The sequence below is a fragment of the Pelobates fuscus genome, chromosome 3, assembly GCF_036172605.1.
Source record: "Pelobates fuscus isolate aPelFus1 chromosome 3, aPelFus1.pri, whole genome shotgun sequence".
Classification (NCBI taxonomy): Eukaryota; Metazoa; Chordata; class Amphibia; order Anura; family Pelobatidae; genus Pelobates; species Pelobates fuscus.
The window spans coordinates 60,970,068-61,042,156 of NC_086319.1; the positions used below are offsets into that span (position 1 = coordinate 60,970,068).

Below are 72,089 nucleotides of genomic sequence, written 5' to 3' on the forward strand. Positions count from 1 at the left end.
GTCTGCCTAATCTAATAGATCTGTCTATCTTCCTCATTCTGTTTTTTTTAATAATTTCTAATTGCTAACTTTTTGCTTTTACTATTTTGGCCACTTCTGCGGAGTACCACAGTAATTTCTTAATTTTTCTGCTCTTCCTGACAAGCCTAATAGAATGTTCTGTTGCTTTCAGTAGTGTAACTTTTAAATAATCCAATTTCTCCTGGACTCCATTTAAACTGCTCCAGTCTAATAATGACACCTTCACACATATTCTAAATTTAGAAAAGTGAAAAGTCTGTTTTTCTAAAATCTAAAACTTTTGTTTTTGTGTGGTGTGACTCGGTTACTTTACTTATATTAAACCACACTGAGTGATGATCAGGGCCATCCTTAGGCATTTAGACGCCCTGTGCGAAAAATCTTCACAGCGCCTCGCCCCCTCCCCCGATCATTCATGTATGCTGTAATGTTTGTGTTGTCTGTGTATGTGATAGTAGGTATGATGACTGTGTGATATGTATGCTATGTGTGATATTTGTAATGGGTGTATTAACAGTGTGTGATATGCGTGTATTGGTTGTATGTGACACACACACACACACAGAGTCAGACGGCCATACACACACACAGGAAGACATCCACGCACACAAGCAGACAGTCATACACACACACACACACACACACACAGACACACAAAGGCAGACAGTCACACACACACACACACACAGACACACACAGGCAGACAGTCACACACACACACACAGACACACACAGACACACACAGGCAGACAGTCATACACACAGACACATAGTCATACACACAGACACACACAGACACACACACAGAGGCAGACAGTAATACACACAGACACACACACAGTCATACACACAGACACACAAAGGCAGACAGTCATACACACAGACACACAGAGGCAGACAGTCCTACACACAGAGGCAGACAGTCCTACACACAGAGGCAGACAGTCATACACACAGAGGCAGACAGTCATACACACACACACACACACACACGCAGACAGTCATACACACAGACACACAAAGGCAGACAGTCATACACACAGACACACAGAGGCAGACTGTCATACACACAGAGGCAGACAGTCATACACACAGAGGCAGACAGTCATACACACACACACACACACACACACACACAGGCAGACAGTCATACACACAGAGGCAGACAGTCATACACACACACACACACAGAGGCAGACAGTAATACACACAGACACACAGTGGCAGACAGTCATATACACACACACACACACACACAGGCAGACAGTCATACACACACACACACAGACACACACAGGCAGACAGTCATACACACAGACACACAGAGGCAGACAGTCATACACACAGAGGCAGACACCCATACACACAGACACACACAGGCAGACAGTCATACACACAGACACACAGAAGCAGACAGTCATACACACAGAGACAGACAGTCATACACACAGACACACAGAGGCAGACAGTCATACACACAGACACACAGTGGCAGACAGTCATATACACAGAGGCAGACAGTCATACACACAGAGGCAGACAGTCATACGCACAGAGGCAGACAGTCATACACACAGAGGCAGACAGTAATACACACAGACACACAGTGGCAGACAGTCATATACACAGAGGCAGACAGTCATACACACAGAGGCAGACAGTCATACGCACAGAGGCAGACAGTCATACACACAGAGGCAGACAGTCATACACACAGACACACAGAGGCAGACAGTCATACACACAGACACACAGTGGCAGACAGTCATATACACAGAGGCAGACAGTCATACACACAGAGGCAGACAGTCATACGCACAGAGGCAGACAGTCATACACACAGAGGCAGACAGTCATACGCACAGAGGCAGACAGTCATACACACAGAGGCAGACAGTAATACACACAGACACACAGTGGCAGACAGTCATATACACACACACACAGACACACACAGGCAGACAGTTATACACACAGACACACAGAGGCAGACAGTCATACACACAGACACACAGAGGCAGACAGTCATACACACACACACAGACAGTAATACACACAGGCAGAGAGTCACACTCACCTGACAATCACATAATTACCTGTGGAGTTCATTGTGGAGGCAGTGCAGCTCCTGGTGACTGTTTGGTGGGGAAGCAGGGACTCGCTTTTAGCTCCGCCCTGCCGCACGTAAGCTCCGCCCCCGCTGCATGGTAAGCTCCGCCCCGCCACAAATTAAAAAAAAATCTATAATATTTTTTTTTTAAATCCCGGCCGGCTGTGCGGCCGCACGGCGCCCCCTGCTCCATGGCGCCCTCTGCGGCCGCACAGCTCGCACACCCCTAAGGCCGGCCCTGGTGATGATCACTGGATCCTAAACTTTCACCTACAGTAATATCTGATACCAAATCTCTATTTGTTAACACTAAATCTAGTTGGTTCCTCAACGAGACAATCCCAGTAGGGAGTTTAGAATATGTGTGCTCCTGGCATAAGCAGCTGTTTTGGTTTTCCAGTTCACATCAGGAGGATTAAAGTCACCCATGATGATAACTTCCCCCTTCATTGTCATTTTAGCTATTTCCTCAGCTGGTAGATTTCCTAACACTTCTATTTGTCCCGGGGGCCTATAAATCACACCTACACGAGTTACTGTGTGATTATTAAATTCTAACGTAACCCATGTTCTATGTTTGCCTCACTACATTTTATTAGGCTAGATTTTATGCTAACCTTCACATACAGGATCACCCCCCTTTCTTGCCTTCTCTGTCTTTTATATATATAGAGTACCCAGGTATTGCTATATCCCAGTCATTTTTCTCATTATACCATGTCTCATTAATAGCGACTAAATCTACATTATCAGTTGCCATTATTGCCACAAGTTCATGGATCTTATTCCCTAAACTGCGAGCATTTGTAGACGTGACTCTAAGCTTATAATTTTTTAACACACTCGCTACCGTTACTTTATGTCCTTGTTTTGGGGGACAATTGGTTATAATTGTTTGGCAACTTACCTGGGGTCCACCAGGTATCCACCGACACGTCCTTGGATCAGGAAGTTCTTTTCAGGTGTTTTTTTAGCTCCATTAAGCTACGCCCTACTGTGCAGGGCAGACTCATTGACTCCTGAGTGATAGCTGAGTTCTCTCAGCCACTGAGCATCTCCACGCAAATGCTGGGATCAGTGCAGGTCAGAGTTTTTCTGACTGCTGAGAAGGTGATGGTGAGTACTTGGCAGACTCTCAGGTAAACTGTGAAAAGAAAAGCTGTAAGGAAAAGGTTACAAGCTAACAAGCTGTTTGAGGACAACTTGTGTCCTATGATTAGCAGACCCCATATTATTATTATTATTATTATTATTATTATTTTTGCCATTTATATAGCGCCAACAGATTCTGTAGCGCTTTACAATATTATGAGAGAGGGATAAAAACGTAAATGAAAACAATAAGCAAACAAAAAATACAAAACAAAACAATACGCAAAAATGCAAAAACAACTTGGAATTCTTCTTAATTTTACACAGGCTACAGGGCCAGCACTGCTGGTGCTATATAGATACTAATAATAATAATAATAATAATAATAATAATAATAATAATAATACTAATAGATATATGGATAGATAGATAGATAGATAGATAGATAGATAGATAGATAGATAGATAGATAGATAGATAGATAGATAGATAGTAACATGAATCTTTCGTAAGAATCAAACAGCATAGCTTAGCATAGCAACAGACTAAAGACACTGTGTGAAGACATTCATTTACTAACTAGAAGATCCAGTGAAGGTAAAACTCCAAACAGTTTAGAATCCTGGCTTCCCCGGTCCTGGCATTGCTGCCCTGCACTCGCTACATAGGATGCTCGGGATTCTAACGTGTTAACGCGGCGGCAGTGGATGGGAAGGAGGGGCAGGCGTGGCTAGAGCCCTGGCGGCTGGATGAGGGAAGTCCTTATAACCCAGGCTGGGAGATCAGAGTGCACTCACTATCAGGCATTCAGGCAGGCAGGCTGGCTGGGGTCAGGATCACACGGAGATCGCAGCGCTGAGCAGTCATTCCCTCACTATACCCTCACTACCAGAAAACCCCAATGCACGGATTAGCACCAATATGCTGGGGCTCCACGACAGATAAAAGGATATTATCCAAGACACCTGGGCTGGATTGCTTCATCTTTTCCTTATGAAGAAGACAAAAGTAAGTATCTGGACAATCCCTGCCGTGCAAGACGTATACAGGGGGTGAATGGAGTGTACACACCGTGTACCTTGCACAAACAGGGGCATTATTGCACTAATCCATTGCTGATCTGAATATTGTTATCATTTCATTAGCATTGCTATTTGCAAGAAGACAGGAGAATCTTTGCAAGTCAGATGTTTGCTAAAGCAAAGGGCAAGGGTTGACATAAACTTCTTTTATAACCTGCATGTCAAGACAGCGCTGTCATGATGGTGCTTGCTTGCTGAGAATACTGGATTCTGTACTTGGGAAGCTGCTGTTCAGACAGCTGTTGAGCGCATCCAAGTTAGGACTGAGTGCCAGTACTGAGTGCACTCACATTGCAGCCTGGCACTGGGGAAATCCTAGCTGAAAATGTGCAAAGAAATTCAAATTTAGTCATTAAAAAAAAAAAAATGTGTCTTGTATTGTGTTTAGTGTTTTGTGCGATTTTGTTTTTCAAATATTTTACTGGTTTTGCACTGTACATAGGACAGCACATACAATTACAAAATCACAAAGTGCAAAATATAGTGATTCCCTTTTAGCCACCTGACAAAAAGTTATTGTAAGTGAGTCCCTGCACTGACAGTGCACTTACTTTGCAGAGGTGACCCTGTGCCCGCTGGATATGGGCAAAGACATGAGAATTCCAAGGAAGTTGTTTATTTTGGCATTTTGTATTGTGTGTAGTGATTTCTTTATTATGCGTTGTCTTGTTTTATACATATCCTGCTTTTGCAATCGATTTAGACTGTTTACACTGCTCATAGGAAGCAGGTCTGAAAGTGACACAGTGCCCTGTGATATCTCAGCTACATTCAAAGTTGGCAGTGAGTTTCAGGACTGTCAGTGCGGTTACAGTGCTGGCCCTGTGGCCTGGGTAAAATTAAGAAGAATTCCAAGTTGTTTTTGCATTTTTGTGTATTGTTTTGTTTTGTATTTTTTTTGTTTGCTTATTGTTTTCATTTACGTTTTTATCCCTAGGTATGCTGCTGTTGCAACTGATTTTAGACTAGTTAAAAATATAAATCTCTGTCTATCTGTAGAGTGCATTAGTTTTGATGTCTGAGATTTCTATTACACAGAGACTCTTGCTGTTCACTGGTTGAGTGCAGCCTACAACTTTCTGTACAGTATGCACTTATATGTCTATGGCTTGATAAGAGCTTGCCTTAAGGCCGGAGAAGCTTTAATTTGGCCTTTGGCTGTCTCTCCTTTTTCTTAATCATTATTTATGACAGTAGTTTTCAGGAATGCTCAGATTGCAAGTTTCTTACCTCTACAGTTCAATCAGTGCACACTTTTAGGCGTCCCTGTGTTGTGGAAACTTGTAGACTTGGATTATGGATTATTTACTAAAGTGATTTCTTGGGCATTTAAAATGTATTCAAAGTGAATTTCACATTATAGGCCAAAATAGCCAAATCGAGACTATAAAGAAGGTTGAGAATATTACTAGTTTGACTATTGTGGTCTTAGATTTGGAAATTCACAATTTGGAGAACAATCCAGTCTGTAGCATATAACTGAGTTTAATAGAGACTGTGGTGGTTCACTAGAGTGCAATGGGACATCTGAAGCATTTCAAGTAATTGGAATAACTGGCACAAGTGGAAATCCAATTGTTTTACCCTGTAGCTATTGCTATTGATTGGTGCACTTCTAGACAGGGATAGAATATCTATTGTCAGTAAATAATTAACATTGTCATAGCCAGTAATGTGCGTGTGTGTGTGTGTGTGTGTGTTCATAGACAAACTCTTTCAATCTTAATGCTTACTTAAACATGTGTCCATAAAATATTGAGGCATCCACTGCAATTCTGTTTATGCTCTATTTGCATTGCAAAATCAACGCACGTTACTTAATCTGCCTCCTAGGTGGCGTTTACCTTTAAGGATGTTAAGTAAATTCCAGAATATAAATCATTCCCCTGAAGTGTTAAATAATTCAAGCGTGTAGAATAAAGCATTCATAACTGATGATTGTATCGGCGCATGCATTTGAGCGCTCTGCAATTATGAATACCAAAGCACTGTTATGGAGAATTGGAATGAAAGTCTTCGAAATATCTGTCACAGTAGAATGCAAGCAAGGGTTCTGGCTTCCAGTTGCTTAATACAATAGTCTGGTGGTAGCACTGATTTAGTGAAACCATTCTTTTAAACAATTCTGGTCAATATTGAACCTGGCAGCAGAGTTTGATATATGATTGTGGTCAATAGATGTTGAAAATTTTGAGCTGAGTTTAGGGAAAAACAAGTTAGAGGGTGTCCTAGTGAATCAGAGCAAAGCTTAGGTATTCCTTTAAATAAACACAAGAAACTGACATAGCGTCCTGTGACTAACCATTTGTTTAAGTTAAAGCTGATGAAATGAAAACAATGAGTGTTGTGCTAATAGGACAGACAACTTGGCTAAATTATTTGTATACAAATTATAATTCGAAATGTATAAAACATGCGTTTTGTGTGTGTGTGTGTGGGGGGGGGGGGGGGGGGGTGTTATTGCATGTTTTTGATTGTGTATGTGTGCGTATACATGCATTTTGTATGTCAAAATATCATGTAGATTATAGCACATTTGCCAATGTCACAAAATGAAATGACTTTGACGTGCAGTAGGATTAAGTACATTTAAAAAGTATCAAGATTGCGAAGGTTACCATCAAAGTAGGAATGTGCCAGGGGTGAGAGGTAAAACCTCACCTCCGGTCTATAATGATCACAAATATTTTCGATTCCACATCTGTTAGATGACCTTGTGTGCGGCATTGAGTTAAGGTACATAATCCAGCGTTGTAGGTGCCAAAGATATTAATTCTTATCGAAGCTCTTAAGTCCAGTTCATATCCTTCAAGAAGATAAACGAGGTGCATTGGAAATTGTCCAACCCGCTGATCTTCCTTGTCTTTGTAGAGTATGCAAAACCACCAGTCCGTTTTCATTCAAGGCTGACATATCAAATGGAAATGTAGATTTGTTAAATGAAGCAGTAACAGTGCACAGGCTGTATTGATTGACTGTGGATGAAAAAGGTAGACAAGCTAATGTGTATGTTTTATAGTAGAAAGTTTAGTGTTAAAACCAGATTTCAGTTTTAAAAATGTAATGGATAAAAATGTAGGATCAAGTTTTAAAAGTTGAGGAAACCGTAGACACCATGGTTTTATGGTGATTGCCAAACTTTTTGAACATTAACACATTTATCGCTATAATAGCTCAGTCCGTCAGACACCCCACCCCTTCACAGTACAGGGAATGGACTCAAATTCCAATTGGTTTTTGCAAATCCAATAGGATATCTTAAAACCCCAGTTCACTTACTGCATTAGAACTGGGCGACACTGCGGAAAGATAGGAAGTACCCAGGTGTTTGTCGTTTCTATGCATAGATATTTATGTTCTATGTAATTGAGAGGGATAATGCTTTATATATATATATAATATATATATATACTAATCTAAATACTATAAAATAAGAAAAAAATCTGGGGCAACCAATGTCCCCCCTTAAACTGACAACTACACCAAACTATAAAAATGTAAAAATTACAATAAAGCCTCTTAGGAAAAAGGTAAAACATTTATTTTTTATTTTTTATACTTGTCTAAGTAATTATAAATCTGGTGTTTCGATAATTGTGTAATAAGTGTGTATGTTCTATCTCACGTTGTTAGTTTGACAATGCACAGCTTACTATCATTTGTCAGATTGAGTTACCAAAATAGAGATAATTTATAAATGGCAAACTTTAAGCACTTTGTCTCACAGCATCCTAAGGACTTTTTCCATCAACGCAGTTTTAACTTTCATAAAGCACACAAAAGTGATCTTCGCTATGCATGGCTATAAGCTGTGCACACATTCTGGATCTAAAATGTTTAGTCTCACTGTCAGATTTGAAATCAGGTATCTCCTGTAGCATTTCTAGTGCAAACTCTTTAAGCCTGCTGGACAACAAATGATATAATTCTTTTCCAGTGGTTTATATATCTGGATTGTGGCTGTTTTACTGCTGATATTTCAAGGCTAGCAAAGTTGTTTGCACTTTGCTCAGATGTAATCACGGTGCCTTTCTGTTTGTCTAGGTTCCTGATTTGTATTTTTACTTTCTAAAAAGAGAGTTTTTCCAAACGTGGGACAAAATAGAAAAGCTAGAAAAACATTCTCGAACTGTATTATTTTTATTTATTATTTTAGTTAATTTGGCCAAACTTTTAGCAACCTATTTATCAATTCATCACTATCTCTAGCGAATAAGGCCTTAAGTCATTTGCCCTGTTGCTGGGATGATTCATATAGTGGTAATAAAATTTGTACTACTATTTACATTTTATTATACCCATTGTACAGTGCTATGGAATTTGCTGGCGCTATGTAAATAATAAAATAATAATAATTATCAAAATGCCAACTGCATTAATAATATGACACATGCTTGTTATAGATATTTGGGGTTTTTTTGGACAGACAATGGTTCTATTTCAATTCATTACAATTTATTTTTAAATCGCTAGACTGCTTTGTGTGACAATGTAATAACCGATATATATGTATTAGCCCAACACATGTTTTCTTTATCTCAAACAATAGAATGTGTCAAAATTAAAGTTACAGTACTTTCAAATCAAAGTGCAACAAAGAAATATAAATTAAAATAGGTCCCATGTATTCATGTTCAGATCAAAATACTTTTCTATTTTTGGAAAACATATTTATTTGGGTCTAAAGGGTGGTTTCATCCCAATGTTTATTTACTGTGCTATTTCAACCGGTTTTTCCACATTTCGAATGAAAAGAAGGGATAAGCATTAAGCTGTAGAGTGGTAAATAAAAGCAGGGTACTAGATAAGCTGCAGCAAAGATACAAACGTGATCTAATCTGAAATCAATTATCTACCATTGGTTTTTGCCTAATACATCACTATTACAAGCTTTGCATAAGCAAAAGATGTGCCACAGGACACAGGTCCCAGACGTCCTTTTCCCATGGATCTCTTGACATACAATGGGTGTCGTCAGGTCATTTTGACAACTGGAATGGTGTGTGGTGTTATAAAATAATATGATCATTTCACTTATTGAATGAGTAGTATATCTGTTTTGCTTACCAAAGTTGTCATTAATAGCCTGTTTAAGATCTGGTCTGCAGGTATAAGTAGTTCAAAAGGCACATAGGTTAATGTAACCATGTTTATGCAAAAACTAATGTAAAATACAAACTTTGGTTTACAGACTACGGTTACATGAGATCAAAATACTAAAATTAATGTGAAATTAAATCATGATATGATTTCATTTATTCCTTCATCGTGCAAGTTCCGAAAATTCCAAGAGAATGCTAAAATAAATGCATCATTTCCACATGCAGGCAGTACCAGTGCATGACTAAGACTAAGCATCTGTATTATCTATGGGAAAACACTTACATTTGCACTCACCGGAACCCAGATATTTTCTTATCTCCAATTCTTCTCCTATCACATATTCTCATTATGCATTTATTCTATATATATATATATATATATATATATATATATATATATAAAATATTTTTTATCTCTCTTTCATCTCAGTTTATTTAGGGATATTTTTTTATAAGACATGTTGATGAAACTTGCATATATATATATATATATATATATATATATATATATATATATATATATATATATATATATATATACCATTTTTAAAGTGCGCTTTGAACACTGTTCCACTTAGGAGTTTATTCACTAGAATTAATTGTTTGTATGTGAAAACTGAATTTGCAGATTTTAGACCATAATAATTGAGTTGGGAACTTAACCCACTCATCTGTATCACGTTTGGCTATTTTTGACCCGTGTTTTCCAAAGGAGTGAGAAAAAGATGAATCAGTACAACCAAAAATTAAGAAATGTAGACGTTGCAGCTCGTTTTTCTTTAAGTAGGTCAAATTCATTTCATTACCCTGGGAGATTATGTATACTTAAACACTGCATATTATTGCAGTTTCAAACTCATGCCATTGTGCAGAAATGCATGTAGCCAAATAATTAACCCTTAGACAGCTAGTTTTAGTACATTGTCTCATTTGCGTGGGGTAGGAATTAATCTGATATATGCTAGGAATCCAATGAAAGGTCACTTGATACAGTCTTATAAAGTTTGGTGGGCTGAGAGTTGATTAAAAAGCAACAGCAGTATACAACCTATATATCATCTAATTAAAGGCAACGTCAGATGTATCAGAATGTATAAGTTACTGAGCAGTAACTCAGAATGTATATTTAGAAATGTAAGTTACCAAGATGTAAAGTACCCCTTAGATCTGTTTCCACATCAATTAAACTAATATAGATCTGCATATGTGCCTTTATTTTTACTACTGCTAACCTTTCTGTATGATCTGTGCGTTTAAAGTAATATTCCAGGCCACTAAATCTGATAAGTACATCTGATAAGGAACATGATGTTATTTTTATGTATGGGCCAGGGACCCTTATTTTGTTTAAACTGCTTGAAAATGGAGGCACAGCACCTGGGGACTTCGAGGACTATAACCAATTCAGTGAGATGAAATGTGTCAAGACTTGATAGGTTTCTACCAACACCAGTAACAGAACCACTTGTTTAAGGATCACTAAAGGATCAGGAACACAAACATGTATTCATGCCCCTATAGTGCTAAACCCACCATATAGGTGGCTTGCCCCCCTTAGCCCCGCTATAAAATTTCAAAACTCACCTAATTTCCAGCGTTGCGCGGGTCCGCTGGCGCTGGTTCTGCCCCCTTTGTGACATCATCAAAATGGCCGATTTTTAGCCGATCCGGGGCAGGGCCAAATGCCTTTTTGGTCAATCAGGACCTCCTCATAGAGACGCATTGAATCAATGCATCTCTATGATGAAAATTCAGCATCTCCATGCAGAGCGTGGGGACACTGAACGGCAGGGCTGCTTACTGTGCAGCGCTGAGCCAGGAAGCACCTCCAGTGGCCATCTAAGGAGTGGCCACTTGGAGGTGTCCCTAGGGGCAATGTAAAGGCAGTGTTTACATGAAAATGCCTGAAGGGAGCTATTATACTCACCAGAACAGCTACATTAAGCTGTAGTTGTTCTGGTGACCATAGGGTCCCTTTAATGCAGGGTTGAATTACCACAGCGTATAAAAAGAGGTCCAAAGGCCTCATCCCCAGTAAATTTAGAATGTTCTTTATTTATTCATGTTTTATATCCAGACAGACTTTTTTTTTTTTTTTATGCGTCCCTACCATGCAGTGAATGAATTTGTAAAGGAGTAAACTTTGTCCGGTCTATAATAATGTTTTGCAAAACCTCAGCGTGGCTTCCAGGGCATGAACTCTGGCTGAGCGAAAGTAAAACCAGTATCTATGCCAGGCCATTTGATAGAGTAGATAGCTTCAGCTTTGAAAACTATAAGAAGAAAATTATCAAACTTTTCAACCAGATTTATCTATTTACTACTTTTCAAATCAATCCTGGGGTATAGGTTTTATTATACACATAATAGAATGCTATTTTGCCATATTTTGAAATAACATAGTATCCCTTGGTTTAGATAAATTACACAGTACAGTGGGACCTCGGTTTACAAACGCCTCGTTTAACATAATTTTCGGTTTACAAATGAAAATTCATTGAAAATAATGCCTCGGTTTACAATTTTTTTTTCGCAATACAAAGCAAGTTTCCCCAGGATGCATTGCACCTGGGAGGTTTATAGCACCGCTGCCTGCATGCTGGAGTCTGTGGGTAGCACGTGGCGTCGAGTGTGGAGGTGTTGGAGCGGCTTTTGCATCGAGTTTTGGAGCCATTTTGGAAATTGTTTGCAGTTGTTTTGGGACTTTTTTGTGCATTTCTCAAGCTGTGGAAAGGTAAGGAGCTGAGCTTCGTGGTTTGCATGCCTTTAATTGTGTGTTCTGCATTGTGGGTTGGTTTCCATGCCAGCTCATTTTGACTTTTTTTCTGACCTCCAGAACAGATTAATTGGTTTTCAATGCATTCCTATGGGAAACCGCGTTTTGGTTTACAAATGTTTTGCAATAAGAAATGTCCTGGAGAACACATTCAATTCGTAAACCGAGGTCCCACTGTATATCAATCTAAAATAGCTGTAGGTTTGTTATAAGAGATTCGGTATAGATCACAACACAGAGTATCTGATATAATTACAGGTTGTATATAATATTATTCCACCCACGCCTTAAATGTTCTAGTTATGTCACAGAATTTGTAAGAAGCCTATTCCACTCAATAGGCTCTTCTACATGTTCCATGTATCATGACTTGGAATGCAAGCACTGCAGGCAACATCTAAGATGTGTGTGTTGTAAGTGGTAATGGTTTCTATCTTTCTTGGCAAATAAACCAAACGTCCCAGATATGGAAAGAACAGAATTCACTGTATATATCTTAGGTTTACCAGAATGCATTTTATATCCTTAAAGGGACACTACAGTCACCAAAACATATTTAGCTTAAAGAGGCAGTTTTTGTGAAGTCTCACTGATCAATCATCTGCCATTTAACTCCAGTTTGTGTATACAAGTTCTTATCATATGTTACAACTCTTATTAAGATTGATTTTTAAGGGGCTTATGGTTTATGCAATAAATGTCACAAAACAATGACAATATAATAAGCAGTTTCCCTTAGCATAATTGGAAATTGCTAAGGGAAACTGCTTATTATATTGTAAAAGAGTAGTCAAGTTGTGGCATAGTCAGTCTATCTTTCAGGTTAAAGGCAATATACTGCTCTTGCCTGTGCTAATCTAATTAAAGATGTGAGATTGGATCACTAATTATTACATTTGGCTGTTAAGTCATCTGAGAAAAAAAGACCACCACGTTTGGGGAAATAGGGATTGTTATAAGCAGCAATGTGTTAATTTAATAATGGAATTAAACAGAATAATACAATATTATAATTTTTTTTCTGTGCTTTTTACTAAAATAGTGACAAACGTGTCTGCAAGGAATTGTGGTATAGATTGTGAAGGGTTTAAAAGGCAACCAATAGATGGTGTCTGTCCAGTTTCTATGCAAATTAAAGAGATATTCTTAATAATAGTTTATCTGTTTTAATATTTCCGTGTCCTTCAGTACATTGCTCAGCCTGCTAAAGGCAAATGTTTAATCCAGTTATGGCTAAACTTGGCAAGGCTGATACTCGTAAAATACATTTCCTTTGATATGCAGCCAGCCGCTAAACTTTTTGACTGGCTGAGCATCATGAGAAATGTACTTTACAAATGTCTGCTGTTAGTGATCACTGTCCTAATTGCCAATCCAATCTGGTTTTACTTTTGAGGAAGAATTACTTCCTTTGGGCAGCTGAAGAATGAGTCATGACCTTGGATGTTGGACTATCGTGTTGATTGTCTTCCCATGCAACTGCAGTGCCAGCGAATATCTGTTCCTGAACCTTACACATGCTTTTGTTAGGGCATCTAAGGCTAGCGTTTATGAGTAGAAAACTAAACATATTGTCAAAATGACAGGACAAGGACTTTAGAGTGACACGATTGGCAGGTGTCCAATAATCTACTCTGTGACTTTGTAAACTAGAAGATTAAAAAATACTCTATAGGAACAATATAGAATGTAAGCTTGTTTGAGCAGGGTCCTCTTCAACCTATCGTTCCTGTAAGTTTTCTTGTAATTGTCCTATTTATAGCTAAATCCCTCCTCTTATAATGTAAAGCGCTACGGAATCTGTTGGCGCTATATAAATGGTGATAATAATAATAATAATAATATACATAGCATTAGGGATACAAACCTGTACTAATGGATGCAGATATTAGCAACTTGTGACACATACAAACATTTGTGTGTGACATATTAAGGTATTAGAGAGTGGTGGAATAAAGCTTAGTGGCAGTACGAATATATTTTTCCATTATTGTCTTTGCATGCTCTTATTTATTTGATACATCTGGAAGTTATCTAAAATCTGTGCTATATCCTAAACAGGTTCTCTGTAATGCCAATATAGGATTCCCATATATTGGATGTTATTGGATGGCATTATCTTGTAACTGCCTCTCTATTTTTTACGTGATTTTATTTTTCGTTTTTTATAACTTGTTTCAACATGTTAGATCTTTCTGTGTACATGATGAAAATGCACAACCATATTCAACTTTTTTTTTATACCCTATAAACAAACCGCTAAAAATAACTGTTTCCTACAAAACAGCATTTCCTTATTTATTTAAACAGGATAAAAACAACGCCCTTGTTTCATCAAAAGCATCACATGAGGTCCAAATATTGTAAGCTGTGAAACAGATATCTAATTATTCTCTAGTGTTTTTTTGGCTATTGTCACATTATATCATTTTTTTTTTTGTTCATATTTACTCTGTATCCTAGAAAAGTCACAGTGATCATAACAGAAGCAGCAATCTACAGCTACAGTATTGGTAAATCCATGGCAATTACAACCAACGTAGTGATTATGTGACAATTGAGAGGTATGTCTTTCCAGTGAATTGAGTTTAGATGGACAGTCATGCATTCTTTAGGTAATGATCCGAGACACACCTCAAAGTTGTGTATAGAGCTTTGAAAAGTGTTTTTTTTTTTTTTTTTTTTTAAATCTTTGTCCTTTTCACATTGTATGGTATTGAGGTCTGCAGCCTGGGTAGGTGAGGCCAATAGATTCAATTGCCCTTCACTTGTCATCATTGCTAAAGAGTGCTATTCAACATGGCTTTGATACGCCTTCTGCTTTGTTGTTTTTTTTTTTATTTTTATTGTAACGTGTTTCCCATTTCAAGTATTTCAAGAAAATTATACAACCCAAATCAGTGTCATTTATGTAGCCATTCGCATTGCCAAATTGTGTATTCGAAAGGCAAAAGTGGGTACCCCAAATTAAATTTCTCATTATAGAAACGGGGCTTTGGTATTTCTGGAAATGTAGAAGATCAGTTATATAGGAGTTGGTACAAGTAAAGTAGACCATATCAAAGTTTCGGGAGCTCTGATGAATATAAGTATTTTTTTATGGTTTATTAAAAAAGGTAGTATATAATAATGTAGAAAAAAAAGAATGTTGATGATGGCGTTATATGGATAGTGATAAAGTTGGGGTCTGGAAAATAGATTTCAACCTTCCATCTTCCAACCCTATCTTGGGTGCCTCTCGTCCGTTGCCCGTTTGTTAAAAACAATCTAGGAAACATGATTACACTACAGAATCCCATAACTTGGCTGGTCCCTCCTCATACATAGTGGCAAAGAAGGGATGTGAAATGGTTAGGAGAACTGTATATTGAACCTTCCAAGATCCACTATCATCATTAAATATCCAAGCATAGCTAATATTTAAAGAAGTTATGATATACCAAGAGGAGAAGGACAACTACCAATGTGGTGGCCACAGGAGTCACATGTGAGTCACATGGGGTTGCAGGTGCATTTGACTCATAAAATACCAAAGAGCTACAGTATGTTTGTTTTTGTCTCTGCAAAGTGGTGTTTGCAGTAAGAGACATCACATAAACAAATACATCCATCTGTAAGTACACATTTGCATGCAGGGTGGGTCATGCTGAAAACAAAATACATCTCTCTTCTGTATTGCTGTAGGTCATAGTTGTTACAGTTGTTGCGCTGTGCAAATAGTCAGGATTTATGTTTTACCGTGCCCAGTTTGGGAAGTTTATACTAACTTATCAACTCCTGTTAATGCCAAGTAAGCGTAAACATTCTTTTGAAACATGAATTGGCAGCTTACGTGCTCTCACTCCCACATGCGGATTTCAAATGGCAAAAGAAGCTGTCTTCTTCCCTTGAGTAGTTTTTATGGTTTGTAGTTTTGTTTGAAAAGGAAGACTATGAAATCTATAGAGATTGATTTGTCAGACAGCATTAACGTTTCCTGGCAATGTAATCTCTAACTGCAAACTGCAAAACCTTTATTACTTATATAACCTTTGCAAAATCGCATGTGTTGAAATGATCATTTTCCTTTAATGAATTTTCCTTTAATGAATAAGTGATCAGAAACATCTGGAACAAGGCAAACCCAATACATTTCTTTTTTTTTTTTTGCATGCAAGATATCTTCTCTTAAATCTCTCTGTACGTTGTGTTTGCTTTATCCCGATGTGTTTTGTTTTCGAGTTATTGTTGTGTAAATGTAGGAGCTTTTTATCCGAATAGTCTTTCAGATGAAACCTCTCTATTTCACAATGACAACATTTATTGCAGTCTAGCTCTTAAAGGGATAGTCCAAGCACCATAACTGCTTATGCTCATTGTATAGGCTATGGGCCAAATAGCGCTATGTATTTGTCATCTTTTATTTTATGAATTAGAGCTGCAGCAATTGCCTTCATATGTGACCACAATTGCTTTAACTCATGGAAAAAAACCTGAACCTACTTAATTTTTTTTTTTAGAAGCATCTGGCTTTTTAATACATATACGGCATATGCCATAAACCTTTGGTGCAAAGATCATTGCAGAAGCTGCAAATCCTGGTAGGGAATAAATAAAAATAGGGAAAAATAAGAGGAGAGTCTTGTTTTTATGTTTACATACTTATTGCTGCATAATGATCTTTATTAAAAAAAAAAGGGATCAACTTGAGCCTGAAGTGACCCTGTTTCCGTTTCTAGATATTCACTGAATGCAATTTTGGTGTTGGCTGACGTCAGCCGTCAATCAATTTGTACAGTGTGGAAAAACAATCAACATTCCGGTAGTACAACCATGAAGATAAGTGATACAAATTGTAAAGATAAAATAGTCTTAAATAAAGCAACGCATCGGGCACACCTGTCCCATTTAGGACTACATTTACACAAACATAACTTGAAAACACGATGAAATATTAAAACAAAACATCGCCTATTGTTAGACGTAGGAGAAGAACATCAGTCTAATCTCATGTCATTTGAGATTTAGGTATACATTAATACATGTCAGAATTATCAAGTATCTCCTTATTCAGTTATATTATCCCATTAGCATGTTTAGTAATGGCATATGTAAAAGAAGACACATTGCTTCAGAGCTACAGGAGAATTACGACTATTGAGATACACTAGTTAGCAAAACGAAGAGTGACAGTGGGATTTGTTAGCAGTAGTCATCCGTAATGATAATTTCATTTAGTGAATGAACAGAGCAAATGTACATTGAATGATAACAGTTGATGCAAAGAGACAGTTTATCATTTAATAAAGACAAAGTATGTTTAATGATATAACATGTTTTCTTTTGTCTTATTATTCCACTTTAGAGGTTTAGCTTTAAACCTCTAAATCTGCTCTCTCCAAGACATACTTGGTGCATTATTATTATTATTATTATTAATATTATTATGATATTTATAGAGCGCCGTCAAATTCCGCAGCGCTTTACAATGGGTGGACGAACAGACATGTAGTTGTAACCAGGCAAGTTGGACACACAGGAACAGAGGGGTTGAGGGCCCTGCTCAATGAGCTTACATGCTAGAGGGAGTGGGGTAAAATGACACAAAAAGGTAAGGATAGTATTAGACTAGTGACAGTTGCAGAAGAGAAATCAGTCGGGAGCTATTAAAAGTTTAATTGATATGCTTTAATGAAGAAGTGAGTTTTCAACGATTTTCTGAAGGAGTGGAGACTGGGTGAGCATCTAACGGAGGAGGGAAGCGAGTTCCACAGGAACGGTGCATTATACAAGTTAGTGACAAAAAAATAAGTAAGGGTGCATGTATTTTCAATTATGGAGCACGGAAAATAAAAAATGAATATGTGTTTCTTGATTTTTTCCTATAAAAAGACAGAAAAATGTACTTTGCAATAGCCACATATGATGATATTTATTTGAGTTATAAATATTTTAATCTCACAGATATAGCAGCTGCTATTCTCCCTGTAGTGATTTAGAGTGCTATAATAATTCCATCATATGGCTACCAGCAGAGGCGGAACTAACGTATATAACTAACGTAGATTTGTTTTGCTCCCCCCCACCCCCCCAATATCAAGGAGGGCCAAAAGGTAATTCTCCATCTGATTTACAACAGATGCTTTGCCAACTGAGGATCTAACATTTGCCCATCCTTGCAGGTTTGTATTTAGCACTCAGCAGTGTCTGTGTGTTGGAATGTAAGCATGTTTTTGTATGGAGTACGTGTGAGTGAATATAGGGGTAGGGGTGTATTTGTATGCAGTGTTGGCACTTCAATGCACACATGCATTTGTGTGTGGTGTTGGTTTTTCAATGCAGGGGTGTGTTCATATATAATGTTGGTGTTTTAATACAGAGGGGTGTCTGTATGTAGTGTTGACATTTGAATGCCGGGGTATATTTCTGTGTAGTATTGGAGTTTAAATGCTTACATGTATGCACATATACAAATACACTGCCACACAAACACATATACACTGACATATATGCAGATACACAGACACACAGGAGCGTACACTAACATATATACAGAATCACAGCCACACACACACTGATACACATGCTGATACACCGACTCAGAGATACAAACACTGACACACAGACACACGTGCTGGTCAACATTTAGCAAATGTTAGCCACCCTCCTGTTTTCTACCTTTCTGCTGGATGAGAGTGTGTGGAAGTAGAGTCTGGTTCAGCTGTTCCTGACCCCCTCCTTTCAGACACTGCCATCAATTCTTCCACCCACTCGGATTAGTATCTGATTTGGGAGGAAATGACAGGCCCTCACTTCCTCCCAGCACATCTTGCAGATATGAAGGAACCCGGTCATGCTGTTAAAGGGCCACAGTGCATGAGTATGTCCCTGATGACACTTGTCCAATGGTTGGCCCAAATTGCATGGACAACTCAGTGGGCCCCCTCGGCATGCCGGCCCGATGCAGCTGCACTGGCAGTAGTGCCGCCACTGGCTACCAGTAAATGCATTGAATATTTTAATTGAAATCTATTTCTGCATTGTAGTTATATGTTTTTTTTTACCTCTACCATTCCTTACAAATAAATTCAAATAGCTATTGGCTGGTACATGAAAACTATGGACTATCATTAGTAGAAATCATATATAGATGTTGGAAAATGATGGAAAAGGATTTCCTTAACCCTGGTTTAGAAGGAGTTAATTTGGGAATCCTGAGGAATGATCTCTATATGTATTATTTTTTAAAGTTTTAAAAAATGTTTTTGCCAATTGATTAACACAAACCACAAACAAGGTTATCTCTATATTGGTCCATATACGTTGTATTATTATTTGCTAGTAGTGAGTCACTTGTATGCTATTGCCTTGCAAAGAATTTTGGAAGTTGTAGGCCATCAACATCTGACGTTCCAGATGGGGTGCAAATATGCAACTATCCAACATGAAGACTCAAATGGTTATTAAAAAAGTGAGAATTCAAAGCGAATTTGTAACTGAAGCCAAAAAAATAGCTAAGCATTTTCCAAGTCCGCTAAGCTCATTGAATACAATACACTTTAACATCACTAGTTAATAATAATAATAATAATAATAATAATAACAAAGTATCTAACCAGGAAAGGTACATTCAGATTACTCTGGTTTTCAGGTACGTCCTGGGGAAGCTACCTTAGCCCAACATCTAGGTTTAGTTACTATTACCCAATGGTACTCATTTAATCTACCTCGGAAGGATAAATGGCTGAGGATTTGAACCTGCGACCCAAGGGTTGAACAGATTGTATGGGTCATCGTCAATTGTTTTATAGTATATCAAGATAAATTGATATAATATATTTGACATACTCAGAAAAAATGTAAGAACAAAACATAAAAGATTGCTCACGCAGTGATATAAGATTGGCTTCCGCAAGTTTTTTTATTTTATAATAGTTAAGGCTGGTTTTAGAGGCAAATGTAAAATGTATATATATCTGATGATGAATTGACATTAAATATTTTATGCTGGTACATCAGAAAAGTTGTTATGAGTGTATCAGATGACTGCTGAGCTTGTGATACTTGCTGTGCTGTTCTTTGTAGAGCATCAAATATATAAAATGTGTTTGCGTCTCTGAAGACTCGATTTGCCTACACCTGCCTTTTATGAGGTCTGCCCTTAAATGTGTAGCAGTATGAGTATATGACCCACCTGATGAAAAAAGCTGTTTTAGATTACACAGCGAAAGCTACATTTGTGGCGTTTATTAAGGACAAAAAGCAGAGTAAATGAGATGTGCTTTCTGGTCTGAATACATGTCAAGTGAAACAATGATTAAGATGATAAAGTGCAGACTGCCAGTTTTAATTTAATGGAGCTAGTTACATCCCTAAATTGTAAAACTTGTATAAATTACACCTCTTTTTAAACATATAACCCACATTTTATTGGTCTGCAAGCAATTATTTTGCATGCTTTAATGTGACTTTGCATTTGAACTCGCTGATTGAGAATGTGAGTCAGTTTTAAATATAAGACATATACCTACATTTAGTTAAGATTTTTGTATTATGCAGTCTTTTGGGGAATCTGCATACCACAAATTCACGTTGGCATTTTGTGAATCTCCATTGCAAAAATTCAAGCTGACCTTACATTACAAATATTTATAGGAAGAGTAGTTGACTATTTTTGATATCATTTTTGTCAGGCCTAATATTTATATAAAAATAATCTCTTTCCTCCTGAGCGAATTATTGAATTAACTCTGTATTATGTAGAATGATGAGATTTTTTTTCTAGTTCTATTTTTTCTAAACAGAAAACCTTTATTGCAAATGTTTTATTCTTCAGTTTTTTTGTTTTGTGATTTGACAAAAAGAGCAATTCTGTTTGTGCGTGCTGTTGTTTTTTGCTTGTGTTTTCAATGGCAGACTATTCAACAATTGTCTTTCCACCCACTGGAGATGTTACAAGTATAATCACTTTTGAATGTTAACATTCTGGAATCTAACCAGTTTTCAACATGTATTTCATATTTTAGGATGTTAAACTTAATAATAATGACTGTCATCATTTAACATAAAGCATGATTAAACCTCATTAACTGTACGCTTCTTCTAAAATTACATAACCATCACAAAGGGGATTGGCAATGACTGAATAAATATGGGTGAACCAATTCATTGTTACAGACTTTCAAATAACGCTAATATCAAAATTGAATGCAGATGTCATGTGCGAAACATGTTTTTTTTGTTTGTTTGTTTTTTAAAGGGGAAAAAAAAGTATAGATCTCTTGTTATACTTCTAAACTTTAAAGATCTCTGGATGTGTATGACAATGCAAGTTAATTTAGACAAACTTTTTTTTTATCACTTATCTGTGTTTTTAAAGATTGTGGCATTGTGTCTCACCATAAAACACCATAAACCTTGAAGGCTTAACTTTGTTGCAATTAGTTAGAAAATATTTACCACTTGGGTGTATTGAGGCATATCACAAAAGCCAAACACAATCTGTAAATGTAATTAAGTCGTTTTTATAGTAGAAAATTAAGTGTTAGGCCACCCTAAGGAATTAAGCCCTGATTTGAAAGTAAGTGTGGGTTTGTGGTACCCCTGGAAAATGTATGCCCACTGGAGAAACAGTGACATTAATGGCAATAATAATTTGTTCCAGCTGATTTCAATTACATAGGCGGCTGTGTCTTGCCTCATTTCATGTAACAAATCCCATATCTCTCTTTGTCAGCCGCCATGGGAATCGCAGCATTGTTGAAAAGAACTATATTTAAAATGTTTGCAAGCTGTACATTTTATTTCATTATACACCGAGGCAAATACAAACAGTTACGTTTAAGTGCATTGATTTACCCATTGGTCATTTTATATCTCACCATAAAATGTAATACTTGCACATATATTAAATATTAAGTGGTCTTGTATTAAATCATGTGTAACCAGAATAAAATACATTCATCACTAGAGTATAAACCGCTGTGGTTTTGTGTTACAATTACATTTCCTCCCTCTTGTGTGGCAATATAATATTTACCAGCAAGCCTGTGTGGTAATAAAAAAATGTCCAGCATGCAAGTGAATGCCTCCTTCTGATTGGCTGCTTATTTTCAATCTCTTAAATATCTCTAGCATGTTTAATTTTTAAAGAGATGGTTAAAACAGTGGTCAAAAATTGAACTGTTAAAACCATTGAACTGTTTTAATGATGATTAGCATGGCATATAGCCAGCTGTTATTTTATGTTAATTACTGTGGGTTTTTTTGTACCACCAGTGCACAGGAACACACGTTTTTATTACATGGGTAGTTAACACAGCAGTCTACTCTCTATAATCCGCTGTAATTGTCTCAGTTTAACACTTCACACACTCATTTAGAACGCACAGCAAAATATTGTAATATGTAAAGTAATGGAAGTACTGTTGCAACCAAAACTTTTTTTCTTTCAAATATTGTCAGATGTCTCCCATGTGGAATAAAAAAGAAAATCACAAATAGTGTAGTTTTCTCATACATATTCACAGTAACACATGTAATGTATCAAAGAAAAATGTAGGCTTGATATTGTATGGTTCTAATCAGCTATGTTTTGTTGGCATTGAGATTAATGGGGTATAAATCATATTATTCCCCAAAGGTTGACCAAATTATTGGAACGATTTGTTACTAAGAGCTACTTGTATCATTAAAAATCATTTTATGAATTGTTCTCTGCAAGGCTAGCATATTTCATTATCTAGAAAATGTGCAATATTTGTGTTTGGTTTTTACTAATGCCTTTCTGATATATCATTCCAGAATATAAAACCCAAAGCTATCAGTTGAGTTGTCAGAATGTATTTTTTTTAATTAAATATTGCTATTTCCAATATGCATATTATGTTGTGTCCATGCAGATACACTTTATGCAGAGTGTCTGAATTAGTTTTAAATAGCGAATGTAATTGGATATATGTTTTGCATCATATTTTACTAAACCGATCACTGGAAAAATTCATACAAATGGGATGCAAATTAGCCTTTCAATGCCTATCACAACATGTTCTTCATAAGTATTAATTTCTTTCAAGCTCTTCTCCTCGGATAAGGAAATTCAACAGTAACCAATACTGGGGCCAGATGGCTCTGCAAATTAATCATTTTAATGGTGTCTGAATAAAGAGGCTCATTGTATCACTGCCAGTATATATTTGATACAAATGTATTAAAAGAGCAAATAAATCTGCGTAAATGGAGGTTTTTTGCCCCAAAAATTAATTCTGCAGTGATGCAGTCGTTACGTCTTGGTATCATTCACTTATTTTGAGACTGTAGGGGTTATTAACTGCACTCTGAATTTTAACAAATCAAAATCTGAATGGAGACAACTTGGGCAAACATGGCTGATTTGAAACCAGACAGATCTTGGCTATTTTAATCTTAATTTTGCTATTCAGATTTGAATTTGCTTCCACGGTTAGTTAACCCTTATCAATTGATTGGGGAGTTATTGACTATTCTATTGCTCTATTCATTTTTTGTTTAACTTAATGTATTAATGGCATTTTTTGGAACATACCCTGCTCTAAGTAAAATAATTTACTATATTTTTTCAACTATACAAATTGGCTTTAGAAAAACTGAAAAAAAAAGAGCTTGTGCTTGAAGTACAGTACTTTGATATGAGGTCAAGCATGTCTGTAACTTAATATTAAGTGGACACACGACTGTCTTCAGCCTCAGTGGAAAAATACAAAAATTTCCTCCAGAAAAACTAGTTCCATCACCCAAAAATGCTCCGAGTTGTATTTATCTCTAGCTCAACATTCCATCTGTAGATAAGGAAATTACTTTCAGGTCAGTAATTTGAGAGCACTGTACAAGAACATTTCTACCAGTTTGAAGTTTAGAAAAGTTCTAAGAAGATTAAATATGCTAAACAATTTAATATGTTTGTGATCACACACATGTTTTATTTTCAGACATACAAAGACCAAACACAGTATACTGGACAAGGTGGAAACTCTGTGAACACATGCACATATGGACATGTTTTCCATATAAATAATAAATAAATAAATATGTATGCTTCTTCACCAGATAATAGAGCAGGGAGAGGCAACCTACGTAATAGAGCAGTGTGGGTAGTCATTATCTAGAATTAGCTGGAATTTTGACCAAATTGGACATTGCGACATATCAGTTCAAAGTATGCATCAATATGTTCAAAGTGGCCATTGCTTCTGGATTTTTGTCCAGTTCCAGTGACACTTGAAAAATGTGTATTTTAAGAAAGCAGATGACTACGAAATCTGCAGAATTTGATTTTTATATTCAAAGAGGAAAGCTATAAAATCTCAAAATTCAATTTGTGGATGCCACAAACTTTCTAAATAAAACTGGAAATACTTAAAATATCATTATGACTAGATGTATACACAAAAAAACTTAATGTTGCGAACGATCTATATATGGTTTGCATCACTTTTTTCTTTTGAAAAAGCGTTATTTTATTAGCATATTATTATATGCTACTAAGTTATCACGGTTATATCCATTATCTTTAAATATATCCTGGAATTCTGTTTTGGCACTGGTTAATTTTCCTCCCTCCAGTCTGAGATGCTTTGCTGTCTGAGTAATCTATAAACAGAAGTTGACCTTACAATATGGAACAGTAGCACATACATGATACAAACTGTTTAGTGGAGTTTAAGGGAGCCTTGCTTGCTATTTCTTTCAAAGAATTTTAACCCCTTAAGGACACATGACATGTGTGACATGTCATGATTCCCTTTTATTCCAGAAGTTTGGTCTTTAAAGGGTTAAAATATAGGCCACGATGCACGCTACAACATATGAGCAGTAGAGAAGTTATTCAATAAACCAGAATTGGGAAGGGAATTTTTAGGACAAAATTGGCAAATCTGAGACATCCTTTAGTTTAGATCTTTTTTGACTAGTTTGGCCTACAATTTTACATTTCTTATAGTTAAAAGCAATTATTTTTCATCTTTAAAGCTATGTAGCCTTTGTACACAATCATAATGAGACAAATGGGATTGGTAGGTATTTGACACATGAAATACCACCTACCACTTCTACTAATTTCTGTAGGACACCTTATCTTTAATATATTATTTTTCTTTATCGTTTTCTTCAATCTGATGAGTATTTATAACTTGAGAACCTACAAAATGACTCAGAACGTCTCTGAGACATAACATTTGAATTCCTATATAGTACATGTTTTGTTTTGTTGGCTATTTTCTTTCTTTTCTTTTTCTTTTTCTTTTTGTATATTTATATTCTTGTATTTATTTTTCCACAGACTTGGATTATCACATTTATTTTCCTTCAAATACAATTCATTTGTTTTGGGAGTCCTTGCGGAAATCCAGTCACTGATGCTGTGAATGACATTGAAAAACTGGTAAGAATTCTATTTCATGCAATATATTGGACTTATATAGAATAAATCATTTTTTTCAATACCTTACAATTCTTCACACCTCGCAAATACATATTTGTTAAGTATAGATGTAAGTAGACATAATAGTTAAGTCTGAGAAGTGAAAGTTCCCCAAGACTTTATGTTTAATATTTGGTGAGCTTAGAATATGTGAGGAATAGATTACTCTTCAACAGGACGTGTTATTATTAATTACAAAAAATAGTTATAATAATTTTTAATTAAAATAATAACAATGCTCTATTTTTGGTTTATTTTTTGTAAATTATAGTTTTTTTTTTTTTAATCTGGACACATGTTGTATCAAAGCTCAAATCAAGCTTGGCCGTGAGTTCTTACATTCATGAAAAAAGTGAATGAAATAATTTGGCAAGCTTGTAGCAATCTAATGATGGCTCTGTTAACTTGGCGAGTAGCTTCAGCTATGTTTTATATGAATGAAAATAGTAAAAACTAGCAGTCACACATTTGTATGAATGATGAAGAGCATCTGTCATAGAAGACAATGTGAGACCCCATGCAAGTCACTTAAAAGTAGTACAGCTTACACACATCATGCATGATCTAGTGTTGGTCACTCATTGTCTGTAAAAGCTCTCCCAATGGGCCGTTTTCATTAAGGAGTAATAGTTTACGTGTTCCAATACAGTAGGAGCCCATGCCACTTGCATATCGGGCCGATCCAACCTACATATGGTTCGACCCCTCATATGCCTTATCGGCAATAACTGGCTCATACCCTCTCCCAAAGGGCAAGCTGTCTTTTATCGGTTTACTGTGTTTGCATCTTACTTTTTCTTTTTTCTTTTTTACCACCTATATTGCTGTGCCAGCACAGATACAGTTTGTATCCTCTACACAAGAAATTGCTTAATTCTTGTTTTTATCTGGCTGTGGTATTTGATTCATTGAGGCGGACATGTTAATCTTTTAGAGTATTAACTATACTCTGCCGTACTTATTATAGGAAAATGAATTAATTTCTCTGCTTGGATCCTTCTAGCTAAACAAATAAGTTATAGTTTTTAGCTATATGCTTTGATATTTGAGGTTAAATCTTTTAATCTACTGTAAGTAATCCAAATACTGCGGTCATGCAAAATGCAGAGGAGTGGAATTTGCTGAACAAAGAACGGGGCATGGTGGTATGTCCTAAAGGCCCAGCAGGCTTTACTGGCTGAAACAAACAGGAGCATCAAAGGAATACAATGTAAATATGTGTCAGCTACCTCCAGTCAATAAAAAAGGACATGAGGGCTATGTTGGGCTTTGAACATATTTCATGCCTGCCATTGACTTGTCCCTTATTCTACAATATGAAGTCTGAAATACATGCTATGTTTCCTTCAAATGCAATTATTCCACAATTTATATATTTGGAGGAAAATAACCAATTTATTTTTCAATTTCTTGTTTGCTATGTCTCTGCTTATCTATAGATGGTGGATGGATGGATAAGCAGGATGGATGGGTGGATGGATGGATAAGCAGATGAAAGGATGGATGGAAATATAAAATGTATTTGAAACTTTTTATATATAGAATTAATTTTAAATGTCGAATGGTGACAAATGGAAAAAACAGGTCAAAGTTCTTATTTCTAATGGCATGTAATCTATAATACTTCGATTTAGATATAAATATAAAAATATTAAAGGTATAGAACTTATTAAACAAAATTATATATTTGTCTTGATTCTTTGGTGTTCTTGAGCAATAGCATATTTTTGTAAATTAAAGAAATGTTTCAAGAAGAATGAAGTCAGAAAAGGAAGGAATTGGCATTTATCTGTAATGATAAACACACATTACATATGTCATACATACTACCTTGTTCTTAAAATTGAAAGCAGCTTTCTTAAAATATCTATTAGCGTAACAATAGTGAGGAATCTTGTGGCCAGATCTCAGCCACGTTCAGTTCAGTAGAAGAAGACAACACATTGAAAATGAACTGTGAAGAGAGAGCTAACGAGATTAAACAGCAATAGCTGGCCCCATTAAGTGTAAATTGACACATTTTGTTACACCAGTGTCGTACCACCTGACTTTGTCACGTGAATTTGTTCGGAAGTGGTCACCACAATACCCTGTAGGAAATCCCCCTACGTCGATAACATCAAAAGAGGACTTTCACCTACTTCTCTGCTATCCATGATCCCATTTTAGTACCTTGTAAATGTTAACACTTTGTTTGCTTTTATTATTTTGCGTTCATTTTTTACATACTTTTTGAGGTACCATCTATAATGCACTAAAACATCCAGGAGGTCAAAACCCAAACCACTTTATTAAGCTAAAGTTGTTTTGGTGCTTAGAGTATCCTTTTAATTATGTTTCTCTTGTTCACTTCTGTAGCAAGTTGTAGAATTTTCTAAGCCCATCTGGAAATTGCTGGTCCCGCTGTATTATTTTATTTATACATTATTTAAGTATTGATGGGCATAGACAGATTGCTGAGTTATGAACATTAATAAGTATATAATGTATTCTTTGAAATTAGGTTGGCTGTGTAAGTTAATAATTTAAAATGAGCCACAGGGTATTTTATGAAAATGCAAATGTACCACAGTGAAGCTGTATAACATCATATTACCAACATGTATTTACCCTAATGTGAACTTTTTGTTAACATTTATTGTAAATATCTCAAAAGCAATGTATATGACTTGCTTACATGACCCTGAATCCAAGTGGTGATTAAATAGCAAGTTGTGTCCAGTTACTGCTAAATTTACGCTAACATATCTAGAGTTAGAACAAGTTCTGTCCAGTTACTGCTGAATTTACGCTAACATATCTAGAGTTAGAACAGTCTTCCAGCTAAGTTAGCATAAAGATTGTCAAATATTGTGTTGTCATCTTGTTGTTCCTGTTAGCCAAACTTTTTCCCCCCCAAAAAAATGTACACAATTTGTCATGTTCACCTCCCGTAGATGCTCCAGTAAAATAATATCCTTACAAAAAATGTTTAAATCCATTTTAGCGCCATAAGAAAAGGCTATTTGACAAATATTTTTTACTAATATCATGTTCAATGCTAAGCATAAAATAGAATTTCTTGAAACTATAAGTCATTTTCTATTTCTTCAACAGCAAATTGGTAGAAATTCACACAATAAATATTTGCTCGCTTTTTTTTGTAATGAAAAAAAATCAAAGTGCAAAAATAAAAAATGGTGTGAAACAGAAAGAGGAGTTTTTGTGTATCTTAGTGTAAAATGTGGAATTATTTAGAGATCTGTAGCTTTCCTATCAGAGCTTTGAAACTAGTCTGGCTGATATGGACAGCAGCAGACAGACTGTCAGAAAGGGCTATCAGGTGATATATGGTTATTGAAATCGGCGAGTCTGTTAAAAGTATGTAAAATGGAATGAGGTGGGGATAAGTAGGTTACCAACTGGCAATTTAGAAAGATTCCAGATAGGAGATGATGAGTCCTCAGCAATTAAGTAATTACTTTACTTCACATGAATAACAGCAATAAAAAGTTTCATTGGAGGTCTATACAAAAATATGTTGCACTGCACGTGCTTATGGCTGCCTTTTTGGGACTCTTTAGTGTCAAAGGTAGTGACAAAAGTACAGTCTGCATAATATAGTAGCCCAGTGATAGCCAAGTCACATTGCTCGTGATCTATTTTTAAAAGTCTAAAAAGTTTGTCCAACTTTTAGAGAGAGGTTTGTTGACAAAACATCATTTCAGATAAGATCGAAATTATGTGCTTTATTCTCAAAAAAGCTGACTATAGCAAACAAATGAATGGCTATCATTATATATTGGTTCAGACCTTAGGAAATGAGAAGAACTCTTGCACACTTGGTATACTCTGTTTATTTTGGCATTTTATATATTGTGTGTGTGTATATATATTTAGTCTTTTAAGTCGGAGTACTATCCAGCATTTGGCAGATAAAGAAGGTTTAAACTGCTTGGGCTGACCCATTTTGAAATCCTATTATCTATGTTTGTTTTTTTAAACACTTGAAAAAACATACATTGTGTTGGTGGTTATTTACAGAAACCTTACGCAGTTCACTTCCTGGTGAAGGAGAAGTCATAGGGTAATGTATTGAGAACCATTTGTTTGCCTGCTCTCCTTGAAGCTTGGCAGTTTACCTGCTTCATTATAGCCCAGACATGTAGCACTCCATATACACATTCATAATAAATCTTCCATGGCCAAGATCCTAATCTTGAAACTTGGCTGTGTTTTATAACTGTCATGAATGAAGTGTGTTAAATAACTGTTGATTAAACAGCATCATTTCATGCTTGGTTGACAGTGAATGTTAAACATCAACGCTTTCTTAATCCATTACAAAATATCAACTGAATGTGCCAAATTTGTTCACGTAAAGGTCAAAAGCTTTTGAACAGAAATATTATTTATTTTAAATGAGGTCTATGTAAAATATGAGAGAACCTATCCCTACTTTAGGGATATGACAAGAAGCTGTATACATGTACCTTGGGTCAGACATTGTGTATATATTGACAGCCTCTGTGGTCTTTTCCCTACACTCCTTGCACAGAAGCTAGGAATATCACATAGACTGTCCGTTTTCAAATCTGTCTGACCCAAGGTGCGTGTCTATTGCTGGAGGATACTGTCATATACTAAAGGAAGGAATGAGATTTTACATTTTTAAAACATTTTTTACATATATTATATTTAACAAAGAATGCATTACTTTTCAAAATTTCATAAAATAGTTACTATATTAAAATAGCTTTGAGGTGACTTTGTCCTTTAACCCCTTAAGGACCAAACTTCTGGAATAAAAGGGAATCATGACATGTCACACATGTCATGTGTCCTTAAGGGGTTAAATGGAGAATTTATAGTTCCATGGTGCTGGTATCCCACACACGGCAAGGAAATTTAGATAGGACGATTATAGACCTCCCAGCATGGTTCTGGTCCCCTGAACATAGTGCAAGTCTATCTTATGATGCACTTTTTTTATGATTGTTGAGGACATTTGCCAGGTGTCACTAAAAGCGAGACACCAGGATACTTAGGTTGGACAGCGGGACAGGATGTGACTAGCGGAACGGTCCAGTCGAAATCAGGACTGTTGGAAGACATGACACTACCTTTAACCAAACAAATTGCAAAGGTTTTGTGGTTCAAAGATGGAACCTTGCTAGGAGATAGCTGAAATTGAGAGACATACATAAATATTTTTCTTTGTAAAAATTATTTCCTAATAAATCTACATACGAGTGTACATATATATATATGGATCCTGTGTATTGTTTATTATATATATATATATATATATATATATATATATATATATATATATATATATGTATATATATATGTATACTCATATTGAATTGAATTTCAATGGAAGTTAAGTACAGTATGTAGTTTGTAGTTTGTAACTTTTTTGTAGCGGCAGCAACGACCATAGTACACATCAGCCCCAATACATATAGTAAAAGCCAAAGAAAAAAGTTACCTGCGCTCTTCCCAAATCCCTATGCATATTTCAACAAATGTCTCACAACAGAATAGAGAAATTTTATTTGCAACAATATATTTTGATGTTGTACGTTCCTCCGTTATTTTTGCATTGCCAGTATTTTCCCAGAATGCTACAATAAAATTAATGAAATCTGATATACAGCTTAGCATCTTGTTATGAAGCTAATCCTTTTGGCAAATTAAATTGCAATGACACTGGGAACACAAACATTCATGGCTATAGGTATTGCAATTTATGGTTTCAATTTGTATTGTCCAGATTATTAGGCTGTTTCATGCCTTATGCAGTGCGGTGATATACCAAACATCCTTATTGTTGAGCACCAAGGCATATTTGTATGTACTTTTTTACTTAGTGACTACAGAATCTCTTCATCACTAATACTTTAAATATATATACTAAACTACGGTAAATAAGCAGTGTCACATTACTGTACTTGTATTGGTCACTTTCCCCAGTTCCCTTTCTTCTTGATCTGAAGAACAAACAAAAAGTCTTATTAGAGAGTAATATTTTTACGTTTTTGGTGGCAGAGGTGAGGTTAAAAAAAATCTGAGTAGGCCTGTCCTTTCCTGTCTGCAAGATCTAATATAGATTAGTATAACAGCATATTCTACTAAGCCAAAATATTACTTAAAGGGACACTACAGGAATCCAGACTACTTCATCTCAATGAAGTGGTCTGGGTGCCTTGTCTCCCCTGTTTGACCCTGTAAGTGAAAACATTGTCTTTCTGCAGAGTAAAAAAATAGCAGAGTAAGCACGGCATGAGGAATGTTATAAAAAACATTAAAGGCTCTCGGAATAATTTGTAATGGTAAATAGAGAAATGTTTCCAAATATGTGTATTTATCTAAATGAAATAATTGTGAAATGTAAAAGAAACTGCATCATGCCTCTCAAAGCCCATTCTAGATCCGATGACACACAATATTGTTATCTAGATAGAAAATTAAGTTGCTTTTCTAGAATTATAGAATGTTTTTTTTTTAAAAAAGCTTTGTCTTTTTAAATCTAATTCTGTGCACATTCCTGTATTTTGCACTTTGGTATAAATAGACTGGTGTAAATTGAAATTCTTTGTGACAAACTATTGACAACTTCTGTTATTTATATTTATATAAGTGCATTTTTTATTTACAGGTTGGAAATCTCCCAAAAGATTACAATATGGCGCTGAGATATGTTCCAGTAAATGAGAATCTGGTAAGAAATTGTGAAAGTCATCATATTTAATACTAAAAAATAATCGTACAACTTAGTCAGTAAAAACTAGGAATGAGAAGTGTTTTACTTCCTTACCCTATGTCCATTAACAAGTAAAAGGCAATGCGGGGGATTCTCACTGAAGAAACAATAGGAAGACTTGGGTGTGGAAATGGTAAGGAACGGAAAGAACTAGCAGGGATAATGCATTCACAAGATGGGAGAGGGAAGAGGGAAGGGTGGGAAAAAAGTCTTGAAAGGATGCAACATATAGGCAGGTGTGGTGAGTAAAGGAGTCTTTGATATATTGTTGAGCTGTTTAGTGGAATTCAGTGGATTTTTTTCAGGTTTTATCTGATGTTAATTTATTTTTATTTTTAATTTGTCTTCGATTATTTCATTTAAATCCCATTTACATACTAAATTTAAATGGAATAATTTAAGACTAATGAAAAATGTTGTCACAATCTAAATAAAATGTGTACACCATATGTTTTTAAGATGTTAGATTAGTGGAAGGACAATTTTGTTTTAATATTTCGAAACCATAATAAGAAGACAAAATAAACCATCGACTGTACACCTTAATAGCATTTTATGGCTGTTTTATGGTGTTTGACATTAAGCTCATAAATAAAAATTACTATTAGTGTTTCTCTGTGTTTAAACATATTGCATTATATAGTTATTTACCTGGATTCCAATTTGAAGCTGAGTTTCAACTATGTTTGAAGATTGTACTTTGTGCTTTGACTTCCCAAACAGTCACATTTTACACTTACATTGCTAACCTAAATCTTTTTAGGTTCACGTTTTATTTCTATCTTAGAGCAATACACTTTCTACTGTTTAGCTATCTTTTTCATATAGTGTATATGTATTATATATTTTATTTACATTCACATATAGTGCTTACTGGGTTGAAAAGGAAGAGAACTGGCTAGATGTAACACGTGACAATGGCTCATTACATTTTTTTTGTTTTAGAATATTGCTGATATATTTCACATCAGCATGCTGGCCAAGTTATTAAAAGATCAATTCTATTGTGATGTTTGGGGGCTTGCCAAATGATTTAAGGATTATCATTTCATACAAGACATTTTAGGTGACACGTAGCCTATTTCACCATACAGGGCAATGCTTTAAGATCCTTACCTGATGGTAAACAGATATTTGGCAAGAAATTATGTTGGAGATTTAGAAAGAGTCTAATTTATAATGAATTTAATGTGTGGTAAGATCGGTATTACCATAGCACACCCAGAAAACTGCTTTATTTAAATATATACCTAAATGGAACCAAAGCCAATTCACGGCAACAAATACATTCTAACTTGGGTCACTCAAGAGTCTAAAGATTCAGTATTCTGGGCTTTCACCTGGAAAATTGAACCCAGATATTAATTTGGTTCAAATTTAATTTAATTCACCAGAGTAGCGTATAGTTTTCATAATTTGTGTGCAACCTATTGTCATGCTAATTTGGAGCCTAATCCTGTTTTAGAAGAAAATAGGTACAAATTAACATTATGTTAGATACTTTAAAAATGAATCCCCAAATATTGTCATGCATTTAGTTGTTTGGTCAGTTCATTTAACTTATAAGGAAAGTCTTTGTCCAACTCACCAGGTCATCCAGTTAAAGTGAGTTTATCCTAATTGCAATTGTCTGTCAAGCTAAGTCAGTTCTCTTATGTAGTTTTTTTGTTTTTTTTGGAACTCATTTAAACAGTGCACCTGTATAAGTCACTTTTTGGAATTTTTTAAGCTTGCGGGTGAACATAGATAGGAATGCCATTGGATTCCTTTTAAATTGGCTTATTAAAAAAGTTGATTAACTGGTATGCCAGGCTGAATGGCTTAAGTAAATTTGGCCATGATTCATTACAAAAAGTCTTTTTTGAGGTGGAATAAGAGATTTTGGGAGAGATAAAAATGCTTAACTGTTTCAGGACTCGTTACTGATAGAATGGCAATATAATTAACTCTCACCCTAAAGGTGCTAAATGAACATCTAAAGGGAACATGTAGTCCTGAAAAATAAAAATCCTTTTTGAATTATATAGATTCCCTTCTATGATTGAGACCACTGGCCACCCCCTTTGCCGAAAAAAAAAGTTAGATATAACTCACCTCATTTCAAGCGCAGAGATTCCTCCGCTGTCGACACCTGCTCTTTGGGGATCTTGACCAATCCAATGCTTCTTATAGAGCGGTTTTGGATTGCATATATTCATAGATGGCCAAACGCTGTGTATGCATTTATCCAATCCTTTAAGCACAAATAAAAATGTGTTAACTGAACAAAATTTGTGAACAATGCAGATGCAGATGCTATAAATAAACTTAGAATAATAAGAAATATTCAACTTCCTAAAGTCAAGGCATTGCTTTTCAATCCCATTGTAGTGAAGGTGTGGCATGGGGAAATACAGTTTGCCAGAAAATCAATTGTATTGTCAGTGGAAGTAGAAAGGGGAAAAAAAAACAAATTTTTTTTCTTCAGTACAATTTATTGAAAAAGTATTTTGAACAAAAGATTGGACAATAAAAAAAAATCTTTAAACCATTAGGGGGTTAAACTCTTAACTCCATATCTGATTGATTTATAATCTGAATGGCAAAACTGAGGCTGAAAAATAGCCAAACCGTAATTGTTATATTTATCCAAAATAGCTATTTTTCCTTAATTTCAGTGCACTAAATTTGGCAGTTTAGCCAGTAAACCCCAGCAGTCTTACTGCATGGTTATTAAACAATGTGTATGTAAAATAAAAATAAATGTTCCTTTTTCATGCATTCTGTAGATATTGATTTTTTTTTTTCTGCAGAACTTTCAATCCTTTCTAATTTTTTCTTGTAAAATGATTGGATTTAACAGGAATCATTGGCATTAAAATACATTTATTAACCACTTCACTACCAGCAATGTGTATACATGCCATTGGTTTTGTTTATGCTCTATACTATTTACATTGTTTATACTGTGTTTGTGAAGTGCTTGCACATTGCACATAAAGCAAATTTGTAATGGACTAAATGGGACGTGCTGCAAATCATGTAGACTGGTGCTGTGGGCAAACTACACCTGAAAACAAAGTGTGGAACTAACAGTGTAATTTGAAGGAATTCGAAAAAACATTTGTACCAGGAGCAAATGTCACATAATTAACACAGGGTTTAACTTGCTTTTTGTCAAAACCACTTTTTCTAATTGCTCGGCATTCATTTTTTACATTCATTTAGTGTGACAGTATGCTGAAGGCACCTTAAAAATATGCACACAGCAAAACAGTGATAAACTGTAACTGCTTACTTAGTAATGGAATTTAAAAGAATATTGAACATTCCAATTCAAGAAATATTGAATTGTTCTTCCCTGTGAAAGGTATACTAACTTTTTAAGCTTTAATATAACCATTTCGAAAGTAAACAGCTAGTCAATAAACTGCAAGACAGCATGTTTCACTCCCATATCTTACACCATGCACAATGTTTGTGGAGGGAGTGAAAAAATATAAAGGTGCATCCAGACCTTCAACTAATCAGTGAGGCAGACAATATTCCGATCCCACAGAGCCCTAGGAAGGTTGCCATTTTGGCACCTCATCTTTCACATATGGATGGGGAATAAGGCCAAGCAAATTCATGGTTCCAGAGCCCCTGTCCTAGCCTGGGCCCTATGGGTCTGTCTATGGTTAATCCTGCTCTGCAGGGAGGGGCAGCAAAGATCCTCCCTGTTCACACACACCATGTGCAGTGTGGTGTAGTTTACCATTAATTAGCTCATTTCCACATCTTGTGCAATTGGATATTAATAACATGTGTGTGTATGGTGCCCAAACACCACTTTTAAACAATTGGCAGCCATGAGCTTCTTTGCTCATACCCAGTGAGCTTCATAGTGACAGTTATGTTTTATAGAGCACCTGCGCACCATTTTCCCCGCAATTACCCCCTCATCTGTGAAATAAGATGCGGGCGTGTTGCTTAGTATGCCGGGGGGTGGGAGCACCTCTTAACCCTTAATTTGTCCCTAGCTTTTGTTGCTTAACAGTCAGTGTCAATACGTTCCCCAGCCATGGACACAAACCATGCCCATAACACCCCAATATAGAGTGCCAGGATAATTACCAATTTCTATTTCGAATAAAGAATCCACTGCTTTTCATAGAGATGCCTTGTACGTACACCAAGTACTCTGTGTTGGCATGGTGACACTGGACGTATAGATCCACTTATTAAATCTCTTGTATTACGCAGCTCCTAGTGACTGTCTGAATGACAGCAGTTTGTAGACACGTGAACTGCAATACATAAACAGTGCTGTTTCTCAGTGGAATTACTGCATGGGCTGCATCTATACCCACTAAACCACTTCATTAAGATGAAGTGATTTTTGTGCAAAAATATTACAATGTGATTTAAATTGTGTTTGTTCAAGGATTATCCAATTCATTTGTGCATCTGTGTAATGTCTGTGGTCATGTTTTGTTTGGTTTTGTTTGTTACATATGAAATGTGCCATCCAGATGCCTAGGTAGGTTCCACAATGTAGATACTACCAGATATTAGAGTATCTGTCTTTTAGCTGTGGTAGTATTGACTTACTGTAGGGAACAATGCAAACAATATTATCTAAGTGACATTCACACTTTAAGCGCCATGTGCATTTCATCTCCTTGAAGTTGTTCTGGTGACTTGGGTACCCTGGCATCATCAAGAGATGAAGTGGTCTGGGTGTTGGATTTTAGAAAGTTGTGTTTCTGTATTTATTTCCCCATTCTATTAGTAATGCTAAATATTAGTTGCTTTCTTTGGTTTTTCTTTTTAAGATATTTGGCAGATGTTAGAAAACAAAGGCCTGAGATTTTTTTTTTTTTTTTACTCCTTATGACTCTCCAAAGATTTCTTTTCACTAGTTTTACTATACACAGTATTTTTAGTCATGCAAAATATCCACTTTCCGGTCAAAAATTCAATAATGTTCTATGGGAAAACAATGAACATCTGTGTAAAAATTTAAAAAAAGCCAGATGGCAATTGTGTCGAGATGTAATTTGGTTTTTGTTACATAAAGCATTAAGTCATTTTGGTGTATAAAATAGTTCCTTATTATCTGCCTCTTGTGAATGTTTTGTGTTAAATCAGTCAGTCATTTATAAGTCACATGACAGTGTGTGTTTCTGAAAAACTGCTAAGCATAATGGGTAATTCTGTTTCTGTATTTTTTTTTTAAATTTATGTTTGTTTCATTTCAGCCCAAACACTGCTGGTTATACGTGATGCTATATGAAGTGACTATCCGTCTTGATGATCTTTCCGACAAATTTTCCACTTCGTCACAAAATTATTTAATCTTAAATAATCTTGCACTGATAATGCAAGGCATTCGGGATTGTGTTCAACTTAGTGAACAAATGGTAATGTATTTTATAACTGTAATTCTATAATTAAGCATGTGGGAAACTGCCTGAGACTTTAGACTTGATTGCAACTACAGATGAAGACACCTGTGTTTCTTGCAACCGTAGCAGTCCGCAGAATGTTTTCAGTAGAATATCACAGCATTTCCATTTTGTAGGTGACAGGTTCATATTCAAAACACAAAAGTGCAATTTATACATTCCCATAAAAAAATCAACATCAAATATAATGGCATTTAATAATGACCATCATTATTAAATGCCATAATGATAATGACCATCATTATTAAATGCCATTACATTTGATGTTGATTTTTTATGGCAATATTTATTTGCATGCATCCCGCTTTATTGTTCTATATGCTGCTTGAGATATATTCCTTTACAGCTTAATGTTGCAAGTTGTTTTATAATTGGCATGGAAAACCGGAGATATGATGGAACTGAATCAGTGAATTATTTTGATTTTTGATGAATGTGATCTTTGGCAGTGAAGAGGGGATCTATTCTCAATGGTCCATGCTTTTAATGGAGAGTTTGTTGAACAACGTGTTTGTTTAGTGTGGATGTATGTATGTGAAGAAATAGAACTTTGACACCCATATATAAAACACATTCATGACCTCTAAAACAGATTTTATTGACTCAGTTCCATATAAACCACAAAACATACACAATGTGACAAAACACAAAGTAAACTACACCCTTATAGTGCATACAAAGAAAATATACTTATGAACAGAATTGTTTGAGGTTATTAAGTGTAGAGCCTGAAACAATAAAAAGTACAACTCATAGTGTATACTGTAAAAGCATCCAGATATAAGCAAAATTATTGGTTGCACTCACGTATTGCAGAGCCGTACAAGGCTCTGTATAATACGCCCAAAGGTGCCTAGAAAGGCAAAAGAAAACCACTAGTAGAGTGGTCTCATCTAAAGCATGAAATGTTCTTCATCTGAGATGACTATTTTATATTGCCTTTAAAGATGTTTGTGCGTATGGATGTATGTTGATTTACCCTTTGTGTGTAATGTAATGGATATAGTTTTAGTAATTCCACAGTACTCAGTACTTTTTTTCATTGGGTGTATATTGAAAAACAGCTTCAAAAGCTGCAGATCTCTTGTCTGAAGCTTTTGCAAGCCATTCCCTTCTTATTCCCGAGTCCACACTTTGTGTGGCTGTCTAAGCACAGACTTCCCAGAGCAGCTCAATGAGAAGTCTATGCACAGCAGAGGCTCTGAACAATTGCTGCCTTTTGAGTTTAGCTCCATTGAGCTAACCAAACCAGGATGTAACAGGACCTGTTGTCACTCTTCACGCATAAAGGACTTCGCAAGCTAAAGACTTTAGGTGTCTTGAGTGTCACATTAAGATAGCAGTTAAGTTAGTTTTTAATTTCTTTGAGTTAAAAAGACAAAGTATGTAGAGACATCATTGTAGTGAAAAGTCATATAGACTCCACACAACACTAAGCATGACCACGCAGACTACAATACCTATGATGAAAAACAAGACTTAAGAAATGAGATCACGTTCTTCCTTTAGTGTTGAGAAAAGAAAGAAAGGGAAACATTGTAGCAACCTGTGCTAAAGACAAATCTTAACAAAGGCTGAATTCAATGTCATTATTTACAGCGCAGATTTATTCAATTAATTATGAAAATGGTAACATCAGTAACCAATGACCTAGAGGTAAGAAGTAGTCATAGGAATAAACCTAATATTTAGGGTAAACTTCACCAGTGTCTTGGAATGTAAGACTTGGCAAAAAATAGTATTTTCTTTACAGCAAACTAAAGGCCCCCCACCAAGTACTAAACGCTGCTGCAGGCCAAGACTTAATTGTTGGAATAAGCAGAGCATTCTTTGTTGCGTGAGGAGTTAAGTGAAGAAACTTAACGCAGTAGCAACAACTTGGCCTCTTATGACCCTTGCTGTGTTACGTGCAGCAAATCCTTTATTGCCATCAATTTTTTTTTCACACATTTTTGAGTATTGCAAAATATATTTTAAATTATTTTAAACATTATAACGTTATTAATACTATTACTATTCTGTTTTACATTATACAGTTATGTCATGATCAGTTGATGCAGCATAGGTCTTAGGTTAGTTGATCACTTTTTTTCTCATACAAAGCCTATTATCCATAGCCAGCGAGTTATAAATTAAGAGCTCAAGCTATACCACAGATAGAAAGCAAAACTCTATCTAAGTTTATGCATTGTTGCAAGATAAAATTATTAGCCTGAGCAGGGGATTAAAAAATGGTTTAAGCCTAAATGGAAGGACAGTGCCAGAGTACTAAAAACGCTATAACCATTTACATAGTTACATAGCTCAAAAGAGACTTGTGTCCATCAAGTTCAGCCTTCCTCACATATCTTTTTGCTGTTGATCCAAAAGAAGGCAAAAAAACCTAGTCTGAAGTGCTTCCAATTTTGCAACAAACTAGGAAAAAAATTCCTTCTTGACCCCAAAATGGCAGTCAGATATCTCATTGGATCAAGCAGCTATTACCCCACTAATTAGAAATTATATCCCTGTATGTTATGTTTTTGCAGTTTAAACATCTGTATGGACTCTGATAAAACCACCTCTTCAGGCAGAGAATTCCACATCCTTATAGTTCTAACTCTAAAAAAAACCTTTTCTTTACCTTAGATTAAATCTCCTTTTTAATGTGATGAGGTGGTTATAGTGCCTGGAGTATCACTTTAATTGTGCCAAGATTAAGCCATTAACATTCCTGGGAATTTTTTGGGTCAATACCTAGAGAAAGTCTTTTGCTTCCCTTCTAAACATTAAATAGTTCATGGCAAAAGAAGATGGTCAACACACACTAACATATTCCTGAAGATATACAGAAAAGGGAGGGGAGTGGGTGACTCTAAATTCCATATCCCTTGCTACGCCTGGTTAAGACAAATTTAGTCTAGAATTGTCAGACCAAGAGCCTCTGAGCCAAACCTGGCAATGTTTAAAACATATAAATAACAAATTTCTTTCGAGCACGGTCCTCATCAACCTATTGTTCCTGTAACATTTTGTAATTGTCTAATTTATTGTTAATTTCATCCTTTATAGTATTGTAAAGGAATATGTTGGCGCTATATAAATGATAACAATAATGATAACATAAGCAAGTGGGAGGAGTTCCAGAAAAGTAGTCTATGCTATATGTGGAACTACAGTAATTTGGATAGATTAATGAAAGGGAAAACAGATGTCAAAACATACTATATATGACTATTGCGTAATAGTCGGGTACCATAAAAGTTTTTTTCCCCTTTGTAAAACAAAAATAGAAAGACATATTTTATTATTACCTCTAGTATTGCCATTTTTTTTTATATAGTTGAAAATTTATTCAACGTAAAGTAATATTGGCAAAGTGTGACTTGACAAATGATTGTGGTGTTCAGTGCTCACCTTATCTTTTACTTATATCTTTTACTTATTCTTGGCTATTTTGTGTTCCATTTCACAGGAATTTGTAGAAGAATATTCTCGACAGGAAGAAAATTTCTATCCAGAGAATTTCTTCCGTTTTGTCACCAAAACAATTGAAGTATTCACAGAAATCAACAACACAGATTATGACAGGACATGTGTTCTGCCTACTTTGAGTAAGTTCAACGATGAGAAAATATAGTACAGTGTTTCTCAACATGGAGTCCATTAACCGGCAAAAATGTCTTTGTCTTTTTGATTGTTTCCTCTTGGTTGGAAACTCATTTGAACAAGCATTCTCATCTTGTGTTTATGTCTACCTTACCTTGTTTGCTGGTGCACCATAAATAAAAGTATTAATTATCACAATTGTTACCCCAAGTGGAGCAAACTCTCCTTTTGGCCCAATGAGGGCTGAGAGATAGAAGTGAATTCCACCGAGAAATAACTGCATTAATAGATATAACTCTGTTCTCAGTAACCATGTCGATTAAAATACTGTACTCGTTAAACTAAGCTACATACAAAGCTATGTAAAAAAATGTGATCCTCTGCATTTTTGTTATGTTAACACCGTGATAATTGCACTTGTTGAAATATGAAAAATAATTGTCAAAATATCTGGTAAACTATACTATATACAACAGTTATGTAAACAAATGTGCTATTTTGCTACTTTTTTAAAACCGTATATGTTTCACTGGTTGAAAAAAAATAAATAAAAAAACTTAAAAAAAAAAAAAAAAGATGCAATATCATTATGAGTTGTCATTGAACAACAATACTGTGTTACGTAGATGAAATATTTACATATGTTTTTCTATTGTATTTAGATTATTCAAGTCATAGAACAAATCCAGAACTGGCTTATGTCCCAAGCACTCTGAAAAATAGCAGCAGAATTAGTAAGTCAACTTCATAACACTCTTAATACACGGTTACATTTAAAAAGTTTCTAGGGATTTTACAAGAACCCTGACTTTATATAAAACTATATCTCATCAAAGCACCTTTTAGCTGAATCTTTTTGAAAATATTCAGATTACAATTTTTGGGGGGCACGTCACATTAGCAGGTCTGAATTTCTGCTCAGGCTTGTTTACATTTTATGGAAAGAACAATGTGATCTATGCTTGATAAAGACCTCACTGAAGGTCTAAACGTTGCTGTTTATGTTCTGATTCTCCAAATACACCTTCTAGTTTCGTACTTTAGGTGCCTGGATCACATTGTTCTTTATATTTATGTATGGGGTTTGCAAGCCTCAGGTCCAGTTTTGCACCTGGTCTATTACAGAGAGATGAGTTTGGTTTCTATCCTTCTTGGTAATGTGTACATTGAAATATTTTTGTTTGGTCCTGAACGTACGTAAACAGTTGTATCTAGTTACAATGTTATCAGATTTTGCAATGGAGTATAGTTTAATTTATATTCATTATTTTAATCTTTCATATGCAAAGCATGTCAATAGAATATATTCTGGGCAATGTCAATTTGCTTTATCTCTCTTAGCATCTAGAACCTTGATGTCTAGCTTCCAAACACGCAATTTTAATTAAAGAGAAATGATGTCAAGAAAATGCATATTTTTTTAAATGCATAGAGTATCATTGCAAATAAAATACAATATTTAGGGCTGCAATAGTTACATAATTGTAATGTCACTGTAAGCAGGAGATTAAAACGATATGACTCCTCATCGTTTCTTATACACATTTTTAATTGGCAACTCATTTTTTCCACTGATTTTAAATTATGATTAAAATTTGTATGTTTCAAATGTTAATGAACAAACATTCTTCAGGCCTATATACACTTCACACATGTCATGCTACTGAAAGAAAAATTAGTTTGAATTCATAATGTTATTCTTACTTAATCTGAAAATTCCAAGGCTTTGTTTTGCACATTGCTTAACATAATACCTGCCGCCGTATGAAAAGAATCTAAGTGTCCCTCCAAAACATTTGAATTTAATGATATTTATACTAAGAATATTAATGTTAAACAGTTCAATATGCTGTGTTCTACATCTCTCCCACTTCCTTCAAATATTTACATTCTTTAACATATTCCTATAGTACACATATACCATTGCTACTGAAAATAGAGACACATTAATACCTCAAAACATGCTGCCATTCTTTTTAATGTACTTTTTAAAATATTTATTCAATCATGCAAACTGTAAGGTGGGTGATGTGGTGTCAGAATTTTTTTTAACAGTTTGCATCAATGTGTGACGCTTTAAATCATAGGAGCTCCTGCATTGTTCTCTAATTTTACTCCTAAATAATATATGTTTGGCCTTTTCTTATAATACAGAACTGTACTAATTTTGCAGATGACATCCAACAAATAGAGTTTTTTGATGACTTAACAACCTGCTTGCTTAACCAAGGCCAAAACAGCCAAATTGGGGAAAAAAAATATCTCTAATTTAGCTAGTCTTGATTACAATTTTTATTTTTGACTCGTCTGTTCTGGTTAAAATATTGCAAGTTGGTTCCTCCAAATTCAATGCAATGTGGGTCTTAGCTGTGCTTCTACTGAACTACATTGCAATGTCAGTTGTTAAGTATTTAAAAGGATACTATAGTGCCAGGAATGCTGTATTCCTGGCACTATAGCCCCTCTGCCTCCCTCACCCTGGTGAATAAAGGGTTAAAAACCCTTTATTTACTAACCTGATCCCAGGTCCCTTGGCGTCATGTAACGGCTCTGCCTTCTCCTCCATCCTGCGACGAGCGGCACTGATGCACCTGCGCGGCAAATGTCATTCAGGCATTAGACCTTCCCCATAAGAAAGCATTGAATCAATGCTTTCCTATAGGGGGATATCTGATGCTGGATGTCCTCATGCAGAGCGTGAGGATGTCCAGCGTCATATACCGCCGGCCCATTTGAAAGCAGGAATCCAAAGTTCTGTTTGAATGCAGGAAGTGTCTTCACTGGCTGTCTGTTGCAGTTTCTCTGGAATGTTTTACATTGTAGCACTAAGGGCAAAAGGGACATTGCACCCAGACCACTTCAATGAGCTGAAGTTTCCCTTTAATATACATGTAAGAGAAAACAGAGAATTAATTTTTAAGATAAATATTTTTTTTAATTTTTTTTTTGGTGTTTAAATCAGTGCAACTTTTTAAGTATTAAGATATATTAAGTACTTGTGTGGTGCTAACAAACTTGCTAAATATGCCCCAAAGCTAAAATAGTCATAACATTTATTCACGTCTAAATTGGAGGGATTTTTTTTCATGTTTCACTATTTTGACCTATTTTATCCATGATTCACTCTTTAGGGAATAGACTACTCATAAAAAGTGAAAATACTGCTGTATTTGTGTCTAATTAGATTTTGATTAATTTGTGTGAGCAATTGCATTAAACAATTTTATGCATTGCTAAGTCGGTGATCTGGACAATTTTAGTCAAAGTTAACTATCTGTATAATTTACTGAATATAACCAGAAATGTGTATTTCATTTCCTTGATATGTTTATTTTATTTTTGCCAAACAAGAAATAGTTTGAATTGAAAAACTGTGAGAATGTTCATAAAAAAAGAGTGAGAAATTATTCTGGCTGATCACTGTAGAAACGATTGCAAGAAAATAAAGGGATTCATTAATGATATAACTCAGAATTATTTGGCAGTATTTATACCATTCATAAATAAATATGACAACTACTCTTGGTTGGTATTTTTTTTTTTTTTAACATGATGTTTCCACTCCGAACTTGCAAGCTCATAAGCAGCAGAAAATTGCAAACTGTAATGTTTGCAACTGCCAAAGGTTATCTTTCATTTGGCCAAGACATATCTATTAGTATTTATTTATTTTTCAGCAGAGGTTTCATAGCATTGTCTAGTCTAACTGTGTACTTGTGGTCTGTGAGTTCAAAGTTAGTTTGCAAAATTTAAGAAAAATTAGGACCTGCAAAATCTAGAAAAATATCTTCTTAATTCAGTTAAGTAAATTTTTCCACCTCGGTCGATTTGAATTTCATTTTTATAGTTTATTGTCAATTTGTGTGTAATTACAATTTAATAAAAACCTTATTTTGGTGTATTTGTCATAATTATGTGGCCTCTCTCATAAGTACATTGTCTTCAGTAAGATGGTTTACCCCAACATTAGGTGTTCTATTAGAGAAAAAGAATAGTCGAATTGACATCAGTAGGCCAATTAAGAATATAAATGGTGGCATTTTTTATTAATTGTAACGACAAACACTACAACAGTCACCATACAAAAAGTAAATTGTTTTATAGACATTGATCTCTACATTATTTTATTCCGAGTCACAATACCATGAGAATTGGGGAATGGAAAATTATGAACTGGGGTTCTAAGAATCTCAAGAATAAAAATATGCAGATGAGATGCCCTTGTTGGTTTACTTCTCCATTCCAGGCAGATGCACATTCCACAAGACATCTACAGCGCTTATACTCCAAAAGCCACATGCAAGAATTCCGAGTTCACCAGACATAAATACCCCTAAAGTACCTCCAGGACAAATAGAAATATATTCCACATAAATGAACAGCTTTGTGTAAAATCACTTAATATTTCTTAATTCTATTTACATGTTTAATTTTATTGTATATTTTTCAGGTTCGCCAAACACAAATGAGTCTCTCAGTAAAATCACATTACATTGGACGAGTATAGCATCGACAGCTATGGGCTGTCTATTCATCGGCTTTTTATTTGGAGTTTTATGCTGGTGGAAGGTGAGTAATTGTGATTGCAATTTCATGTGTGGATATGGGCTGGTCGATTGAGTGGGCAATACTCCAGAAGTAATCAGGTTATCAATATATCTTTGCATGCTACTGTGTAGAGTGTGACGTGCATGTTTGGGATTTGAGTGACAGAATTTATATGTGACACAAATAAACAACGTGAGTGTGGGTGAACTATTAGATATTGTTACCTGTATTGTTGGTGTTAAGTATTTTATTTTCCCCCAAATATTTATAATCAATGTTAGCTTTGATTCTGTTGTGGAGACTGTTAGTATTTTTCGTCTCCATTTTTGCAAACTAACTGGCACTTTAAAAATGGTAAGCTAGAGTGAGTTGACAGCAAATTACAAAGTATGGCAAAGCTGCCAAGCTAGAATTGCCTGAAATTCAACTGAGAAAGAATTATATATGTCACATTTTCTCAGTTATGCTATGTGTGAATATTGTGATTTGTCTCTTGATTTGTATAGAATATAAGGCATCATTACCTGTTTGCAAAAGCTATGTGTGCTAGTGAAGATTGGGATTTAGAAAGTTGTAGTGTGTTAAACATCCTCTAGTTGTGAAATATCTTCCTAGAGGTTACAGTATTCTTCAATATATTTGTAGAGAGTTGCTCTACAAATTCACCTCTAAAAAGGAAAAACAAAACAAGATCAATTCTGTTTATAACCCCACGGCTGGTGAGACAACACGAAGATAAAACTGTACATAAAGCACTAGAAGAACTCGTAGCTATGTAGCTACTTACATACTGTTAGTATTATATTTGTGTAAGCAAATATTCTTTCAGTAGAAAAGTAGGTAACTCTTTAAACTTAACAGATCAAAATGTTAGGATTACTTATAGGAATATAGGCTTACTGTATTTATTTGCTATGCAGGTCAAGCACAGGGCAATGCCAAAAGAAGCTGTGGGAACGTCAGACTTTTGTGAAAGTAGAGATTCTAGTGAATCAAACAAGTAAGTGCTTAAATGAATGTAGCAGTTATTATTAATTATAATAAATGAAGCTATCTTAATTGATTTTGTGATTCACTTTTTTATTCTTTTATTGATTATTTTCCTTTTTACCTTTTTTTAAATGTTGCCTCTTGTCCCCTATCTCCTGCCTTTCCCCAAATTTTTCCATCCTACCTCTTACTTTTTTTAACATGTCGACTCCTGCTTGTTCATTTATCTTTGTCCTCCATTCTGTGTTCCATCTTCCACCTTGTTTTTAGCATTTGTTAATCCAATACCGCTTGTTCTACTGCCTTATTCTTCTGGAAATATATATTGTTGCTAAATACGATAAAACAAATTGGCCAAAGTGGTTTATTGTATAAACCTGTAGTTGTTGTGCAACTACATTGCCATTGATTGGCAAAGCATCATGGGAGCCTGAATGCCTCAACAGTCGAAGCTGTTTTAGGATCAATATATATTTATATATTAATAGCAGGGCTAAACATTAATAATCGTTACGGCTACCCACATAGTTATATAAAACATGGATAAACATTTATTTTTTCCACTGTCCTATATCATTATTTCCATTAGTATTTTATACAAAAAAATAATATGCAACAAATACATTTTGTTTGGTTTATCTACTGATCGTAAAGGTTGTTATTTAGAAAAATAATATTTTATGTTTCACCCATTATTTTATTATCATAGATTTAAATGCAAAACCAGAATGCCTTTCCTTATTTAACTGAATGAACTATATATATTATTAAGTATAGATCATGCTTTTAACTGTTTGTCATATTTATTTTCCAGCATGTTACAGCCAGTTGCTCTGATATAATAATATAATGTGGTTTTCCAAAAGTTGCAGTTGCATTATCCGGTAAGCAGATCTTTTTTTATTTATTTTTTAGAATGCAAATTTTTTTTAATAAAAATTCTGGAGTTACAAGGTTAAAACATTTTAGACTCTGTTTACGTGATACATACATGTTGAGTCAGATCTCTCGGAGAACTTACTTTTCCTTGAAGATTCTTTGCTCTCTTTAAATCAGCATGTAGCTCCAAGCTTGAAAGAACATCTCTGCTACCAAGCGGACAGGGATTTTTTTTTCTGTTTTCAGAAACATGTGGTGGTAGCTACCAGTGCACTTTTAGATTTGATTATTTAGGGTTTATTCAATAAATGTCAACGTTTATTGAATTGGAGACATTTTCTAGATCTGCTATCATGGAAAACATTTAGAAATTTCAATTTCATTTGCTAGAATTCAAAGTTTATTGAATCAAAATTTTGGATATATTGATTGGAGATTTTGAAAAGCTGTCATTACTTGAGCTAAAATATGTATATTCAATATGTCATAGTGTCATTCATGTGTTTTCATGAGTGCAACTACTACTGAATGCAAAACGGTAAATCCCATAAACACCAGCTGAGCAGGGTTGATATTTGTAGATTTCTCATTAACAACCATCACGCTAATTGGTTGGCTGGTAAATCTTAGCCACATCCTGTTCCCTAGAGAAGTATGTAGATTTGAAAATATAAATAGGTGGTTTTTAATATTTTATTTGAATCTTTTTTAATGCAACACCTTAATTAATTAGAAAGAGGAAGGTCTTCTCAGTCCTTGGGGTGCACTTTTAGTGTCTTTAGCACTAATTATTTAAAGGTATACTATAGCATTAGACATAACATACTTAATTAACATAATTGGTTTAAACAAACTGTGCAAATTACAACAGGATCCCAACATGTAATAAATATAATAACCCGTGACTTACACTAATGTAATACAAGTCACCGTTTAGGTGACACCCCCACCAGTGTTAAAAAGTTGTTACTTACCTTTTATCCCACGTTGTGCTGCTCTCTTCAGGGCTGGTCCACATTCTTGGCTGTGAGACCATTGAAAGATTGAAAGAGCCAGGTTTTACACAGCTATTTTGGAAGAATCGCCTCTAGTGGCTGTCAGACTGACAGTCACAAGAGGCCTTTAAAGCCTGCAATGCAAACATTGCTGTTCTTGCAGAACGGGGATGTTTTAACCTGCAGAGTTAACACGAGAGGGACATGGCAATCAGACCACTTAATTGAGAGGAAGTGTTCTGGGTGCCTATAGTGTCCCTTTAAATGCACTAAGGAGAGAGATTTGTGTGTGTGTGTGGGGGGGGGGGGAGGGGGGGGGGGAGGTAATGTAAAACTGGTGTAGTAAATTAAACCCATCCATGTTTTCTGCCAACATTTATAAAATGTAGTTTATTATTAATGCTTTTTGTTCATCATTTGCATTTAATTATTAGACTAAAGGAATAACTGGGCAACGTGCTACAGAGTAATGCAATGTGTAAGATCTTGTGCCAGTCAGAGAGTTCATATAATATTTTAATAACGTGTCAAATTAAAATATTAGGGAAGTATTTTAATGTTTTTTTTGTAATTCTATAATTTTGACTCAGATCATAGTCTTAATTAAAAAGCATTACAGAAGAGCAGCAACTTATGCATGTCATCAAACACAGTCAGCAGAACATAACCGATGGGGTGTCTAGCATAGATTGGTATTGGGCCATGTACTGAGGAAATTTAGTTTTGGGTGGTGGGAGTGAGCGCTTGGTCTTAAGCCTAGTGTGCCTAGGGTAGGGAAGTATTTTAGTTACTTACAGTAAAGACAGTTTAGAGACAAAATTGAATAATTAGTCATTTGGAATTTAGCAATTAGCACTCAACAGCTGCATCTGTATAGTCCTGGTTCAAATTGTGTGTAGCTACCATTTTTGCATGTAAGTTAGGTGATGTTTTGATCATAAACATAAACATTGCTGAATTGTTTGTATCTATGTGTAGTTCCTTGATTTTGCAGAGTTGAAGTTACTTTGCAGCATTACCGACTATGAGAAAGTTATTAATTGAAGTGCAAATGATAGCAATGAATTCAAAGTGAATTTCAAATTTTATGCCAAATTTGCCACATTGACAACATATCATGGGGTTATTCACTAAAGCGTGAATTATCAGGAATTCATAAGTAACTTTTCTTGTATACGAATACTAACACATTTTTTTTATAATATTTTGTAAGTATTCAAATGTATGAGAGATGCTAAAAGAAATAACCTTATTAAGTTGTAAAATATCAAAATGACATTTAGGATGTTGGAAGTTGCTTAGTGGAATGGGATACTGCATTAGTCAGATTTTAATGTTTCATTTAAGTTAGCCTGTTCAAAGTTATAAACATGGACCAATCAGCAGGAACATTCCATTGGTTTCCATGGTGACTGCATCTTTTAGAATCTTGCCCATATATGCTCATTGATAAGGACCTTTTAAACCCTTAAGAACAAATATTGTAAGATGGGCAGGCATGATTTACTTGTTTTTTATACTACACTTTAACATTAGTTTGTAAAAATTATCTTTTTTTTTTTCTTATGTAACAGGCAACCGTGTGTTCTCTTCTTGACCAGAGTAGTGTGAAACTTTGCCTTCTTCTTCTGCAACTACAGACTTTAAGACTCTCAACAGTGTAGAGATTACTTACTTTGTTGCAGCAACCACCACAACAACTTAGCCCAGAGCGTTTGTACACTGCTGGATGGAGTGCATTTTATGCATATTCTTTTTGCCTCGTCAGCTGAAAAGAACCTTGCTTGGTACATTAGGCTATATTCAATTCCACCAAGAATCAGACAATTTGCTACACACAAAAGCTTGAAATGCTCCTATTTTCTCTTGAAGAATCTCTCTATCTTGGCAGAACATAACAAAAGCATAGGTTCACTGGATACGTAGATGTGTTTTGCTTTGGGTTACAAACTTTGAAAGATTTCTTTAAAATGACCTTGCTAGCTATCACCACCTCTCTCTGCCTTTTGGATTTTGAAACTATGCAGGACACAGAATGATGGAAGACACATATTGTGTGAGCTTGATATACTCCCAGTTCCTGCCCTCTGCTTGAGGAATGTTGTCTGTGGATATTAATGATGGCACAGTTGAAGAATGAGGTTCATTCACAATAATACAAAGATTCTTTTACAGCAGATCTGCCTTCCTCAATATTTCTGGATCGACTAGCAACAAAAAGCAATTATCCAGCAAAGCTAGCACAACAGTCAGGATATACATATATACTTTTTTTTTTTTTTTTTTTAAGTTCACATATAAATATATTTTTTGATAATGGACACACATTTCTGTATATAAAGTATTATGTTATGTACCACTTAAATTGAGTTGTGGCTCTCTGATGGCTAAATAAAAGGGGGGAGCGAGGGGGGAGGGACGGGGGAGGGGTAAGGTTTGTTATAAATTATTCCAAAAATGATTATAAAATATATATGACCAAAATATGAATAACAGGATCTATTTACCAACAGTAACATTGAACATTTTAGTTGCATACTTTTAAATGCAATACAAATAGCATAATGAATACTGTATTAAAGTATAGACAGAGTGGAATGCAAATGTTGCTATTTTGTAGTTAAAAAAAAACAAAAAACTACACAAAGCATTCATTTGTACCTTACAGGATATCATAAAGTGGTCTGTGTACATATACAAATTTAAATTATTTATTGCAACAATTTACTATAGTAGAAATTATTAAATACTTTATTGCAAATCTGATAAATACTTAATCTTACAGCATAAGAGGTAGTACAATTTGTTAGCATGTGCTTTTATTTCAAAATCTTTTGTTCATTTTATGCTATGGTCATTTACACACTGACATAATGATAATATTTTTATGGCAAATATAGTCCCCCCATTTATATAAATTTTTATTTTACATAATCTGTGTTGTTTTTTTTTGTTTTGTACTGGTATATGCTTTGTTTTTTACGTTTTTTATTTTTTATTTTTTTTTATTATATCATCTACAGTGAAACAACTGTTTAAAAAACAACAACAAAACATCGGTTTCTGTGTAGTGAGGGGAGAATGAATGTGTGTTACAAGTAAAATTAAACAGAGCATTCTTATATACGTAATCACCAACCAAGTGAGAGCTTTTATCATATAAGGTTTCTTAAAATTAAATGTACAGTTCACTGCTTCATACGGATTATCTCCACAGTGCATATAGATATATTGCTTTGGTTGCCAATAACATCCCCTTTCAAAGAAAGACCCTGATTTTTATACAGGTTTGACATTTGTTGACTGTATATTAAGCTACTAAAAATGTTATATTGTTGTACATGCATACACTGATATCTGAACATATGACTATAAATTAATCATTTTTGTTTCTTTGAATATTGATCATTCGGTTTATGACATTAAATAAAATTATCAATGTAAAATTAACCTCTTAAGGGCATGATTAAATAATCCACCATACCAATCCAACTTTTAAGGATCCTATATCAAATTTGAATACCCAACTCATTAAACAGTGGTAGCACCATGTAGAGCGGCAAAATGTGATTAAGCAACTGGCTTACACAATTTAGGCAAACATTTTGAAACTGTAAAAAAAAATATCCAATTCTATCAAATTTAAATTTTTTCCAACTTGGCTAATTTTGCTTAAGTTACTGAAATCAGTTGTTAACTTACTACAGCTCATATTTGTTAGCTCATGCAATGTATGTCTCTGTAGGGCAAATCAGGACCATGCAAGCCCACACTTGAAACTGTAGGCACCCAAACCACTTCAGCTCATTGAAGTGGGCTGTTTGCAAACTCCCATCACCCTTAACCCTGCAGTAGTAATTACTGCAGTTTTTATAGAGTTATAACTCCTCCTCTAGTGGCTGTCTACCAGACAGCCACTAGAGGGACTTGCAGAATTGAAACTGACTTTTGAAACTGAATTGAAACTGAACGTCCATACGCTCTGCGTCAGATTTTCCCTATAGGAAAGCATTGAATAATGCTTTCCTATCCGCTCATGCGCATTAGGTCTCCCCTGGCCACCGAGGGACATCAGCGCTGGACGCAGGTAAGTGACAGAAGGGGTTATTAACCCCTTCAGCGCTGCGGGAGGGGGCCTTGGTAGAGAGGGAAGCTATAGTGCCAGGAAAACTAGTTTGTTTTCCTGGCACTATAGTTTCTCTTTAATGTCTGAGAAAACTCATCTGATGCTTTCAGCCAACGGGCATACTCCTGCATGGCCATGCTTTGCTTTACAGAGACGGCTTCTTCTGCTTGACAAGACTTGATGCAGCGAATGCTGAACGAACGTCAATTGGGATCCAAGTAACTTGTTAAACCATGCTAAAACGCTTTAACATCTTAATGTAGAACAGCACCAGGGTACTTCTGGCACCAAACCATTACAGCAGGCTATATTGGTTCTGGTGCTTGGAGTGTTATTTAAGTGGTAAACCACACAATTATTGAATAGCACATAGAAGTAACAAAAAACAATCACACGGCATCACAACTGGGGAACCTCTAAGTTTAGTGTTCGAAAGTAAAAATAAATAAACAATAGAACAAACATTCCTATATGCCATGTACATAGCTATTTAAGAGAGTCTATACATTTTACAGCAGTTTTGCTAATGCTTACATCAGCCAGCAGTTATGAGAACTGGAGAGTTTAAGTGCTGCAGCTCGATTAAGAGAGCCATACATCTTTACTTTAGCAATAACTTTAATATAAAGAAAACATTGTTATTCAATTTCAAAACTGAAATATTATTTTTAGCAAGAAAAATGTTGTAGCTGCATTTCTAACAGCCCCACTTTTATTTGAGTTTGATAAATAATACTTACATCAATCTTTCTTAATTAAACATTACGTTGGACTTTTTATCCTTTTGAATATACTCTATTTATTGTTAACACCTGTAGAATAATCCGAACTAGCAAAATCAGTAAAAGCAATATCCAGCCATCTCCAATGACACGATCAAGAGACAAAACAATTTATCACAAAAACGAGAATTTGAAAACCATAAACAAATCAGTGTAAACAACACCGTGAATTTTTTAATTTTCTTTTTCTTAGTATGAATGTTTTTGAAGGAAATTCCATTTTCTGGAAGTATACATATTTTCACGTACATATAGTAAATCTAAAAATGATTCTCGACTGAGCAATTCTCAGTAATTCAGTTATTATAATTTGTGATGGTAATATGCACGCATCTTCATAAAAACCGTGTCTAATAAATTCTGCACAACATCTTTTAGGATTTTTTTTTTTTTTACTGTTGATTATTTTTGTAATTTTTTTTATTTTTTTTTACATTTTTGGATTTTTGCAATCGTATTTTTGGAATCGTATAAAAGCTCATCAATTGCCAATCTAGAGTTTCAAGGATATGAATCCTATTCTATTCAATTTGCCTTGCCATTTGGTACTTTCCTTATTATATACAGCAGACTATATAAGTATTTCAATATCACTATTATCTAATTTTAAGGGTGTTAGCGGTATTTGGGTGCTTTTCTGACTTTTGACTTACCCTGTATCTATATATTAGTTCATTGGCACTTGTGAAATTGAGAATGTTTACAGCAGCTGTGCAGGTAAATTTTACATGACCACTTTTTAATGTTACAGTTCAAAAAGTTGTGTTCTAACTGCAGGCCAAAAGAAAAGATTGACAAAAAAAAAACTTTTATAAATTATAATATGTATATATTTGTTTAAAAATGTATGTATGTCCTGATTTATTTTATACTGGTTTGAATTTGGAATTGCTTTGTAAACATATACTTTATTGTTATAAATAAAGAATTCTATGCACTGCCATAAACATTTCATATTTTTTAATTGCGTATAAAGGCATATATCTTATTTTGGATTGTTAAAGGATAGAACAAAAAAATATATATACACACACACACACACACACACACAGGTATTTCAATTGTATCTTAAATATTTGTTTGACCTACTTGACCATAATTGCATTTAAAAGTCGCAATTATTTGTTGGTTTATTATTAGCTATTTGAAGTTATTGACTTTGTTGTTAGAGAGCTGACAACCAATTTGCAAACTGCATGGTGAAATGGTAGGAAACATTCTCTGCTAAGTTTGACAAATTTGAAAAAGATTACAGCCTAAATTGTGCAGGTTCAATACATTAAAGGGACACTCCAAGCAACAAAACCACTTTATCTAAATTAAGTTATGTTGCCAGGAGACCCCTGGGGGTACTCTTACCACAAGGTATTAAACCGTACTTGAATGGTTTAACCCCAAAGTTGCCTCATGCGGTGATGTCCACTTCCCCCTCCCCCCCCACCCCCCCCAGTGGCATCTGTCTTCTAAAATGTAATTTTAAGGAAGCGCAGAAAGCCATCTTATTGGTTGAGAGCTGTCAGCTGATGCTCTCAGTCAATCGGCGACTCCCCTTTCGCAAAACTGGCTTGGAAAGAAACATGCCTGCCCAGCCGGATGTCACTGGGGGTGAGCGGACATTGCCAATGAAAGCAACTTTGAGGTTAAAATGTTTCATGTGATACCCGCAAGTAGAATCTTTGACACTTTTGATTGATTTTACCTACAGAAAGACAATATTGTTACATTCTAGTGGATTTTTATAGGATGCGGCAACCCCCAAAATATCATTAAGTTACTGTTTTGTTTTTGTTTTCGTATATTATTATTATTATTAATATTATTATTATTGCCATTTATATAGCACCAACAGATTCCGTAGCGTTTTATAATATTATGAGTGGGGGATTTAACTATAAAAAGGACAATTACAAAAAACTTACGGGAACAATAGGTTGAAGAGGACCCAGCTCAAACAAGCTTACATTCTATAGGAGATGGGGTGTAAAACACATTAGGACAGGAATTTGCTGTCAAATAAGGTGGGCTGCCCTTTAGGAGAGAGCAAGAGACAGGTATGTGAGGTAGAGGTTAGTCTTGGAGGTCATAAGCTTTCCTAAAGACATGGGTTTTAAGGCACTTCTTAAAAGATGCAAGACTAGGGGAGAGTCTGATGGCGGTAGGCAAGCTATTCCATAGGAAGGGAGCCGCCCGCGAGAAGTCCTGCAAGCGTGAGTTGGCCGTACGGGTGCAGACAACGGACAGGAGGTGGTCACGGGCAGAGCGGAGAGACCGAGAAGGGACATACCTATGGATCTGTGAGGAGATATAAGAGGGGCTAGAGTTGTTCTGTGCTTTATAGGTGGGAATTAGTACCTTGAATTGACTCCTATAGCATACAGGAAGCCAATGTAAGGACTGGCAGAGGGGTGAGGTGTGAGAGAACCGACTAGAGATGAAAATCAGTCTGGCAGCAGCGTTCCTTATGGACTATAGCAGTGCAGTACGGCTTTTGGGAAGACCAACCAGGAGTGGGTTACAATAATCCATGCGGGAAATTACTAGAGCATGGACAAGCTCCTTGGTAGCATTTTGTGTAAGAAAGGGGCGGATGCGGGATATGTTTTTAAGATGGAATCTACAGAATTTGGCAACATGCTGGATGTTAGGCTCAAAGGTGAGGCCAGAATCAAGTATGACGCCAAGACAGCGCGCTTGCAAGGTTGGACTTATGTGGATATCACTGACTTGAAGGGAGAGCGAGAGAGGAGGATCAGTATTAGGAGGAGGAAAGACAAGGAGCTCAGTTTTAGAGAGATTGAGTTTCAGAAAGCAGGAGGACATCCAGTGAGAGATGGAAGAAAGGCAAGCAGTGACACGTTGCAGGACAGCAGGGGAGAGGTCCGGGGAGGAGAGATATAACTGGGTGTCATCAGCGTACAGGTGGCAGTGGAATCCAAAAGAGGTAATAAGTTTGCCAAGAGAGGCAGTATAGATATAAAATATCTATTGTCTGAAAATCTCTTAGAAATGATCTTAGAACAATGGATCTAGAAATAGAGAGTTTCACAGAGTAACGGTGTGAAATGACACTGGACATCCTCACGCTTTACATGAGTAATCCAGTGTCTTGAAAAGCCCCATAGGAAAGTATTGATGCTGCTGTAGGGGGATGCGAGGAGGGGGCATAGGGACACTATAGTGTTAGGAATACAGTTTTGTATTCCATTAACTCATCAGTAAGAAGTTGGATGCCCCTCTCTTCGACAGATGTCATATTAATAATTGTCAGTATGAGATGGAATCCTCTTCTCTTTTGAGAAATTATAAAACAACCAATTTAAATCATTATTCATCTACTTTTATCCATGATGAGAAGAATGACGGAGAAGTAAAATGCTGTGAGACATCAATGAACACCACAAACTATGCAGCTGTTGTGGCTTAAACCATTCTGTGTGATCAAATGATATGGACTTCCTTTATGGTGGAATCTCATCAGCATGAATTACACCAGTTTTTCTACTTCAAATGCTAAAATATTTTTGAAGGGCACATGTGTTTCACATATGTGCAGTCATATGTCAATTTCTTTAAATCATTTTATAAAACTGAAAATTAATTTAGTATTTTCATATTGAAGGTTGTTTTATGTAGTAAGCACATTAGTGCCAGCATTTACTTACTGGTGTTTTTTATTTATTTATTTATTTATTTTTTCTTGTTACCATCGGAAGAAAATTGCTGTGCTAGCCTACATTTTGATGGCTCTTGCAGTAGCACTAAAAATGTATCTTTAACATACCGGTAAATACCTTGGCATATGAATAGAGCTTAAGTAGCTTTTCTAATTTGTTTATAAAGTGTAAATTGTCAGAAGACCTATGCACCACAAAGTCTGGCGAGATGCATGTAATCTATGAAATTGAAGCCAATTAAAAAGTAACAAAATAACACAGTAACCAAACTTTTAAAAAAAAACTCAGCCATCAAGTTCAACTGTCCACAAATCTGTTTCTAGAGCTGATCAAAAAGAAGGAAAAAGAAACCCAGATTGAAGACATTTCCAATTGTGCTAAAAACAGGGAAAATTCCTTCTGCTCTCATCCAGACCTCTTCATTTTTTATTGAATTAATTGACCTTTATTATCCTCTTACTTTTCAATGGTCACCAAAGATTACCTGAAAAATTCTACTTTGGTCGCCCTTCTCTGGACCCCTGCCTTGAATCTATGGGCATTTATAAAGTCCTTATAAACCATAACTTAACATAACAACTTATTAAAGTATTTATTTTGTCCATTAATGCTCTATTTATTTATTTATTTTATTGAGTTTCAAAAGATGAACATCTGCCCTTATTTTAGCCTACTAGGTTAAACTAGATTACTAATCACGATAGCCTGAGCAGTGGTGTATTTTGGATCTGTGCTGCTCTAGGCATGACGGAACTTGGGCACCCCCAATCTACATTTGCTCCACCCCTTCCTGTCAATGCCACAATGTTAAAGACTAACACACACTCTTTGACTGACAGAGACACAATCTCAGATACACTGATTTGACAAAATCTGACAGACACACAATCACTGACTCACTGACAGACACACACTATCACTCAGACACACACACATTCACTGACAGACACACTCACTCGCAGACACATACTGACAGACACAGGCTCCCTCACAGACATACACACTCACAGACACACACACAGACAGGTGCCCTCACAGACACACAATCACTCAAACACACAGGCTCCCTCACAGACACACACTGACAGACATACTTACTCACAGACACACACAATCACTCAGACACACTGACAGACATACACAGACTGACAGACATACAGACACACTGACAGTTGTACACACACTGACAGATATAAACCCACACTGACAGCCAGACACAAACACACACTGACAGCCAGACACAAACACACACTGACAGCCAGACACAGCTCCCAGCATCACTCTGTGGCCCGCCCGCCTTGGAACTCAGCTAGCCGCCTGCCACCAGGCTAACAAGGTGTTTACCTGGGCATTTGGGGGTGGTGTTTTTTGCCACCCCCTGCAAAGTGCTGTCCAAGGCAAATGCCTTGTTTGCCTCAGGTCAAATACGTCACTGATCCTGAGTCTTTAAGATTATCGATACTACATCCCTACTTACTATAGAGTTATGGTGTGTTGCCCAGTAAGAGTACCAACCACTGTTTGCTAACATATTTATTCCATCTATCTGTACAGTGCTGCACCTTCATTGTATATTACCTAATGGATAACAATCCAGACTTCCTAAACTAGTCACCGGTAGTTACCTTAATCTTGTTTCTAGTTTTCTTTTGTTTAAAGGCTAACCATAGTGCCAGGAAAACAAAGTTGTTTTCCTGGAACTCTAGCTCCATATAGTGTCCTCCACCCTCCCCATTGTGCAGAAGGGGTTAAAAACCCACTTCTGTCACTTACCTCAGTCAGCGCCCCAGCAATGGCACGGTTCTGCTTCCGCTCTTCCTCCACCTGCGGGAGAGATCTAGTGTGCATTAGGATTGCCCTATAGGAAAGCATTATACAAGCATTTCCTATGGGGATTCGGATAATGCAAAGCTTGAGGATGTCCAGCATCAGTTAGGCAACCAAAAGAGGTGGAGTTAACCCATAGAGGAAATTACTGAAGTTAACTAACAACTGCAATAATTACTATTGCAGGGTTAAGGGACCAGGTAATATATACCCAGACCAGTTCAATGAGCTGAAGTGGTCTGCGTGCCTATAGTGTCCCTTCAATTATATCTCCTCTGAGTAGAACAAAAGAACCAAGAAAAAGTCAATTGGAGTTGGTTGTTCACCAGCTATTGTCAGGCAATCTGAATACAGCAGTATTTTTATGAAGATTTATTGTGCATGTGTACTGCCTGTATCAGAGCACCATCACCTAATTGTAGAGGGAAATGAATTTGTTTTTGTATAGGCAGGCTAACCGTCTGAGACAGTTTATTAAGACATATGAATATTATTATCTAGCAGTTATATTGTGCAGTACTGTATAATTTATTTCTAATTGCATACAGAAGCTTATGAACATGTAACAGTAGCTGCATTTATTTAAATACCTCTTTCTCCTTATCCGATTTCCTGAAGGAAGTTTACTAAATACAGAACCAGATAGGATTTTTATACTTAATGAAAAAGTTATGGTAATCCACTATGGTAGATAGATTGTAGATCCTACTTTAAAGAGCTATTTGATTTACCCTTCAAATAGTATTGTTGAAAGATGACATTCAAGTGTGAGCAACTGGTAAACTCTTTGCTGCATACTACGAATAAATGTGCTAACGTAAGCTATGAAACCAACACTGAAGCACAAGGGGACACAAACGTCTTGTCTCCAGGCTGCATGAAAACTCTATAGTTTTATACTATATTCGTGTCCTGCTTCATGGAAGATTAATAGTGCTGCCTAAATAATACAGAAAAGGAATTCAAAAATAATTAATATTGAGTTGAGTGCAGAAATCGATTTTAGTCTACTAGAATTTTTATTGTTTTCTCTATGTCTGCAGATTTGGAATTTGTACTTTTCCATTAAACATATCTGATAATTTATTAAAAAAAAAAAAACCTTTAGGACAGTTTTTTTCTACGTACGTAATCTAATTTGTATATAATCTAATAGTGCAAATTTCATGGTGTAGGAGTAGTCGCAACAGAATGAGTTTTTTGAACTCACCAGAATGAGGAACGATTAATGTAGAAAGAAAAACACGTCATTAAAAAGAAAACGATTGTCATGCTATTAATTAGCAGTCTTATCTTATCAGTGTGGATAAAACATAACTTATTAAAATATGACTTATTAAGAACACAAAATATTCTCTGGTTCTTCTGAAGCGATAGGTGAATACTGTAGTAATGCATATGTTACTGGTTAATAAATGGTTAGCATGGAATTGTGGGTAGGACCTGGTCTATTTAAGTTCCTATCTGTCTCCTCCTCTATGTATTTCATATTTGCTGTTCTAGTTCCTGGTCTCATTCCCGACTGTCAGCTTTGCTTAGCAAAGGGAATTATATTAGGTGTCCCTGTTTCTGCCGCCTGGTTAATGCTAGAGGCAGGCAACAGCAATGTGAGATTTCAGTAGGGAGACTGTTAAAGCTACCACTGCATGCAATATCTTACTGTTATGACATAGTTGGGGCTTCCTCAACTATCAAGCCTGCACTAGTTCTTTGCAGTGAACCAAGTCTCGAAATCCCAGGTCAGCCTAATGTGTCTGTATAAACAACAAAACCACTCGTGCTTACTGACGTGGTAATGGTGCAAGAACACTCTCTTTGAAATTATACCTCTTAAATACCTTTTAAATGTTAATAAAAATGCTTTTGTTTTTCATCGCTGTCAGTCAGATCATTTAAATTGTTTCTTCAAGCGTTCCTATTAGAGATGTCCCGAACAGTTCGCCAGGAACCGTTCGCTGACGGACATAGCTTGTTCGCGGTCGCCGCGGCGGGTGAACATATGCGATGTTTGGTCCGCCCCCTATTCGTCATCATTGAGTAAACTTTGACCCTGTACCTCACAGTCAGCAGACACATTCCAGCCAATCAGCAGCAGACCCTCCCTTCCAGAACCTCCCACCTCCATGACGAATAGGGGGCGGACCGAACATCGCATATATTTGCCTGCCGCGGCGACCGCGAACAAGCTATGTTCGCCAGCGAACGGTTCCCGGCGAACTGATCGGGACATCTCTAGTTCCTATATCAAACTTGTGACGAGACCAATCTTGCCACATTGCATTGGAGGAGCCTGGTTGCCCGCCTGCTGCCTTTGGACTATGGCCCTGGGAGATTGGGCCCTTTAAAAAACGTATTCGGCCCTAACAGAGTGCATGTCACTCATTCTGTCCCTTTAAATACAGTGGGGTCATTCGGTACTTGCCCTGTGTGAGCGGTGATACCCCCAGATAGCTATGCCATGGAGCCTATTCATATAATGAAAGACTATGGGAAAGACTTTAGCTCCATGGCAATTGAACTGTGTAAATAGGATCTGCGCGCTATTCGGTAGTTTTGTGCGTTCAGATCCCAGCTATTTGGGGATATGTGAAATGTCTGTGTGTTATGTGAAAAGGGTGACTTTATGTATTTTAAAGTGTTTTATGTCTTTTTGCAACCATGTGCTCAATGGAGTCTGCCTGTAGCCCTGGATAATTGGATTACTTTCCCCTTTGTCTCCAGGATAGAGGCCCCTGTAAAACCGGTCTAAGCCAGATTGCTATGCTGACAGCCAGGGGAACAAAAGATACTTTTACTAACTTTTGAACCCCTGGTCTGATTCATGCCATTTTTTTAATATGTTGTTCCCCTGAATGGATTGATTGTGGATATGTATTTTTATGTGAATGTGATGTATGGTTTTAAAGTTACAGAGTATGTGTGGAAACTGTATTTTTACTGCATGTAATAATTATGTTAACTGCTTATCTGAGAGGAGGGGATGTGTGGGTTGTACTGTTACTTGATTGGTTATTTTATGCCTCCCCCTGGGTGTGTCCTGTATGTGCACAACCGTAATAAAAACCAGGCTGGGTGTGCCAGCACCTCAGACCACTGCTTGACCCTCAACACGGAGCCTTGTCTCGTTCTTGGGGGGATTCACTGTATGCTGTTGGAGATTGATTGCTAGGAGTGTAAGCTGATGTATGCTTTTCCTGTTCGTCTGCTAGCAGCTATTCGTGAGGTTCCAGTTTGGAGTCAGGGCTGCCATCAGAAATTTTGGGGCCCCTGACACAGCTCAAGGTCTGGGCCCCCTGGCGCCTGCACCCGAGTCCCCCCCCCCGAGTCCGCACACAGGGATGTAGTGTCTGCAGGGCCGGTGCAAGGATTTTTGCCGCCCTAGGCAAAAGTAAAGTTTGCCGCCCCCCCATGTGACATCACAGTGCCCCACCCATATGATCTGCCATGTTAACTAACACAGTGCTGCAGTGCCGCCGTGTTTACAATAAAAGGCCTGCAGGGACAGGCTATAGACACCAGAACCACTACATTAAGCTGCAGTGGTTCTGGGGACTATAGTGTCCCTTTAATGTGAGGTAAATTAAAGATTAGTGCCACGAATAATATACTAGATTGCCTACTTACAACCAGATGAGGATGGTGATGGGCTTCAGCTGCCGTCTGGCTCCATTGGTCTGGTGTAGAACAGGCTCTCTGGAGGCGGTTTGTAACTGTGGTCACAAAAATCAATGTTCTGGGAGAACGGGAAGCAGCTCCATTTTTTGAGGGCCCTTTACACAGCTCAAGGTCTGGGTCCCAGGGTCCACCTTCATGTTCCACCAATGAGTTTGTTCACAGGGGTGTGTGTGTGTGTGGGGGGGGGGGGGTGTCCTGATGTGTGTAAGGAATGCATTGTGTGAATCTGTGTTTGTATGTGTTAGGGCTGCAAGGTGAGTTTGTGTATGTATGGGATGCAGTGTGTGTGTGTGGAAGGAGTGTGGGATTGATTGTGTATGTGTGTCTGTGTGTAATGCATTGTGTATTTTTCTGTGTGCAAGGGGTGCATTGTGTGTGTGTGTGTGATGGATGTCAATCTCTCCCCCTACCCCCGTCAATTTCCTTCTTCTCCCCCCCTCCAATTTCCTTCTTCTCCCCCTCCCTCTCATTGCCTTCTCCCCCCTCCAATTTCCTTCCTTCTACCCCCTCCAATTTCCTTCCTTCTCCCCCCTCCAATTTCCTTCCTCTCCCCCTCCAATTTCCTTCCTCTCCCCCCTCTAATTTCCTTCCTCTCCCCCCTCAAATTTCCTTCCTCCCTCCCCCCTCAAATTGCCTTCCTCCCTCCCCCCTCAAATTTCCTTCCTCTCCCCCTCCCTCAAATTTCCTTCCTCTCCCCTCCCTCAAATTTCCTTCCTCTCCCCCTCCCTCAAATTTCCTTCCTCTCCCCCTCCCTCAAATTTCCTTCCTCTCCCCCTCCCTCAAATTTCCTTCCTCTCCCCCTCCCTCATAATTTCCTTCCTCTCCCCCCTCTCTCAAATTTCCTTCCTCTCCCCCTCCCTCAAATTTCCTTCCTCTCCCCCTCCCTCAAATTTCCTTCCTCTCCCCCCTCCCTCAAATTTCCTTCCTCTCCCCCTCCCTCAAATTTCCTCCCTCCCCCCTCAAATTTCCTCCCTTCCTCTCCCCCCCTCAAATGGCCTCCCTTCCTCTCCCCCCCTCAAATGTCCTCCCTTCCTCTCCCCCTCCCTCAAATTTCCTCCCTTCCTCTCCCCCTCCTTCAAATTTCCTCCCTTCCTCTCCCCCCTCCCTCAAATTTCCTCCCTTCCTCTCCCCCCTCAAATTCCTACCTCTCCCTCCCCCCTCAAATTTCCTTCCTCCCTCCCCCTCAAATTTCCTTCCTCTCCCCCCTCCCTCAAATTTCCTTCCTCTCCCCCTCCCTCAAATTTCCTTCCTCTCCCCCCTCCCTCAAATTTCCTTCCTCTCCCCCTCCCTCAAATTTCCTTCCTCTCCCCCTCCCTCAAATTTCCTTCCTCTCCCCCCTCCCTCAAATTTCCTTCCTTCCTCTCCCCCCTCAAATTCCTACCTCTCCCTCCCCTCCCTCAAATTTCCTTCCTCTCCCCCCCAAATTTTCTTCCTCTCCCCCATCAAATGTCCTCCCTTCCTCTCCCCCCCACTCCCTCAAATGTCCTCCCTTCTCTCCCTCTCCCCCCACTCATTCAAATTCCCCCCCACCCCCACTCCCTCAAATTTCCTCCCTTCCCTCCCTCTCCCCCCCACTCATTCATATTTCCTCCCTCCCCCCCTCCCTCAAATTTCCTCCCTTCCCTCTCCCCCCACTCATTCAAATTCCCGCCCCACCCCCACTCCCTCAAATTTCCTCCCTTCCCTCCCTCTCCCCCCCACTCATTCAAATCCCCCCCCACTCCCTCAAATTTCCTCCCTTCCCTCCCTCTCCCCCCCACTCATTCATATTTCCTCCCTCCCCCCTCAAATTTCGTCCCTTCCCTCTCCCCCCCACTCATTCAAATCCCCCCCCCCACTCCCTCAAATTTCCTCCCTTCCCTCCCTCTCCCCCCCACTCATTCATATTTCCTCCCTCACCCCCTCCCTCAAATTTCCTCCCTTCCCTCTCCCCCCCACCCCACCCCCACTCACTCAAATTTCCTGACACCCGGCGGGCGCGCGAGGGAGCACTCTCCTCTGAGTGCTTCCTCTTCAGCTCCCTCGCGCGCCGCGTACTGATGCCGGAGCCGGAAGATGACGTCATCTTCCGGCTCCGGCATCAGTACGGTGCGCGAGGGAGCTGAAGAGGAAGCACTCAGAGGAGAGTGCTCCCTCGCGCGCCCATCGGGTGTCAGCAGGGCCAGCCTCTGGGGGGCCCTGAGGTGACCGGCTGCTGGGCCCCCCAGGAGAAGAGGCTGGCCCAGTGGGAACATACTGGGGTCGCAGGGCACCCTGCGACCCGGTATGTTCCCACTGAATGTGGGGCCCGGACGACCTGAGCAGTCCGGGCCCCCCAGGACCACCGGGCCCATGACAACCGTTGCGGTTGTCATGCCCTGATGGCGGCCCTGTTTGGAGTGCTACCTAATTCCCTTGTATGCCGTTCGGGAGTTTGATGTATTCACTTATATCCAATTCGTGAGGTTTGGTGATTTTACAGTAGCTGTGCCTGTCTGTGAAAAGGGGATTATCGCCTAAACAGATTTTTACCCCTTTTCTGCTAAAACGGTCCGTTACAAAACTGTCCAATGCAAGTTGCACACACAAGTAGAAAGGATATTTATCTTCTTCCAAGAGAGAGTCCAAGTATGTACACTCAATAGCTTGTAGGGATGCAGCGAAATTTCGGCCGAAAATGGGCCTATCCCATTTTGGATGAAAAAAGGTTAAATCTGCCAAAAATTACACCTACATATATATTTCAAATATTTTGTTTCCATTAATAAAATAACAGCTTCCATGCTTTCCTGCACTACAGAGCTAGTGACTGACCAGAGCTGACTGGGATTTCACACACTATGCGAGGAAACAGTACGGCACCCCAAAACTGGGGATTCCAAAGCAGCCCTGGAAAAAAGATCTATGCCAGCCCCATAAGTCATCGCGCCATATATTGTCGCATGTAATATGTAAGGCTATGTCTTGCCACCTTAGATGATTGATTTTATATATATATATATATATATATATATATATATTTTGCTTTTTCCAATATAAAATATTGGTCCTTCCTGTGTCAGTGCGGATTGTCTGAGATCATCAAGCTTGATGATCTCAGCCATAGAGGCAGGGCCAGTTGAGGGGAGACCAGCACGACGTGGGAGGAAAAAAAGGTGAGTAAAAACACACATACACACACATAGCATGACAGACACACACCATGACACAGACAGACCGTGACACAGACACACACACACACACACACACTGTGACAAAGACAGAAACACACACACACCATGACAGACAGACACACCATGACACAGACACACACATACCATGACAGACACACACACATACCATGAGAGACACATACACATACCATGACAGACACACACCTTAAAAAAGACACACACACCATAACACAGACAGACCGTGACACAAACCCACACACACTGTGACACAGTGACACATTACATGAAACATGCAGACACACACACACACCGTGACACAGACACACACACACCGTGTCACAGACAGACACACATTACATGACACAGACAGACCGTGACACAGACAGACACACATTACATGACAGACACACACACTCAATGACACAGACACACCATGACAAACAGAGACACACACACACACCATGACACAGACAGACAGGCACACACACCATGACACAGAGATACACACACACACACACACCATGACACATAAGGGTTGTAGATATGAGCTTGGCAGCTGCTTCTAAGTGCTGCTACAAAGTGTATTTGGAGATATTCTGGAGATAAACTGGAGGTAATCTGAGGTACAGAGAAGGTGGACAAAAAATAAAAAAATAAAGATTTGTTTGATTTAAACTCCTCATCTCATTAAAATGACAGACTTAGTTCAGTGTAATAGTTGTTGTGCATTTGTTTCACGCTCCACTTTTTGGAGGTTTGAATGTTGTCTAATCTGTAGGCAGTTCTCTATATTGCAGCAGGAGATTGTATTTTTGAAGTCTGAGATTTGTAAATTATCTGTTAAACAAACATAGGCTGGAACTGCTGCAAATCCACTGCCATAGAGATGTCCTAGTAATGGCAGATGGATTTCTGTACGATCTAGTAGACTTGAGATGTGGACAAAAGGTATACTGTACATAATTCATTTTCTGCACTTTCAGATTGTAGTGGTGTTACGGAGATAGGCTCAGGCACAGAGTTTGTTGAACCACCATCCTCTATTCCTAAGGTGAGCAAAAGTGTAGCCAATGACAAAAAGGACAAGGTGAGGCTCATAGAAAGCAGTTGTTGGAGGGCGGAGCCTAGCAGCGCAACGGAGTGGTCGCACTTGCACACCGCTCCGGCGACTTACCCTGCTAATCAGCGAATAACGGCAGCATCATACCACCAAAACAGAAACCGGGGGCAGATCCGTTTGCAGAACGATACACTGCGGCGGCCGATGCCTATTTTCATCTCACCGGGCAAAAAAACCTGCAGCCGCGGCCCAAAGGCCTACCGCGTGAGAGACCAGGCCCTCGCATACCAAGGGGGTTACCCAACGTGGAGTGACTTCAGCCTATCCATGCTTCTACCAACTACACTGAAGGAGGGAGACATGGGGAGGAAATCCCAAAAGCAGCCGGTAACCGATGCCAAGACACAGGCCTCATGCTGCAGCCTCCAACGCCAGCCCCAACCTTGCAGGAACTCTCCAGTTCGAGGGACTCCTCAAACTGGTCGGGCAGTGGGGCCTCTCCTCAGAGCCCAGCACCAGTCTCAGGGAGCACCTCACACACACATGAAGCAGCTCCTGTAACTAAACAGGAGATAAAAGACATGCTCACCAACCTCCAGCACAACCTCCGGAGAATGTGGGAAGCAGACTTGGCGGTGCTTACCACGGAGGTACAGGCCGTCACTGCACGCACCCAAGCCACAGAAGAGGAGGTGCTCGACCTTAAGCAAGGACTGAAGGAGCTGGGTGAACGGGTACAACAAGTACAGGCCTCACAGGCAGAAACAGGCAAGTGAATATCTTAGACGATAGGGGGCGAAGGAAGAATATAAAGATAAGGGGGGTCCTGGAAACAATCCCACTCGACGAGCTACCACACTTTATCCGGAGGCTGGTGGCCTCCCTACTACCGGCAAAACAAGCCAAATACTTTACCTTTGATGGTGTGTACAGGATCACCAAGTCCCCCCAGGCCCCAGCAACAGCGCCCCGGGACGTCATCCTGCGATGCCAATCAATCACGGACAAGATGGGACTCCTACAAGCACTGAAGGGACAGTCACCCTACGAATTTGAACACTGCCAACTCTCTCTCTTCCAAGACCTAAGCAGAGCCACCTTGATGTGGAGGAAATCCATGCAACCCCTAACGAAAATCCTGCAAAACGAAAAATTGTTCGTTCTACAGATGGGCGACACCGCGATCAATCTGGGTCACTAAAGATGACAAATCATATAAGGCCACAGACCCGGCCGAAATTCCGGCCCTGCTGGCGGCACTGGGTATCCCACAGCAACGCACCACTACCCAAGGACACGCACCCGCAAGAGCGGCCACGGCCAAACCCACACTTGAGCCGGGAAGGGATAAGAGACTTACCTGAACTTATTCTACTTAACAAGCATGCAAGTTACAGTTTATGTTTATGTTTTAATTCTGTTTTGAGGTCCGCATATACTTAACCATCACCACTCTCCCTAACAGGCCCAAGCCACAAGGCGGCAGCTCCGCGATCCGTCTACACATTCCCCCCCCCCCTAAGTGCTCCAGGGTAAAGGAGCACAGCACATCACAGAGCGCCACATTCCACACTGGGAACCCGACACATAGCCAATACACACAACCACCTTAGACGGGTCCCTAAGACCACATAGACCTTGCTCCGAACTACGACGCCACTCCGTATAGAAGTTGACCTTTTAGCCAGGCAGAGAGGCACCCCAACCAACCTCGCCTAATGGGGGACGTGAGAGACCCTACCACCGTAGAGCATTGAGGGTCCACTAGACCACTATGGCAGGACAACACGCTTTCACTCCTATTATATACCCAACAAATGGGGGGGCGACCAAACACACAGAATAGCTAACCAGGGCCCTGCAACACTAACACCAGGTGGGTGGACAATTACCCTATAGGCCCCAAACCTACAAACCAACGCATCCCCACAACACTGGCATTGCCATTTCTGGACTGGAATTCCCCCAGTCCTAAAGGAGGCAACTCGTTATAACGCTCTAGTCCACTATAAAAAATTGTGCATAGTCACTTTCACTGTATCTAACGACTTGAACCACAATATGGTAACTTTAATGCAAAGTATGCAAAGTCTTTTATTGCCATACCAATGTTACAATGTGTTTATATGCCTGCCTACACTTGCTGTTGTGGCGATGTAGGCATCCCTGTTCTCTCTAAGCACAAATAAAATAAAGATTCAGAGACAAAAAAAAGAAAGCAGTTGTTGTTGGGGGATTCTATCTTAAGAGGTGTGGAGTTGGACAATAGTGGCTTTGTGAGATGTCTTTCTGGAGCTTCTGCTCACAGAGACAGGAGACGTATTTGTAATATTGTGAAGCAAGCAAAGCAGGGAGGGGAATTGGATGTACTTGTCCATCTAGGGACAAATGATTTGGCTTGTAAGGAGGTTTCTGAGGTAAAGGAAGTGTTTTGGGTTCTTGCCAATGATATACGGCAGGTTGTGTCCACACTGTCATTCTCTGAAGTTCTTCCTGTGCATAACATTCAGAATGGCAGGCGGATGCGTATTACGGACTTTAACTTGTGGCTTGGTGAATGGTGCCGGGAGCAAGGATTTGTTATTACTGTAGGTTAAAGTTTAGGATCTAGTGACACCAGTCAGTGGGGTTTAATATAAGAGAAGTGACCAAGTCACACCACAAAAACAAAGTTTTAGATTTTAGAAAAACAGACTTTTTAAAAATTAGAATATGCATAAAGGAGTCCTTACCAGATTAGAGCAGATTAAATGGAGTCCAGGAGAAATGGGATTATTTAAAAGTTGCACTACTGAAAGCAACAGAGAATTCCATTAGGCCTGTCAGGAAGAGCAGAAAAATTAAGAAACCACTGGTACTCAGCAGTAGTGGCTAAAAAATAAAAAAAATAAAAGTTAGCATTTAGTAATTATATATAAAAAAAAAAAAAAAACAGAGTGAGAAAGACAGACCGATCTATAAGATTAGGCAGAAAGAGGCAAAGCAAGTTATAAGAGCCTCCAAAGCACACACAGAAGAGAAAATAGCACAGTCAGTAAAAAAGGGGATAACATTTTTTTAGATACATATATTAGAGAAGAAAAGTAAAACAAGGATTAGTTAGATTAAAAACAAAAGAAGGAAGGTATGTAGAAGAGGGTAAAGGTCTAGCTGACCACCTTAATGAATATTTTTGTTCAGTATTTACAGATGAAAACTAAGGAGAGGGACTTGAGTTAAGAAAAAGGACAAATGGGTCATTTGGTACACGTGAGTTTACAGAAGAAGAGGTTTTATTTCAACTGTCAAGAGTAAAGACAAATAAGTCGATGGGGCCTGATGGTATACACCCAAGTTATTAAAATAACTTAATGGTGTACTGGGAAAACCATTTATGGATTTATTTAACCAATCATTAGTAACAGGAGTAGTCCCAGAAGATTGGAAATTAACGAATGTTGTACGCATTCACAAGAAAGGTAGTAGGGAGGAGTCGTTCAACTACAGGCCAGTAAGCCTTACTTCAGTAGCGGGGAAAGTGATGGAAACCATGTTAAAGAACAGAATTGTTGAACATCTAAAATCACATGGATTTCCAAGATCAGAGACAACATGGGTTTACTTCAGGGAGATCATGCCAAACTAATCTTATTGATTTTTTTTGATTGGGTGACTAAAATAATAGATCAGGGTGGTTCGGTAGACATTGTTTACCTAGCTTTCAGTAAGGCTTTTGACACTGTTCCACATAGAAGGCTCATCAATAAACTGCAATCTTTAAGTATAGATTCCAATATTATTGAATGTGTTAGGCAGTGGCTGAATGACAGGCAACAAAGGATTGTTGTCAACGGAGTATATTCAAAGCAAGGTCTAGTTACCAGTGGGATACTTCAGGGATCTGTACTTGGACCTATCCTCTTTAATATTTGTATTAGTGATATTGCAGAAGGTCTTGATGGTAAAGTAAAGTCGTTTTGCTGATGATTCTAAAATTTGCAACAGGGTTGATGTTCCAGGAGGGAAAAGTCAAATGGCAAATGATTTAGGTAAAAAAGAAAAATGGTCAGAGTTGTGGCAGCTGACATTTAATGAGGATAAGTGCAAGATAATGCATCTTGGGTGTAAAAACCCAAAGGCAGGGTCAGGGGCATACTTAGAGCATTTGGCACCCGGAGCGGGTCCTATTTTTGGCACCCCCTGCCCCTCAACTTTAAATGTAAAAAACAACCAAAACTTTTTTTTATGTATTTAGCACTGAGCAGTGTTTGTGTGTGAATGTATGCATGTTTTTGTATGGAGTATGTGTGAGTGAATGTAGGTGTGTGTTTGTATGTAGTGTTGGTGTTTGAATGCAAGCATGCATTTGTGTGTTGTGTGGTATTTAAATTCAGTGATGTGGTTATATATAATGGTGGGGTTTGTATGTAGTGTTGACGTTGAAATGCATGAGATTATTTGTGTGTAGTGTTGGTGAGATTTTGAGATGTCTGCACATATACACATACACGGACATACACACATGCAGATACATATACACACACGCAGAAACACTGTGCTCTGCATGCTGGCATCTGACAACACATTTGCATATAATTCACATTAGCCACCCAGATTTCTTGTTGTGGGCTGGCTGACACCTCTTAACTTCGATCTTTGTTTAGCAGATAACTTCCCTATTTGCTATCCTTATGTGAGCTTGCCATATTTAAGGACACCAAATAAGGGAACTATCTGCTAAACAGCACCCTCATTTGGTATCTTTAAATATGGAAATCTCGCATACGGGCACCAATTCAGGGAATTATCTACTAAACAGCTGAAGGATCAAAATTAAAAAAGCTATTTTCTTATTTTCAGTTGTTTAGTAGATAAATCCCTTATTTGTTATCCTTATATAAGATTGCACTATTTGAGGACACCAAATAAGGGAGCTATCTACTAAACACATACACAGAGATACACACAATCACACACACAATCACAGATATACACAAACACAATCACAGACCCACACA

The 72,089-nt window shown here is 37.3% G+C and overlaps 1 protein-coding gene across 1 annotated transcript; it reads left to right on the forward strand.

Moving 5' to 3' along the window:
• The first annotated feature begins 3,971 nt into the window (after positions 1–3,971).
• KITLG (KIT ligand) lies at positions 3,972–51,187 on the forward strand. Its single transcript, XM_063445159.1, has 10 exons — positions 3,972–4,232; positions 25,479–25,580; positions 32,263–32,325; positions 37,590–37,751; positions 41,251–41,389; positions 42,047–42,118; positions 45,835–45,953; positions 46,853–46,932; positions 47,737–47,806; positions 50,371–51,187. The coding sequence occupies exons 1-9, from the start codon at positions 4,218–4,220 to the stop codon at positions 47,762–47,764; spliced, it is 780 nt and encodes a 259-aa protein (XP_063301229.1). The 5' UTR covers positions 3,972–4,217; the 3' UTR covers positions 47,765–47,806; positions 50,371–51,187.
• The last annotated feature ends 20,902 nt before the right edge of the window (positions 51,188–72,089 follow it).

What these genes read in the sequence shown, in the direction of transcription:
- KITLG (XM_063445159.1), top strand. An exon ending in TTCCAGTAAATGAGAATCTG is followed by an intron (nt 32,326 to 37,589) that starts GTAAGAAATTGT and finishes GTTTCATTTCAG; the next exon opens with CCCAAACACTGCTGGTTATA. An exon ending in ATGTGTTCTGCCTACTTTGA is followed by an intron (nt 41,390 to 42,046) that starts GTAAGTTCAACG and finishes TATTGTATTTAG; the next exon opens with ATTATTCAAGTCATAGAACA.